General features: G+C 43.9%; 1 protein-coding gene and 1 long non-coding RNA gene across 3 annotated transcripts; both read left to right on the top strand.

Annotated features, from left to right (window-relative positions):
- Positions 1-26098: 26098 nt before the first annotated feature.
- kcnk5a (potassium channel, subfamily K, member 5a) lies at positions 26099-61291 on the top strand. Of its 2 annotated transcripts, XM_041188873.1 has the most exons (6): positions 26099-26181; positions 26288-26868; positions 54323-54434; positions 54550-54716; positions 55737-55905; positions 57603-61291. In XM_041188873.1, exons 2-6 carry the CDS (start codon positions 26683-26685, stop codon positions 58451-58453), a joined length of 1485 nt encoding a protein of 494 aa, XP_041044807.1. In that variant the 5' UTR covers positions 26099-26181; positions 26288-26682; the 3' UTR covers positions 58454-61291. The 2 variants fall into 2 exon arrangements, with proteins under 2 accessions (XP_041044807.1, XP_041044806.1); XM_041188872.1 differs by having other exon boundaries at positions 26130-26868.
- Positions 28252-33716, top strand: LOC121278441. Its single transcript, XR_005943147.1, has 4 exons — positions 28252-29085; positions 31468-31508; positions 31894-32012; positions 33591-33716. It is a non-coding gene; the product is annotated as an uncharacterized LOC121278441 (long non-coding RNA).
- Positions 61292-72089: the final 10798 nt, after the last annotated feature.

Below are 72089 nucleotides of genomic sequence, written 5' to 3'. Positions count from 1 at the left end.
ACGTCCACTCTATCCAGGCCTTTCAGTATTCTGTAAGTTTCAATCAGATCCCCCCTCATCCTTCTAAACTCCATCGAGTACAGACCCAGAGTCCTCAAACGTTCCTCATATGTTAAGCCTTTCATTCCTGGGATCGTTCTCATGAACCTCCTCTGGACCCTCTCGAGGGCCAGCACATCCTTCCTGAGATACGGGGCCCAAAATTGCTCACAATATTCTAAATGTGGTCTGAACAGAGCCTTTTAAAGCCTCAGCAGCACATCCCTGCTTTTATATTTTAGTCTTCTTGAAATAAATGCCAACATTGCATTTGCCTTCCTAACTACCGACTCAACCTGCAAGTTAATCTTAAGAGAATCCTGGACTAGGACTCCCAAGTCCCTTTGCACTCCAATTTCTGAATTCTCTCCCCATTTAGAAAATAGTCTATGCCTCCAATCTTCCTACCAAAGTGCATGACCTCACACTCCCCCACATTGTATTCCATCTGCCACTTCATTGCTCATTCTCCTAATCCATCCAAATCCTTATGCAGACTCCCCGCCTCCTCAATACTACCTGTCCCTCCACCTATCTTTGTATCATCTGCAAACTTAGCCAGGATGCCCTCAGTTACTTCATCTAGATCATTAATGTATAAAGTGAAAAGTTGTGGTCCCAACACTGACCCCTGCGGAACTCCACTAGTCACCAGCCACCATCCTGAGGAGGACCCCCTTATCCCCACTCTCTGCCTCCATGCAGACAGCCAATCTTCTATCTAGTACCTTGCCTCCAACACCATGGGCTCTTACCTTACTGAGCAGCCTCCTGTGCAGCACCTTGTCAAAGGCCTTCTGGAAGTCCAAGTAGATAACATCTATTGGCTCTCCTTTGTCTAACCTACTTGTTACCTCCTCAAAGAATTCTAACAGATTTGTCAGGCGTGACCTCCCCTTGGTGAAACCATGTTGACTTTGCCCTATTTTACCATGCACTTCCATGTATTCTGAAATCTCATCCTTAATAATGGACTCTAAAATCTTACCAACGACCGAGGTCAGGCTAATCGGCCTGTAATTTCCTGTCTTTTGCCTCACTCCCTTATTAAACAGGGGGATTACATTAGCAATTTTCCAGTCCTCTGGGACCCTCCCTGACTCGAGTGATTCCTGAAAGATCACCACTAACGCCTCCACTATCTCTTCAGCTATCTCCTTCAGAACTCTGGGGTGTAATCCATCTGGTCCAGGTGATTTATCCACCTTCAGACCTTTCAGTTTTCTTAGCACCTCCTTGGTAATGGCCACCAAACTTACCTCTGCCCCCTGACTCTCTTAAACTTTGGGGATGTTACTCGTGTCTTCCACCGTGAAGACAGACGTAAAGTACCTATTTAGTTCCTCTGCCATTTCTTTGTCCCCCACCACTACTTCTCCAGCGTCATTTTCCAGTGGCCAAGTGTCCACTTTTGCCTCTCTCTTACCCTTAATATATCAAAAAAAACTCAGGTTGGCATTGAAGTGGGAAGAGTGCACAGGATCCTGACCTGGATGCATGCTGGCCTGGAGAGTTACGCTGATGAGGAAACATCTCAAACATTTGCGATATTTGCCGTGGAGCACAGGAGATTGACAGGTCACATTATTGACCTTCATACCGTTATGAGAGGTATAGAACGGGTGGGCAGAAGTCAACATTTCCCCTTGGCGCAGGGATGAGTAATGTGGTGGCATTTATTTGAGTTGAGTGCCATGAGGTTGATGGGTGAGGTGCTGAGGACCTTTGGACAGAGTAATGTGGGGCGCACTGGCTGAAAGGGTGGTGGAGGTACAAACCCTCCTAAGCTGCAATAAGTCTTTGGATGTGCAACAGTGATGCCATGGCATGTTAGACCATGGGGATAGTGGTCACAAATGGAATAAGGCAACTTTGGAAGGTGCTAGAGATGCGCATCCTCAAGGGGCTGAGGGATCTTTGTGTATGACCCACATGTCTGACTGTATCAATCTGTGAATGATCTGTGTTGCTGCATTAACGATTGCAGCAACCATCAGTGCTTTGGATGTGGGCAGACAGAGTGGATGGGACTGTGGCCCTCAAATACCTGGCTGCTGCACCCCAGCCTCTCCGACACCTGCCAACCTGGCTGCCTGCCTCCTCCCCAGCTCCATGGTCTGCTCCTCAAAGGTGGTGAGGCGCTGGAGCAGGGCGTGCCCATCACCAGTCCGCTGCCGCTCCCGCTCCCGCATATCGCTCTCAGTTTTTGCCTGCAGAACATAGAAGAGCATTTATTGGGGCTGATCGCTCATGTACTCTGCACGCGCACCCCGCACCCCATCTGAGGCCTCCAGTGGCTCCTGTCCACACTACAGGTGATCAGTCCCCAGAAGATAGTACGGCTGTTTCCAACCCCCTCCCCCAACGGACACCTTGGAAACATTCGGCGTCCATCACTTTGAATAACATGGGTCTTAGTGCCCATGGCAAGGAGGCACAACTAGATGTGGCGCCGAGGCCAGCAGATGGCACTTGGCCATGACACCTTGAGGCTCCCCTTCCACCATCTCATCACCATCAATAAGACATGTGTGGAGTTCTGAGTATGTGTCTAGCTGCCTCCCCTGCAGGTTGCCCCCAGACTACTCAAATGCGACAAACACCAACATATGCTGCGGGGAGAACCCATCTTCTCCTCAACCCCTAAGGCTGATGTAAGCATGGTCACTATCTGTTTGCCCACCCAGCGTGCACCAAATGCCCAATGCAGCAACGATAGTAAGACATGGCGGGGGTGGGGGGGCTCAAAGGCTAAGGCTACCTGTTGGGTTAAATGGCCAAGGCTGACTTGGTACTCACCCATCCACAGCACAGCAAATCATTGATGCGCTTGCGGCACTGGGTTCCTGTGCGCCGCACAGCATCATGGGCGCTTACAGCCTCCGCCACCCCCTGCCATGCCTGCCTGGTGACATGGGGAGCCCTCCTCCTCCCATCCTCCGGAAACATGACATCCCGATGGTTGGATACTTCTTCGAGAAGGACAGCAAGGCAGGCATCTGAGAACTGAGGGGCACAGTGGGCGCCCCCCTGAAGCTTTCCCCCCTCCTCCTCCTCCTCTGCCCGGTGACTGGCCATGGTGAACAGCCTAAACGAAGCTGCCTGGCCGCTCTTTATACAGACTGCTGGTTCCCCATTGGAACCGGCGGTCTGAACACGCCCACCGCCGATTTAATTTTCCCGATGTACGCGGGAGTCGGAACCCCGCCCGTGCAAAATGGCGGCGCGGCCCGTTTTGGTAGCGGGGATTGGCTGCCCACCAACCCGTCAAACGCATGAGTTAGCTGTGCCCGCCCGCCTGTCAAACCCAAAATTCTGCCCTCTGTCTGAGCATCACTTGCAATAACATTCTTTCCTTATGATGTAGTTGTGTAATACCTACCTCCTCTGTCTTTTTCCACTTTCCTTATCTCCTGGAGATATTTTATAGCCAGGCCTCAGGAGTTCCCAGCCTTGCCTTAAACGAAGCCAAGTTTCTGTCAAAGCCATGACATCGCACATCCCCACACTAATTAGTGATTTGCATTAAATTATTTAATTTCTAATGATATGTGCTCAGCATGTATAAAACTCAAATAGTTAGACCAGTGCAGTCTAGAACAACTTGCCGTGGGAGTTGAAGTAGTGCTGTGCAATATTAGTAACAGAGGCATCAACACATTGGCAACTACCCAGTACTACACACATTAACCCAGCCAGTTAGCACTGTGTCAACCGCCTCTCAATAAAAGGATGGAGGAGTCAATGATATTCACTAATATCCTGCTCATTGATGCTCAATTCAGATTCCACCATTTGGCTGCACAGGTCTTCACAACCTTGATCCAGATATGGACGTAAGTTGAATATCAGAGGAGAGGTGAGAGTAACCCTCATCAGCTTTAAGGTAGCTTTCCACTGAATAAGGTGACAAAGTACTGTGTAAGTGAAGGTCAAATGTGGCTCAGAGGGAAAGCCCTCCAATGGCTGAATTGTACCTGACAACAAGGAACACAGTTGCAGTTGTCAGAAGTCAACCATTACAGAGCCTTGACATCACTGCAGGAATTTGTCAGAGAAACATCCGCAGCCCAGATAGCTTCAGCAGCTTCATCAATGGCCTTCCCTCCATCATGCCAGTTATAAGGTTCAAGACATGAGCGTGATCACCATTTTCCTAGATGAGTGCAGCTGCAACAACACCAGAATCTTGACAAAGGCAGTTCAAATGATCAGCACTCTTGTCACTGGACTCAATATCCACCCCATCCAGCACCAATGCACTCATAGAATGAATACAGCAGGAAAGGAGGCCATTCAGCCCATTGTGTCCATGCTGGCTCTCTGTGGGAGCAACTGAGCTCGTCCCACTTCCCTATCCTTTCTCATAATTTTCTCTTCAAGTAATCATCCAATATCTGGCGGAAACCTGGCGAGCAGACATTTCGAATCCCTGGGGCTACCTTCCTGTGGGTTGCGATTTTAACCTGTTCCTTTGAGCAGGTCTAAGGTCACATATGAGCCAGGGGTTCCCAGCTCCGATCATGGCTGGCATTTCTCAGTGCCACTGAAAGTCAATGAACTTATGTCTGGCTCTGCAAATTTTCATGCTGTGGGTGGGACTGGAAAAATCCCAGCCTGTATCTGGGTTAGATGTTGAGCAAAGCTCCGTCTGCTTAACCCCAACTTTGCAAGAGCACTCTGACATGTCAGCGTGGCAATCTTCTATGTATCAAACTGTGGCATCTCTGATTGAGATTTCAAATTTAGGGGCAATTTTATACTGTGAGCCAATGCTGTGGGTGTACCTACACCACATGGACTGCAGCGGTTCAAGAAGGCGGCCCATCACCACCTTCTCAAGGGCAATTAGGAATGGGCAATAAATGCTGGCCCAGCCAGCATTGCCCGCATCCTGTGAATGAATAAAAAAAATGCCCACAAGGTGCTGACTGGAGAAGATAGAACACTGGAAGTACCCAGATGGATGGTTGTTAGCCTTTTCCAATTAAGACCATTCCTCTGTTGCTATGACTACCTGAACTAACTTCACACAGGACTCTTAAATTCAAGGGAGAGAACATTTTCCATCCAACAGTCTGGGTTGGATTTGAATCCAAGTCCCAGAGGTGAAAGGTCATTGTGTCAATCAGTCCTTTCAATACAAATTTTACCTCATGTCTCAACAAAACCCATTTTACTTACACTGAAAGAAATGAACCTGTCTATGTTGCCTTAAAGCTTATTCCTTAGGAAAGAAAGTTTTTCATTGCCAGAGTGCAGGGAGATGATGAAGCTGAGATTTTAAGTGCCCTTGTTCTGTTCATACAATAAAAACATTTCTTCTTAATTCCTTAATACAAAGTATGTATCAGATGTAGTCAACAAATTATTCATTCTGATTATAACCATTATGTGCAGCTTAAAGATGCACTGCAATAACACAACCAACTTACTCCTTTTCTTGTGAGCTCTAAATTGAATCTCGGCAACAGGAACAATCCATGAATATCAACACATTCAAGTCATACTCCTTCCTGAAATTTTTATTTTATCCATTCATGGGAGGTGGTCTTCACTAGCTGGGCCAACATTTATTGCCCATCCTTAGTTGCCCTTGACAAGGTGGTGGTGAGCTTCCTTTTTGAACCGCTGCAGTCCATGTTGTGTAGGTACACCCACAGTGCTGTTAGGAAGGGAGTTCCAGAATTTTGATTCAGCGACAGTGAAGGAACGGTGATATATTTCCAAGTCAGGATGGTGAGTGACTTGGAGGGGAACTTCCAGGTGGTGGTGTTTCCATCTATCTGCTGCCCTTGTCCTTCTAGTTGGTAGTGGTCATAGGTTTGGAAGGTGCTGTTGAAGGAGCCTTGGTAAATTCCTACAGTGCATCTTGTAGATGGTACACACTGCTACTACTATGCGTCAGTGGTGGAGGGCGTGAATGTTTGTGAATGTGAAGCCAATCAAAGGGGCTGCTTTGTACTAGATGGTGTCAAGCTTCTTGTGTGTTGTGGGAGCTGCACTCATCCAGACAAGTGGGGAGTATTCCATTACACTTCTGATTTGTGCCTTGTACATGGTGGACAAACTCTGGGGAGTCAGGAGATGGGTTACTCGTCACATGATTCCTAGCCTCTGACCTGCTCTTGTATCCACGGTATTGATATGGCTAGTCCAGGTCAGTTTCTGGTCAATGTAACCCCCAGAATGTTGATAGTGGGGGATTCAGTGATGGTAATGCCATTGAACATCAAGGGGTGATGGTTGGATTCTCTCTTGTTGGAGATGGTCATTGCTTGACACTTGTGTGGCATGATTGCTACTTGCCACTTGTCAGCCCAAGCCTGGCTATTGTCCAGGTCTTGCTGCATTTGGACATGGACTGCTTCAGTATCTGAGGAGTCGCGAATGGTGCTGAACATTGTGCAATCATCAGCGAACATCCCCACATCTGATCTTATGATGGAAGGTCATTGATGAAGCAGCTGAAGATGGTTGGGCTGAGGACACTACCCTGCGGAACTCCTGTGGTGACGTCCTGGAGCTGAGATGACTGACCTCCAACAACCACAACCATCTTCCGTTGTGCTAGGTATGACTCCATCCAGTGGAGAGTTTTCCCCCTGATTCCCATTGACTCCAGTTTTGCTAGGGCTCCTTGATGCTACACTCACTCAAATGTGGCCTTAATGTCAAGGGCAGTGACTCTCACCTCACCTCTGGAGTTCAGCTCTTTTGTCTATGTTTGAATCAAGAAATTGTAAAAAGGTCAGGAGCTGAGTGGCCCTGGCGGAACCCAAACTGGGCATCAGTGAGCAGGTTATTGCTAAGCAAGGACTGCTTGATAGCATAGTTGATGACCCCTTCCATTACTTTACTGATGATCGAGGGTAGACTGATGGGGTAGTAATTGGCTGGGTTGGATTTGTCCTGCCTTTTGTGTACAGGACATACCTGGGCAATTTCCCATATAGCCAGCTAGATGCCAGTGTTGTAGCTGCACTGAAACAGCTTGGCTAAGGGTGCGGCAAGTTCTGGAGTGCAAATCTTCAGTACTATTGCCGGAATATTGTCAGGGCCCATAGCCTTTGCAGTATCCAGTGCCTTCAACCATTTCTTGATATCACGAGGGGTGAATCAAATTGGCTGAAGACTGGCATCTATGATGCTGGGGAGGCTGAGATGGATCATTCACTTGGCACTTCTGTCTGAAGATTGTAGCAAATGCTTTAGCCTTATCTTTTGCACTGCTGTGCCGGGCTCCTCCATCATTGAGGATGGGGATATTTGTGGAGCCTTCTCCTCCAGTGAGTTGTTTATTTGTCCACCACCATTCACAATTGGATGTGGCAGGACCTCAGAGCTTAGATCTGATCCATTGGTTGTGGGATCGCTTAGACCTGTCTATCACTTGCTGTTTATACTGTTTGGCACGCAAGTAGTCCTGTGTTATAGCTTCACCAAGTTGACATCTCATTTTTAGTTATGCCTATTGCTGCTCCTAGCATGCCCTCTTGCACTCTTCATTGAACCAATGTCGATCCCCTGACTTGATGATAATCGTAGAGTGGGGGATATGCAGGGTCATGAGGTTACAGATTATGTTCGAGTACAATTCTGCTGCTGCTGATGGCCCACAGCACCTCATGGATGCCCAGTCTTGAGCTGTTAGATCTGTTTGAAATTTATCTCATTTAGCACAGCGGTACTGCCACACAACACGATGAAGGGTATCCTCAATGTGATGGCGGGACGTCGTCTCCACAATAACTGTGCGATGGTCACGCCTACCGATACTGCCATGGTCTGATGCATCTGCAGCAGGCAGGTTGGTTGGGATGAGGTCAAATATGTTTTTCCCTCTTGTTGGTTCCCTCATCACCTGCCACAGACCCAGGCTAATAGCTATGTCATTTAGGACTTGGCCAGCTCGGTCACTAATGGTGCTACCAAGCCACTTTTAGTGATGGACATTGAAGTCCCCCCACCCAGAGTACATTCTGTGCCCTTCCCACCCCTCAGTGCTTCCTCCAAGCGGTGTTCAACATGGAGGAGCACTGATTCATCAGCTGAGGCGGGGGGGGGGGCGGTATGTAGTAATCGGCAGGTAGTTTACCTGTCCATGTTTGATCCAATGCCATGAGACTTCATGGGCTCCTGAGTCAATGTTGAGGATTTCCAGTGCAATTCCCTCCCAACTGTATACCACTGTGCTACCACCTCGCTGGATCTGTCCTGCCTGTATGACATACCCAAGGATGCTGATGGTGGTGTCTGGGACATTATCTGTGAGGTATGATTCTGTAAGGTTGACTCTGTCAGGCTGTTGCTTGACTAGTCTGTGAGACAGCTCTCCCAATTTTGGCACTAGCCCTCAGATGTTCATAAGGAGGACTTTGCAGAGTCAACAGGGCTGAGATTGCCGTTGTCGTTTCCGGTGCCTAGGTCGATGCCAGGTGGTGTGTGCGGTTTCATTCCTTTTTGGCTTGTTAGGCCATTTCAGAGGGCATGCAAGAGTAAATCACATTGCTGTGGGTCTGGAGTCACGTGTAGGCTAGGCCAGACCAGGTAGGATGACAGATTTCCTTCCCTAAAGGACATTAGAGAACTAGATGGGTTTTCCCAACAATCAACAACGGTTCCATGGTCATCGTTATTATTTTGATTCCACATTTTTATTGAATTCAAATCATACCTTACCTGCTGTAACGGGATTCGAATCAGGGGCCCCAGAGCATTACTTTGGGTCTCTGGATTACTAGTCCACTACACCATCCTGGTCATGTATTGCTTTTCCTTTATCATTGTCAGGCCAAAATTCTGTAATTCCCAAAACCTTGTGCTGAGCACCATCACCTGAAGAACTATAGCATTTCAATGAGAGGGCCCATCACCACCATCTCGGGGCCAGACACCAAAGGTGCAGCGGCTCCAGGGGGCTTGTGTGCTACCTGCAGCATGTGGCCCTGTAAGGCCCAAAATGGACTGAGTCTTCACTCAACAGGATCTTCTTTAACATAATAGACACAAACATCTTTGAAACTAATATCGCATGGTGTGATTTCAATCCCATGAAAAATGGTGCCGAATCATACAGCACAGAGGAGTCCATGTGGGCTATTGTGTCTGTGCCAATTCTTTGAAAGAGCCATCAAATTAATCCCACTCCCTGCTCTTTCCCCATAGCCTTTTGAAATATTTATCTTATTCTATATTGAATGTTATCATTGAATCCGCTTCCACCGCCCTGTCAGGCATTCCAGATTATAACAACCGGAGATGTAAAAGAATTTTTCATGTTCCCTTTGGATCTTTGGTCAATTACCTTAAATCTGTGTCCTTTAGTGACCAACTCTCCTGCTACTAGAAGCAGATGTGCCTTATTTCCTCTATTAAAACTCTTCATAACTTGAACCATGTCTATTAAATCTCCCTTAACCTTCCTTTCTCTGGCAAGAATAACCCCCAATTTTCCAGTTCTGTGGAGGGACTGAAATCCCTCATCCCTAGTAGCAATCCGATAAAACGAGTGTACAGCCTCTCGAAGGCCTGGACATCCTTTCTAAAAGGTGGTGCCGAGAATTGGACAGAATACCCCAGCTGGGCCCTAACCAATGACTAATAAAAGTTTAATATAACTTCCTTGTTTTTGTGCTCTATGCCTCTATTTATAAAGTCCAGGATCCCATTAGCTTTTGTTTTTTGAAACGGCTTGCTCAACTTCGGTAACTTGTGCGAGTCCCACCCCCCAGTACTCTCTGCTCCTGGGCCCTCTTCAAAATCACACTATGAACTGTTGCTTCATTACTCACAAGACTACTCTCTGTCACATCCCAATCGCCAGTGTTTGTCCACTCTCACATGGTTTGGTTTCCCTTTGCACAGTCCTCCCTTCATATTTCTTGTTGTTGGATTTGTCCAATTGTAAGATTAGAATGAGAAGGCAGTTGGATTGGCTTTCCGGAAAGAAGGAGTCTAAGGGCTTTCTTCATCTAATCCTTTTATGCCAATCTTCCTCTCACTGCTGCTCTCTTGCTGACTAGAGCCGGGGAGACAGTTTAAGAATAAGAGGTCTACCTTTTAGGATGGAGATGAGGAGAAAGTTTTTCCTTGAAAGGGTCATTAGTATGTGCAAGCCTCTTCCCCAGAAGACAGTGGAAGTTGGGTCATTGAATTTATTCAAGGCAGAGTTAAACATATTTTTGATAGACAAGGGAGTCAAGGGTTATGGGGGGGGCAGATGACAAAGTAGAGTTGAGACCACAACTAGATCAGCCACGATCTAATTAAAAAGCAGAGCAGGCTTGAAGGGCTGAATAGCCTACTCCTGCTCCTGACTCCATTCTTCCTACTTACTTTTCCCTGTTACAAGTTTTGTCTAATTAAGGAAAGTACAATGAAACAAAGAACCTAAATTTACACAAGGCAGCAGTTCCTAGAACAGGAAATCTCCTACTCATTCAGTGAAAGAACATGCATAGGTAGGAGGGAGCTGAAAATAGTTCTCAACGTTGAATAGAAATGTTGCAGGGCTACTTGCAGCTGAGCTCCAACGTCATAAAATTGTTTAATTTTTTTATTGTGCCATGTCAATAAGACATGAAAAGAAATCAAAACTGTGTGTATCAGAACTTTTTTTTTGGTATTTTAAAATGGATTTTTGCTGAACCACAACATGGCTGCTACAGTAGGTCACATTACTCACAAGATTGGCCATCTGTTCTGGAAGCTTCCAACAGAGGTCACAAGAACAAAAGGTTTCACTCTCATCCTTGTGGAATTGCATACCCCATGGGCCACAGTATAATCACAAAACTAGACCATTAATAGTCAAACTGACACTCCCCACCCAGCTGGGAAGATAACAAAGACAGACATCAAAACTTGTTACACCTGAAGAGAAGTTAACAGCCACCATTTTGTTCCTGAGGGAAACAAAAGATTTAGGCCAGAAGCACAGACACTGCTTGCAAGGCTGTGATTAACTCATTAATGGGCCAAGACACATGACCCCATGCTTCTAGCCTTTTGGACTGTCATCAATATAACATTTCTAGCTTCATAGCTCAGGCTGCTGATTTAACATCAACCAGAAAAACTTCAGCAGATCTCTCAGCTGACTAAGCAGCCAACCACCATCTCTCAACTCCTTGAAGCCTGTTTGATTTTAAAAGTTTCTGATTATTTCCTGCCAAGCGGTCTAAGCACAGAAACCCCATTGTGCTAATTTGTCATTCATTTCTAGGATTTTTGTGTTGCTGTCTCCAACCAGAATCCCATGTGGACTGAAATTCGCCACGAAGGAAAATTCCTGTGGGCTTTGACTTCTCAGTCTTTGGGAACTGTATAAACTAATATTCATATCTATGGTTCTTTTAGTGTTGTTGTCCATAGTTGTAAATCTTTCTCTTTTCTATCCCGCTTACTGCATATCTGTGTGTGTGTGTGTGTGTGTGTGTGTGTGTATGTGTATATTTGTGAGGTTGCAAACATTTGCACCCCACCCCCTTGCCCCCAGCCACCACTGGGTTCAAATGTGAATAAACTACTCTTCTGAGTTAATTATAATGCATGTTTGTTCTGAGTTGTTTTTAAATTGGATCATACAAACTGAGGATTTGGTGAAACAAGCCATAGCCTACTTTAAAAATAATTCAAAAACATCTCTGCTTACGGGCAGATGGGGAGAGGATAAAGAAGTTCAATGTTTTTCTCTCCTGCCCATAACACTTTTTTAGTGCTGGAGACTGCCCATGGCATTGCTCACAGTCAGAGTTTGCTCTGCTTTACAACATTAGCCTGTTAGCGGCTGACAGGAATAGTTCTGTTTTCTCTCCCAGCCCCCATATCATTCTTAAAATATCTCTGTCTCCCTCGCCATCCAGTACCATAAGATACTCTTATGTGAAGGCTGGCTGTGTTTCAGCTGTAAAGCTATCATCTTGCATGAGCTGTTTGTGCTATTAGTGAGGACACTAAAATACTGATGCCACCTGAGTTTCACTCTCTCCTACCCTCCTATCAATTCACTTGCCTTCCCTATCAGTCAAACCATGTAAAGAGTGAGACAAATACTAAGTGAAGGAGAGAGTCTGTGTGTGGTGGCAGGGGGTAGGGGGATGCGGGGTGGTGTCATTGATCACTTTTTGCCATGCCAATTTGAACATAAAAAAGTGAAGTGACCATAAAATAGCCTGACACAGAAATTATATGGGACCTAATTTTAACTCTATGTAAGTGGGTGGATTTTGATTGAGTTAAAATCTCATCCCTTTTTCTCTACATCTGTTCTTTTTCCAGAAAGTGCATGCAACATTATTTTGCAATAAAATCAACATAAAAGAATGACTCATTGATTTGGAATAACCATTGTAAGGCAACAAGGAACAGAAACTTAAATTTCTGCATTGGCATGACATTGCAGAATTGAACAAGGTGAAGAATGAGGAGAAAGTGGACACTGAATGGAGAATGGAATGGATGGAAGAAACTAATGGGGAGAACTAAAGGCACTGTTTAAGAAATAGGTTTGTCACGCTGCTTGTTCAACATCCAGTAAAGGATGAGCAGAAATTTCCTCTATTAAACATTGGGAAGACCAAAGCCATTGTTTACAATCTCAGCCTTCAGCTCCCTTCCCCAGTCACCAAATCCATCCCTCTCCTTGGCTGCTATTGGAGGTTGAACCAGACTGTTCACAATGTATCCTGTTGCCCTTGAACTGAGCTTGTGACTCCTATTTCTCCTCCATCACTAAGAATGACCATAACATTGCCCGACTCTGCCCCTGCCTCAGACATCCATGCATTTGTTACCTCTAGTCTCAACGCTTCTCAAGGACAAATAGGGATGAATAACAAATGCAGGCCTTGCCAGCAATGCTCACATCTCCTAAAAAGGGGGTGAATGGTTATCGGGGATAGGCAGGAATGTGGAGTTGAGGTTAGAACCAGATCAGCCATAATCTTATTGAATGGCGAAGCAGGCTTGAGGGGCCGAGTGGCCTACTCCTGCTCCTAATTCATATGTTTGCATATTCCAATACACTTGTAGCCAGCCTCAGCTCATCCAAAACTCTTATCCTAACAGGCAACATGCTCTGTTCACTCGTCATTCCTGTGAGCACTGACCTACACTGGTTCCCAGTCTGACAGCACCTCGATTTTAAAATGCTGATCCTCGTTTTCAAATCCTTCCATGACCTTGCTCTTTTCCATCTTTCCAACTTCAGCCCCACAATCTTCTGAGATCTTCACGTTCCTCCAATTCTGGCCTTTTGGTGGCCGTGTCTTCAGCTGCCAATGGCAGAGGGATAAAATTGCAAAGGCATAGGCCCTAAGTTCTGAAATTCCCACCCTCAACCTCCCCGCCTCTCTGCACCTTTAAGACGTTCCTTCAGATCTAACTCTTTGGCCAAGCTTTTGGTCACTTGTCCTAATATCTCTTACATGGCTTGGCATCAAATTTTGTTGGATATTGCTGCTTAAGTATCATGGGATGTTTCACTACATTAAAGGTGCTATATAAATGCAAGTTATTATCGTTGTGGGTGGACTTGGCAGAGAATTGCAACAAATCTATTCCCTTACGAAATAAATTTATCGTAAAAAAGAAATGCTTTACTTTTTAGAAAGTGTATCCTGATTTTCAGATCTGTGTCTGCTTTGGGCTGTGCACCTAGCAGTAAAAGATGAATGTGATAGCAAACATACAGCTTAATGTGGTCTGAACCAAAAGAGACTGAACGTATTGCTGCGGTTGATCACATCCTTTGTTATTCTGTACCTCTTACGTTTGCACTGGTGGCGTGGATGGCGTAGATGAACAAGGCAGTTAAAAAAGGCGCACTATTACCACAGAAGTGTTGCATGCAGGTCCTGAGATACCGCTCAGCCACCTGTTTTTATAGGCTAACAGTCTTAGCAGCCATGACCTGCCCCCGATGGAATAGAAGATTTTATATCCTCAAGGGTCAACTCTCCTCACCCCTTCCTCCAATTCACAAGTGTAAGCCTTGGCTCCTTTATTCTGCACCTCACTTTGATACCAGAACTAGCTGTTCACATCAGAACTCTACCCGGCATGACTTTTTTAATTTTATTATGCAGCACCAAAGCTCAACAACAAGGATGGCTATGTCCTTTGTGGGGACAGAAGGAGTCAGGGTGATGGTGATCTCCAGGTTTGAGGGCCTGTTGATGGTTGAATGGGTGGTTTTTGAGACTCACAAAGCCATTACCCAAAAGAAGCTTGCTGGATATTTCATTAGAAATGGGACTTTAACCACTCAGATGTTACTGTAGTGCTCGAAATGACTGAGTTTATAAGAACAGCAAAAATGGTGATGGCAACTCCACAAGCAGCAGGAAAACACTTCTACTCTACTTGTGAGGAAATCACAATATCCCAATTCTACTGGAGGCAAAACTCATTAATTGTTCCTGAGGTTAAATTGACATACAAAGGCTTAGCAGCAAAAAACAACTGAAAAACAATTAATTTATTGTGAGATATTGTTTGTATATTTCAGGACCCAGGAGTCTTTTGGCAATTGGCTATGCCTAAACAAAGCATGGTGCTGGGGTCCTGAGGTAATGGGGCAAACCTGTTGCAGGACTAGGCCAAATCAGGATACAACAACTTTGCTGGCATGAACTCAATTGGTCAAGTGGCCTGCCTGATGTGCCCTGATGAGTCCATACCTCCTGAGGTAATTGGGACTGCCCTGCAAACAACTAACCCAAAGCAGAGGCCCAAGTGGTAATTGGGATATGGTAATTGTGCTAAACCAAAAATAGGAGCAGGAATTCCAAGGTAAAAGTAGGGCCTTGCAAGCAGAGCCAAAGAATACAGAATTTGCAGGGCTGGGCTAGAACATGCCCTAAACCAACAGGAAGGATAAAAGGTGTTTAAAAGGAGGTGGGTGTTGAATTCCATTACCAGATGGAGAACATAGTCAGTCAGAGAGTAGGAATGAAAGTTTAAATCCATCTCTCTCTAAACTGCCTACCTCTGTCCCCACCTCCTCTTCCTGTTTTCAACATCTTGAATCGTGAGCATAACATTGGCTGAACTGAGTGTGTTTCTTTGAAATTAAAGTCTAAATGAGTAAGAAGTGTTCAGAAAATTGTGGCAGGAAACCAAAATGAAAGCACTTGTTTCCTCCTTCTTGTGGGGTAGCAAAGGATAACTTGCTCATTGCAGATACCACAAGCTGAAAATGCCTTGCAAAAACCGTCACAACTTGACCTTCCTCTTTTTGCTGCTGGTAGAGATATTTGGTAAACAAGTTCTAATTCATCTTTACCATTTTGCAAGTGTGAAAATTAAAGCTTTCACATGTTTAGCTTACCTGACATGCCTACATCAGTGGCACTGCCAAGAGGTAGCACAGCACTGGTAGGAGGACTGGTGAACCAGTATGGTCTCTCATCTTTATAGACATTCCATTAATTTTTCAGGATTTTAGGGAGTGATGTTAAAGCAAGTTTGGGGGGCCACCAGTCCACTTCATTGTATTTTGTATTGGCAAATGGGGGTCCTAATAGATTCTAACTCAGTCTCTGTTATGGATGCAACTCTCTTTGTTCTTCAATGTTGTATCCCAGTTTACGGCTGCAAAGTAGAAATGCTCATCTTAAAAGTTCCCTTCTTGACTTCTTATCATTATATCATTCTATCTTCTCCTTCCAACATCACAGTGCACACCCACTGCTCCTCCACCTCTGTTCTGCTGTGTGCCCTCGCCTCCTCCTTCCACTTCATTGCACCCTGTGGACTTAGGAATGTCTTTGTAAACCTCTACACCTTGTTCATCTCCCTAAAAATCTGCTTGAAACTGATCTCTTGACTGCATCTTCAGTCACCTTACTTAACCCCCACTCCCCTACTTTCACTCAGCATCCATCACTCACAGCAAGATATCCTGAAGTGCTTTGCAAGGTATGAACAGAATTAAAACTAGGGCTGACCATTCAGGCACAATGTTAGGAGGGACTTTATTTGTACAAAAGGCAGCGGAAATCTGGAACATTCTTCCCCAGAAAGCTATTGAGGTTATTTTCCAAAACTGAGCTTGATATGTTTTTGTTAGGCAAGATACTAAGGGTTAAAGAACAAGGTGGATAGATGGAGGTAAGATGTAGATCAGTCATGATCTAACTGAATGGCAGAAGAGCTGCATAACCTTTCCCTGCTGCTATGTTTTCAATTTAAAGCAATTAAGAAAACCACTATATTTACTCATTGCTTTTTGTCTTTGACCTTTCTTGTGACATTTCAGTCCACCAGAATACACCACAGCAATCCTGTAACTCTTGATGGCCTAGAATCTAACTGTGTTTTGAATGGCTGGTGCTAAAGGGTGGTGCTGCACTCTTCCACACATTTCTCGCTTATTGCATGAAGTCTTCTCTGAATCTGTTCTAAGCATACTTTTTGCATTGGTCCTAGCACTGACCCTTGGGGAACACAACCGTGCACCACCCTCCAGTCTGAAAAACAACTATTTACCACAACTGGCTGTTTTCTGTCCTTAAGCCAACTTTTATCCAACCTAACACTGACCCCTCCACCACTCCAACAGCTTCAATTCTGTTAATCAGCCTGTTATGTAATACTTTGTCAAATGCGTTCTTAAAATCCATAAGGACAACTTCTATTGCTTTCTCTTCGTTAAGAAAACTCAATTAGATTAGCCAAGCACGATCTGCCTTTTTCCAATCCATGCTGGCTATACCTAATCCTCTCAAAGTGCCTGTTAATTATGAACATCAGACAGTAGGCCATTCAGCCCCTCGAGCCTGCTCCCCCATTTAACTAGATCATGGCTGATCATCTACCTCAACACCGTCTTCCCTATCCAAATATCCCTTAATGTCATTGGTATTTAGAAGTCTATCAATCTCAGTCTTGAACATATGCAATGACTGAGCCTCCACAGCCTCTCGGGTAGAGAATTCCAAAGATTTACCACCCTCTGACTGAAGAAGTTCCTCATCTCAGTACTAATTGGCCTACTCCTTAGTCTGAGACTGTGCCCCCCTGGTTCTCGACCCCCCAACCAGGGGAAACATCCTTCTTGCATCTACCCTGTTGAGCCCCGAAATAATTTTGCACACTTCATTTATCATTCTTCTAAACTCGAGAGAACACAGGCCCAAACTCCTCAATCTAATTCTTTCCCTGCTGTTATGGCAGGCAGATGGTAAATGCCAAGCTGCCCAAATCCCAGGGGAAACTTGAAGGTAGAAAGAGGGATGAGGTCTTGCACAAGAATTCAGGGAGTTAGGCAGTAGACTAAAAAGCAAGACCTCTCAGGTTGTAATCTCTGGATTCCTCCCAGTGCCACATGCTAGCGAGTTCAGAAATAGGAGAATAGCGCAGATGAATACATGGTTTAAGAGTTGGTGCAGGAGGGAGGGTTTTAGATTCCTGGATCACTGGGACCGTTTCTGGGGAAGGTTAGACCTGAACAGCGGGACGGTCTACATCTGAACCAGAGAGGGATTAACATCCTTGCGGGCAGGTTTGCTAGTGCTGTTGGGAGGAGTTTAAACTAATTCGGCAGGGGGAGGGGACACAGAATGTTAGCAGAATAGGGACACATCATAATACAGTAAAACAATCAAGTCAGAAGGAGTACAGCTGAGTTTCAAGGGAGTAAGGCAAGGCTGGGTAGCCTCTACTTTAATGCCAGGAGCATTACAGGTAAAATGGATGAGTTAAGGGTGAGGATTGACACGTGCAATTGTGATATAGTAGCCATCATTGAGATGCTGTTGAGGGAGGGGCAGGATTGGCAGCTCAACATCCTAGGATATAGAATATTCAGGCAAGACAGAGGAGGGGGTAAAAGAGGAGGATGTATTGCATCATTAGTTAAGGAGAGATGATACCTTGAAGGGGGCATCGAATGAAGCTTTGTGGTTAGAGCTTAGGAATAAAAAGGGGCAGCCACGTTATTAGGTGTTTATTATAGACCCCCAGCTAGTCAGCGGGAAATTGAGGAGCAAATACGTGCACAATTTGCAGAGGTGTGTAAAACAATAACAATAGGGTAATTATATTAGGTGATTTCAACTTTCCCAACATTAATTGGGATGGAGTGGATTTCTTGAAATGTGTACAGGAGAACTTTTTAGGTCAATATATAGACAGTCCAATAAGGGACGGTGCAGTGTTGGACCTAATTCTGGGGAATGAAGCCGGACAGGTGGCAGAGGTGGTGGTGGGGAGCATTTTAGTGATAGCGACCACAACATGGTACAGTTTAAGTTTGTTATGGACAAAGAAAAAGACAAGATGCAAAAAAATGTTTTGGATTCGGGGAGAGTGGATTTTAGTAAAATAAGGCAGGATCTGGCCAAGATAGAGTGGGAAGAGCAACTTGTGGGGAAATCTACAGAAGAGCAGTGAGGGCCATTCAAAAAGGAAATGGGGAGGGTACAGGCTCAACATGTTCCCTCTAGGGTGATATGAAGGACTAACATGGATGACCAGAGATATTCAGGTTACGATGAGAAGGAAAAGAGAGGCTTTTAGCAGGTACAAGGGAAGCAAATCAGCCGCATTAGTGGACTACAGAAAGTGCAGGGTGGAACTTAAGAAAGCAATTAGGAGAACGAAGAGGGGATATGAGAAAGCTCTGGCTGGTAAAAGTAGGGAAAATCTCAAGATATTCTATAAGTATATCAATGGGAAGAGGCTAACCAGTGAAAGAGTAGGGCCCATAAGGGATCAAGTGTGCAATCTATGGGTGGAGCCAGAGGACATCACTAGAGTGTTGAATAAATACTTCACATCCTTCTTCACCCAAGAGAATGAGGATGAAGGTATCGAACTCAGGGAGGGAGACTGCAAAGTTCTTAAGCAAGTTGATATAGGGAGTGACAAGGCATTGGTGGTGTTGGCAGGCTTAAAAGTGGACAAATCTCTAGGTCCGGATGATTTGTGTCCCAGACTGCTGAGGGAGGCAAGGGAGGAGACCGTAGGGGCTCTGACCCAAATTTTTAATTCCTCTCTGGCCACGGGGAGGTGCCAGAATGGAGAACATCTAATGTGATTCCGCTATTTAAGAAGGGTGGTAGAGATAAGCCAGGGAACTACAGGCCAGTGAGTCTCATGTCAGTGGTAGGGAAACTATTGGAGAAAATTCTGAAGGAGAGAATCCATCTCCACTTAGAGAGGCAAGATTTGATCAGGGATAGTCAGCATGGCTTTGTCAGGTAAAGGTCATGCCTAACAAATTTGATTGCATTTTTTGAGGAGGTGACCAGGTGTGTAGATGAGGGTAGTGCAGTTGATGTAGTTTATATGGATTTCAGCAAAGCCTTTGACATGGTCCCACATGGGAGACTTATAAAGTAGGCAAATGCACATGGGAAACAGGGTAATTTGATAAGGTGGATTCAAAACTGGCTTAGTTGTAGGAGACAGAGGGTGATTACAGAAGAATGCTTTAGTGACAGGAAGCCAGTGTCCAGTGGCATACCACAGGGATCTGTGCTCAGTCCCCTATGATTTGTCATTTATATAAATGACATAGATGACTATGTGGGGGGTAGGATTAGTAAGTTTACGCATGACACAAAGATCGACTGGGTGGTTAATAGTGAGGTTGAGTGTCTTGGGCTACAGGAAGATATAGATGGGATGGTCAAATGGGCAGATAAGTGGCAAATGGAATTCAACCCTGAAAAGTGTGAGGTCATACACTTTGGAAGGAGTAATTTGACAAGGAAGTATTCAATGAACAGCATGACACTAGAAAGTTCTGAGGAACAAAGGGACCTTCGCATGTCTGTCCATAGATCTCTGAAGGCGGAGGGGCGTGTTAGTGGGGTGGTGAAAAAGGCATATAGGACACTTGCCTTTATCAATCGAGGCATAGATTATAAAGTTAGGGAGGTCATGTTGGAGTTGTATAGAACCTTGGTGAGGCCACAGCTTGAGTACTGTGTGCAGTTCTGGTCGCCACATTATAGGAAGGATGTGATTGCACTAGAGGGGTTGCAGAGGAGATTCACCAGGATGTTGCCTGGGATGAAACATTTAATTTATGAAGAGAGGTTGGATAGACTTGGGTTGTTTTCATTGGAGCAGAGAAGACTGAGGGGCGATCTGATTGAGGTGTACAAGATTATGAGCAGCATGGACAGGGTGGATAGGGAGCATCTGTTCCCCTTGGTTGAAGGGTCAGTCACGAGGGGACATAAATTCAAGTTGAGGGGCAGGAGGTTTAGGGAGGATGTGAGGAAAAACCTTTTTACCCATAAGGTGGTGACGGTCTGGAATGCACTGCCTGGCAGGGTGGTGGAGGCGGGTTGCGTCACATCCTTTAAAAAGTACCTGGATGAGCACTTGGCATGTCATAACATTCAAGGCTATGGGCCAAGTGCTGGTAAATGGGATTAAGTAGGTAGGGTCAGGTGTTTCTTACATGTCGGTGCAGACTCGATTGTCTGAAGGGCTTCTTCACTGTGTGATTCTGTGAAGCAGTAGCCACAACTATTTGCAATTTGTACTTATTTCGAGATATGGGCTTTGATTTCAGTAAGGAGAAGGCCACCAATTCTTAAAGCTTTCCTACAAAACTAAATTAAAGCTTTATTAATAGAAGAAATTATTTTAAGCACATACATAGATCTACAAATTACTACTATGATAACTTCTAAATCGCCTCATTAATCTAAACACCAATTACATCTCTGTTGAGGCAACAGTGAGACACAGATTTTAAAAGACCTTGGCAAGGTACCACACATTACCCTGAACAGTCAAATTCAAAGTGAGTTTTTCTCAGCTTCAGTTCCTTGTAGACAGCAGGTTGAGGTTTAGATGATGGATGCTTTTCACATTTGTGTTAGATCTTAGAATGCCTGCCCTTACATAGAGCATTCTCTCCTTTACACATATTTTCTCCTTTGAATGCAAATTCCCATTGTTTCACTGTGTCTTTGGACTTTACCTCTCTAATGATAAAATCTATCATAGTACTAATTTTACCAGTAATCTTTGGGATTCACTGTTTCTTAACTTCTCCTGGCTAGGTGAAACATTTCACCCCTTCTTTTGAATTCAAGCTCGCCTGGTTTATTTAAAAAAGCAAATGTTCTCTGTATACCTCACATTCTAAAACTTCCCCCATGTTTACTTATTTAATATTTCAAACTAGCTTATCTTCTGATACATCAAAGCCTTCAGATCAGCTGCCTTTAATTCAATTAAGTCACACACACACCGGCATAGACACAGACTGCACTATTGCTCTGCTTTACAATTAATTCCAATAACATTATGAAAATTATTATATCTTCCTGATACTGATCATTGTTTCTAAAATCTCCCCACCAGTCATGTTAGGCTGACTGGCCGGTAAAATCTTGTACACTTCTATCAGATCTCCCTTCAACCTCCTTTACGCTAAACAATCCCAGGTTTTCCAATATAACCTTGTAGATAATTTCTCTCATCTCTGGAACGATTTTGGTAAATCTCCTTTGCACTCTCTCAAGGATGTTCACATCCTTCTGAAAGTATGGTGACCAGAACTGGATGCAATTTACTAGTTGTGGCCTAACTGGAGCTTCATAGAGTTTCAGCATAACTTCCCTGCTTTTGCATCCAATGTCCTGCCACCTTCAAGTATCTATGCACATGATCCCCAAGTTCTCCTGTCCCTGCACACTCTTTTGACCATGTCATTATGTATAGGCTGCCTCTCCCTATCCGTCTGCCAAAATGCATCACTCCACACTTCTCTGTATTAAATCCATCTGCCATGTGTCTGCCATTCTGCTAGCCCATCTACATCCTCTGATGGTTGATTTTGTCACATTCTCCGCAGAGATCGATAACTTTTAAAAAGAGATTTGAACTTCCAATCATTAGCTGGAAGAAAGGCCCAACAAGATTTCATGTGTTAAAACCTTTTCTGTAACAAATAACTAAAAATAAAAACACTATTAACTAACCACTATTTTCTTTTTGTAGGCAACTTATGCTTAAATTACAGAAAGTCACATTCCCCGTGTGTACTTATCACCCAATCTCCACAGAATTACAGTCCTATTAGCAAACAGGCCATAGTTACTCCCAGCTTCCAATGGATTCCCGTATCCCCGTTTCCGAGCAGTGACTTTGAGTAACTGTCTCCAAGCACTTTCCTCAGTTTTTGGAGAGTTGCTCACATCCACCACCAGCAGTAAAGCCTGTTCTGATGATTCCTCTTGCCCCTGGCCATGCCAGAACAAATCTCCCAGAGTCTGGAGAAGACAGAAGGACGTGGGTGCATCTCTTCAACTAGACACCGCCTCTCTCCCACAAACGAGTTGCGTTAGCTCGCAAAGTCAAGCAGTTTTTCCTCTCTGCTGACCACACGGAACCTCTGTTTTTCTCCTCTCCCTCTTTTCTCTTCTGCCCAAAAGCCTGAAGCCGGCAAGTCTATGCTTTGTGAACATAGCTTTCTGGCATTTTGTCCCCGGTGTGAGAATTTCACACCTTTCAGCAAGTTGACTTGGGCCTCTTACTTCCATCGCAACTTAGCCAGGCTTACTATCGCACAGCAGTTGGAAGAGGTCACATCATCTCCTTCTTTACTTCATTTTACTGAAAATGAAATATGTAGTAAAACAGAACAATCTTACAAACCTCAATTGTGTGACACTTGGTATCATCCTTGCTGTTTGCCATACATCCAAGATTAGTATCATGGCACATTTTGAAATTTTAATCATGGCTTACGCCATGATTTTACTATGGGACAGTGTGAGGAAGCAGGCCCCAAGTCTGCACCAGACACCTGAAGCAACTGCTCTACTCAGAATTCAGTCATGGTAGCAGACTCCCAGAGGCCAACAGAAATTCGTTATGGAGTAACCTCAAAGCATCCCTGAAGCCGTCCAACAACCTGCCAAATCATGGGAGTCCATGGCCAGGATTATTCCCCCCCCCCCACCCCCCACAATCGGTGGGGAAGTTGAACAGTGAGCGCGCACAGGCATGCCTCCGATTGGCGCCCCCGATTAGGGGAGGCTGCCATTTTACATGGGCGGGCCAATTAAGGTCGACCCAGCGTGACGTCTGTACAGAAGCACTATGCGCTCCCTGTGCGGGCGGGGGGAAATCCCTACACCAGAGAGTGAGCTCTATTACGCATGCGCACGAAAGAACGCACTCATCTCCCTGAGGCTAAGTGCTGCCTCAGGGAGATCGGCTCCACTGTAAAAAAACATTAAAAATAGAAAAAGAATCCCTGACATGTCCCCTCATGTGACACTGTCACATGAGTTGGGACATGTCCATAACTTCTAAAAACACTTTAATTAAATTTTTAAAAAACTACATGAAACCTCATCCCACCCGTGGATGAGGTTTCATGCTTTTTCTAATAGCCGCCAGAGCTCCTAGCCTGCCCGCCAACCTTAAGGTTGGACGGGCAGGTCCTTTAATTATTTAAATGACTCTGTCAATGGCCTCAATCGGCCATTGACAGGTCAGCAGGCGCGCAGCTGATTCTGCTGAGCCCCCGCCTATCTGAAAATTTAAATGGGGCGCGGTCACCGCACATCACTTTACGCATTGGCGAGTGGGCCCCACCTCCTGCTCGCTGATGGGAAAATCGTGGCCCATAGCTTGTGACTGACTAAAACGGAGACGGTTCATTCAGGAAGGCAATGAACACATCGAGAGACTTCACACAGAGGTGAAGTCAAAGCATCATAGAGAGTGCTCAAGCCTCCCAACAACACACCTACCTGACCCTTCAAGCACCATCTGACCCGCATGTGGCAGAGTCTGTACTTATCAGCCATTTCAGAACACAGTAAACTGGAGTAGAAGCAAGTCATTCTTGATCCCGAAGTACTGTCAAAGGAGCAGACCAAGGCTCCACTTAACTGATATAACCACTGAGATTAAAAAAAACAGCCTGACAAACCTGCTCCAGACATTAAAGTGGCATTGTTTTCACGGAAAAGCCATTTGGCAAACTTCACTTAGGAGGAAGATAAGCAGTCAGAGGAATCGCCGGTTATCTGTTCTCTAAGAGATACAATGTCATATTTTGTCTTTGTGTTGTGTAAATACCCAACTTTTCTCTCTTGCTGGCACTAATCCTTTGCTGCCTAAGCGTCCACAAGTTTTGAACGTTGATTGGTTTCGTGACCATATTTCTCAGGTGTGCACAGACGTTGAGTATCCATTGTCTATTCAACCATGGGGAGAAAGGGTCTCAACCCTCACTTTCTCTGTAACCAGCTCTAGCCTTATTACCTTCTGAGATCTCTGTGTTCCTCCAATTTAGGCTTCTTGCCCATCTCCTACTTTCTTTATTCTACCATTAGTGGTTCTGTCTTCAAACAGCGAGGCCCCAAGCTCTGGAATTCCCTCCCTTGACCTCTTTGCTGCTCCACCTAAATCTCTCTCTCCTCCTCTAAAACACTGTTTAAAACCTAACTCTACGACCAAACTTCTGATCACCTGTCTCATGCTTCGTTTTGGCACAATTTTTGGCTGATTAAGCTCCTGTGAAGTGCCTTGGGGTGTTTTACTGCTTTGAGATTGATATATAAGTGCAAAATGTTATTATTGCTGAACACTTTCTGGTCCCTTGCCCAAATGGTCATATTCCCTGGCGAGCATAAGCATTGAGTGCTGTCTGTTCAGCCAGTGGAGAGAGTATCACAGCTGAGCTCAATTCCATCCCCATGTACAAGCCTGTTCCTTCGTAGGGGAATGATTGTCATTGGACATGAGCGGAAAAGGCTGAGTGCTTTATCAATGTTTTGAATCTGAAGTATAATGCTGAGTTAAGAAGTAATGGCTGCAGCTTGGCCCAGTCACCACTCCATCCTTTTGGCATCAGACGACTTGACTTTATAGCACCAATTGCTCCAGGAGCTGAGTCAACCTGATTAATTAATTATTTTTTAATAAAGGTATGTCCACTAGGAAGGGACAGAAAAGCATCAATTTATTTTTTTATCCCATGAAAACAAAAATGGTGGCACTTTTCCAATATGATTGCACTTTCCTATCTACCGTGCCCTTGTTATCTTCTCAGAGATGGTTAGAAAACTGGAACTTAGGCTCCATTGTCTACACCCCAGTTAACCACGATATATTGTTTTGCAGGACGAACCCTCACGTGCAGTTGCCTCATTGCACAACCTGCCAGCACCAGGCTCCTCCTTCTGGGGCTAGCCAGTTGCACTATAATGGCCCATTTCTATATATACATACACACACACAAACATATATATATATATATGGACATCAATCAATCTCACAGCCCAAGAAAGATTAAATTCACGTTTGTAGTGTATTTTGCTTATTACTGACCCAAGTCTGGAATTTGGAAACACATTGAATTATTTGCCATTTTCTACCAAGAAACTAGTATTCATTGGCTTGTGGAAAGCCTTTATTTATGGCAAAAAAATGATCTTCCAAAGTGTACTAGTAGTGACCGCTTTTCAGGCTTAACAGCCGCCGCCCCCTCCCCCTCCCCCTCCCCTTAATTGTCAGGGCTGTGATGTTGAATCTGAATGCACTTGCGTTCCACTCAAACTGGGGGTTGCGAACAATGGCCCAATTGAGGCGCAGAGAGAGGAAGGGGAGAGAAGTTGCTTGAACTTGTTCACGCCAAACCAAGGACAGGAAAAACCGCATTAACAAATCATTCAAGATTTCAAATCTGTGCGTGTTAAACCTGTAAAAAAAAAACAGCCCCCACAATACCCAACAGGGCGCTTCATGACGTTGAACCTTTAAACTTATTTGCAATAAGTCGAAACAATTTTTAACTTATATACTTAACATGAAATGGGAAGCAAGTTTTGAAAGCAAAATAAACATTTTTCCCCCTTTAAAAAAAAACTGCACTCTCACTTTTTTTGAACTGACGTTTAAACATGCTGTGTTTACCTATAATAGGGATTTTTTTTAAAAAATCGTTTGGCGTGAACTTACTTTGTGTCAATATATGTTTAAAAAAAAAGCCCCTTCTTGCGCTGAGCAGAGGGCGGGAAGAACTCCACCTCCTGGACGATCATAAATTCCTCAGAGCCACTTCAAATATGAACTTTCCGGCTGGGGCTGCACACTTTAAAGAGCTCGCCTAGACCGACACGTGTCGTAAACACCAGGAGAAAGCGGGGGGTGGGGAGAATATTCGAAATTCCATAACAGGCAACTTTATATATATATATATTTTTTTTAATTAAAAAAAAGTACACCAACTATTTACCTTTTTTTTTCTCCCCAGAAAGAACACAATTATTTCCCCTTGAAAAAAAAATTTCCAATCGGATGGTGATTGTCTCAGAGTGTACTTTTGGGGGGGGGGGAAATCACGGACGACGTGGATCTTTACAAGGATTTGTTCTTTGATCCCACTCCCTCCCCAGAAAAGTTTAATTTCGGGGGAAGGGGAAGAAAAAGAGTTGAATCTTCAAGAAAGTTTGCTGGTTGGAACGCACCGCGCAGGCGCCGGCGGGCAAGAGCGCCACAAATTCAAACGAGAATTTCGCAAACTAAAGTGCCGTGTTAAATGCACACAAAAACAGGGGGGGTGGGAGGAAAAAGACGCGTTTGCTGCTTTTCTTTTCTCGCGGGGGTCTGCCAGCCATTTTTTTTTCCAATTTTTTTAAAGGGAAAAGTATGGTAGACAGGGGCCCCTTACTGACTTCAGCCATCATCTTCTATCTGTCAATCGGCGCCGCTATCTTCCAAGTGCTGGAGGAACCGAACTGGACCGATGCGGCGAGACGCTACGAACTCCAAAAGTCCCAGATCCTGAAGGACCATCCCTGTCTCACCCATGCAGCTCTGGAAAAGATCTTAGAGGTAAGAATTGCACCCTCGAACTAATCCCCCTTTCATTCCTTTTCTATCACTCTCTCGCACACACGATCTCTCTCTCTCTCTCTCTCCTCCGCCAAATATCTTTGCATTTACTAATCCTGTATATATTTTTTTTCTTTGATTGGTCTCTGTCCTCATCACTACTGACCCCCCGAGTCAGGGTTCTGGTCAGCTCCTCCGTGTACCTGAATCCTCCCCCACCCCCCCCCCCAAAAAAAGTTATTTATCTTCAAGTTCCCCAAATGATATGATAAAGTTTCCTCACATTATCTTTCTGATTTTAAAGTTCCCCACACATTCATCTTTTGAAAACTTGTGGGAAACTTTTAAAATTATCTTTCGCATGATTTTAAAATTCCCCCCCCCTCCCCCCTCCAAAAAAAATTGTCTTTAGGTTTTAAAGTGACCTCAAGTTATCTTTCTAATTTTGGGATATTTTAATATGCGGCTGTTGTAAAAAAAAAAATAAATTCGTCCTAAATTACTGAGAGGTGTCGCTTTAAGAGAGGCGTTTCTGGTTAAAGGGTGTTAGTTAAAATCCGTAATGGAAATGAAAATATACTTTTTTTTTCCTCCTCGGGAAGCCGATGGGTTTTTTTTTTGTTGAGCCGGGACTGAGAGTCCCAAATTACGCACTAGAACTCGTGATCGTTTCATTTGGAGCATTTCCCAAAGCTTCGGCATAACAGAAGCTGTGTATTTTTTGTACCGGCAATGGGTTTACTCGCAATGCAAAAAAAGACACCAAAAAATGGGTGAAACCTGACTCTCCATGAGGGGGAGGGGGAGGGGAAGGGGAAGGGGGGGTCAACACTTCACTGACCCTCTGCGGGAAGGAAGGGGGTTGGTGTGGTCGGAGGGATTGATGCTTGTTTCGCTTTCCAGTTTAGCACACAATAATGTGACGGTGGTCCGTGTCTCCCAGGCAGAAACGACTTAGAATTCTCCCCCCTCCCTCCCTTAAAAAAAAGGAAAGCTGGTGCTGGAAACGCGAAATACAAACAAGAAATCCACGTGCCGGCTGTCAAATGTTAAGACTTTAATGTGTAGGGTCGCAAGCTGGGATCATCAGATTGCCCTTCTGTGGCCGGGTTCGTCCATTTGGTTATCAATTTCCTATCCAGCCCTACATTCATTGACTTGTTAATGTTATCTCTCAATGCCGTTTTGCCAATTGGGAGGGTTTCTGCGGCTTCACAGCGACCATTGAGGATAACGATCAGGCGATGCATGCACAAGTGTATCAATATTTGCACGGGTTATCTCTCTCCTCACAGAAGAAAACTTTTTTTTAAAAAAACTTCGGTTTAAAATAACAGACGAGAGATGCTCGCCCCCCCCCCCCCCCCCCCCCCCCGTCAAGAGAAATATTTTCTGGGAATTTAGATTTTCCTAGCATTAAACGAAGTTTAAAAGTACTGCACCGTCCGATATTTAGACTGAATGAACAAGGACCAGGGAAAGATTAGTGCTCGCTGTTTGTTCATTGATGACACTCTCTCTCTTTACACCGCGAGGCAGAATACATTTGTGTACCTAGAATTCCTCAGCAACTGTTAGGCGAAAGCATAGAGGATTTAAATAATTAAGAGCAGGGAAAAGCCGATATAGCATAGGAACACCAAGCGTGCAGGGGCTTGTGTGGTGGTGAATGTGTATTCTTAAATTGGAGGGGGAGGCGAGAATGAATGTTAAGACGCGAGCGTCCGGATTTTGTACTTAATATTTTGATGACGAGCCGAATGCCAGCATCTCAAGCTTTGAACCCAGAGTTCAAACTCCACCTGCAGATACACCGAACTATTATGTTGTATTAAGAATTCCTTCTCTAAAAGTTGTGTTGAATACAAATGATCGGCGAGGAGGGGAGGGGAATAGTTCAACGTAACCCCCTAACGATGAGATTTCTTTCGTTGAAAGAAAGTGGGTCTTTCCTGGCTCCTCCTTGGAGGTGTATGGCCCAAGTTCTGATCCCTTTCGCCCCTCTGACTTTGTAAAAGTTATTATGACGCTAAATGTAAATGTGGCTTTTTAAGATGTGAGTTTACTGAGCAGGTGGAGTACAGTTCCTTTTCTGCCTTGCCTTTCCTCCTCCTCCCTGGCTTTTCTCCCCCTTCCTTTTTTAAAAAAAACTTGAACTCAGTTGGTTTAACTTGAACTCGTTTGCCTTGCAACCTGCCCCGAATGTTGGGGAAGCAGGTGGGTGTTTTCACAGTGAAGTGCACATGTTTTGTGTTTTTTCAGAGTCGCCACTGGTAGCTCTCGGCAGAAGTGAAACTTGGTGAGTGAGAAATAGGCTGGTGGGCTTGAAGGCGGGGTATGGGGTGTTCGCACGTCTGGCTGCAGTTTTTTGTTACATTATAGAGCCATTTCTATAGGTTTGATAGGCAAAAGCAGGTTCTGTCGGTGGCCTGCATCGGCGCTCACATGCTGGGCAGCAGTTGGTTGGACCCATCGAGTAATGGGAATGGGCAACACTGTGGGGTGGGGGTCAAAAATTCTGCTGATCATCTCGCAGAGGAGTTAATGCTGCAGCAAGCGTTGAAAATCCAAATCCAGAACTGAGGAGAGACCGTGTTAGGAGGTGGACGAGTGAGGAGTCTGTGGGCTCATGGCTTCAGCTTTGAAAGCTTTGCTTCCGAGAGGGGGAAGAAAAAACTCATTTTGACATCCTCAATAATTCAATATACAAATATCAAATAGTGAATAAATTCAGGAGAAACTTCTTTACCCAGAGAGTGGTTAGTTTGTGAAATTCGCTAAGAAATAGTTTTAGGTGAATAGCATACATGCATTTAAGGGGAAACTGGATAAATATGAGGAAGAAATGAATTGAGTCTTCTCCTGAAGAGGAGTGGGAAGAGCATTAAAAAAGCCCAAGGACCATTTGGTTTGAGCACCCTGTATCTGTGCTGTATTTCGTATTTAATTCCAGGCAATGTCTCCACAGTGTGAGAGACAGAAGTGAGGAGGGGAGGGGGGTGGAGAAAGAGGCAATAAATACTTAAGTTTCCAAAACTGTGCGCAAGCTGTTCAAACTATAATTGTCCGGACCCAGAGCCACATAGGTGGAAAGTTCAACGCAGAGGCTGAATTTCAGAACAATGTTATTAAGATTTTTTCCTTCCACTGACAGTTTTTGTTCGTTGATTATTTAGTTTTTACATTATAGAGCCATTTCTTTTGAGGGGTGGATATGCTTGTCGTCAGTTAGTGGTTACAGCTCCATTTGCCACTAGCCAGTGTTCAGGCGATGACAATGACCCATGAATGTAGCTGCCATGTTATTCTCTAAATTGCTTTTGAGTCTTTGCCAAAGACCAACAGTGTAAATGGCTTTCCCTTTAACATACCCCCATCTTGGGAGCAAGGAGATAAATTAATCTCTAATTGGGTGCTTGTTTGCCTTTCGTAAAAGTCAGTTTTGATGCCTTCAGCTTATTGAAGACCCACCATGAAGTAGTTTTTCAAGATGTCCCAGCTTCTGACCTGAGCACAGCTTCTGGTGCCCGTGCCATTGCAGATGGAGGAGGTGGCATTAGTGGAGTATGAAAAGCACTGGGTACTGCCAGCTTTTGAGTTGATCCTGATCCTCCTAGTATGAATAACAAAACACCGCTGCCATTCACTCACTCGTGGAACAACCCCTGTTGACTTTGAAGAGGTTTCTTTTTATCAGCCATGGCTTAATTGGGTAGCAGTCTTGTGTCTTGGTCAGAAGATCATGGCAAGTCCTACTCCAGAGACTTGAGCACCAAATCAAGGCTGACACAACAGTGCAGTACAGTGGGAGTGCTGCATTGTCAGAGGTGTTGTCATTTGGGTGAGACATTAAACTGAGGCTCCTCCTGCCCTCCCAGGTGGAAGTAAAAGAAGAAGAGCAGTGTCCTGGCAAATATTGATCCCTCAACCAAAAACACTGGTGATTTCTATCATTGTTTTCTGGGAGCTCCCTGTGTGCAAATTGGCTGCAGTATTTCTGAGATTACAACAGTATCTTCCCTTCTTCAAAAGCACTTTGTTGGCTATGAAGTCCATGGCAACATCCTGAGGTCGTAAAAGGTTCTCTATTAATGCAGATCCTGTAGAAGTTGTTGAAGCAAAATAATTGTAAAACTCAGGTCCTTTGGTTAATTCGTTGGTCTGTGTTGCATTAGCTGATCTCGTTGTCAATCATAGAATTATCTTCAATGTCACTGAGCCAGAGGACAAATCCATCAGGATTTTCGTTCCTACTGGAAAGTGTACATAGGGACATAGGGATGGGTGTTTTCCGGTTCGGCTGTGAGGCACCCTCCCCTCCCCCCTGCCCTCCCCCCTGTTGAATAATGCGTTACTGCTTGAGCACAAAGAATGGCCACTTCTCCAAGGTATCATAAAAAAAATCAGGTTCCTATGGGAACTGCACTGCAGAATGAATCAGTGCCCCCAAGAGAAGCAGGATGGTGGTTTGGAGAGAAATGGGGATGGGAGGTAATTTGAAGGGGGAGAGTAGTGAGGGGATGGTGGTGGGGATGTTGCACACAGTATATGTGCAGTTGTTTTGAAAAAATATTCAAATATGTGTCTTTTCTTTTATAGCTCCACAAGTTTTTCCCAGTTGCCGGGTAATCTTTGTATAGGTGAGTGACGCTGAAACCCTACCCTCACCCACAGAGGGAGGAGTGGGAGAGCGTCGGTCACTCTTGTTGGTGGCAGCCAAGTTGATTTTCATCCTCTCTCGTGCTCTCACACTCTCTCTCTCTCTCCCTCTGTTGAAAACCGCTTTTAAAAGCAGCTGCTTGCTTGTGAGACCCAAGGTGACTAAATGATGTTGGGAGGGAGGGGGGTGGGGTGGTGGGAGAGGGAAGAGAGTTCCAAGTGTGGCCACCTTGTCTGACGTAAGATGTTTTGTTTTATGCATGGGTGTGATGGTACCTGTTTGCTGCATGGACTGTTGTCGTGAGCTCTTGTCGGACATTTTTAATTTACATTTTAGAGTGCACTAAAATGTATTTTCTCATGCAGCTATGATCGGCGACATAATTGCATCACGGCTGAACTGGCTAACGTCACGCCATACATGAGCGCTGTGGAAAAGTCCGCTAAGCAGTTTGCAGTGGTGGTGACACCCCCCTCCCCCTTCAGTAAGCTGAAATGACTGAACTCTATTTTTCTCTCTTTTGACCTGACTGTTGGGGGGTTTTAATTCCCTCTGTCGCAACAAACTGGTTGAACGGCTGCGATGGAGAGGGAGCACTTTGGGCAGGAATTTCACGCACACGTTAACCAGGTGCATGCTGCGCAGAGGAAAGAAAACCCCTTCGTTCTGATTCTGAACCAATTCAGGTTCAATCGTGGCTATGGTGATGGCCCTTCACCCATATGGTAATGCCTACAGTAATAATTGTCTAATAGATTCCTGTTCTGCTGATTGTTGCATTCCAACATGTACTTCATAGGTTGCCCTCTGACATTCAAGTGGAAACCATGTTACTGTCTCACTAATTTTATAGTTCCCATCACCTGATTGTGAACTGCAAGGAACTTCTCAAGGTTTCCTATCAAACTACACGAACCCTTGAAACTTTTAAAAAATTTTGAGAGGATATAACAAGGAACTCTTTCCTGCTGCCTACCTATAGCTGTTGACTCCTTGTTGGAGTACAGTTTTGAGGGGCGCTGGTGGCCCTCTTGGACCATGGCTAAATTGCAATCCTGGTTGTCCGAGCTTTAACAGAGACTGTTGACCGGCTATTCGACTGCAGAAACTGCCACAGCCAAACCTGGCCCTGTCCTACACCGACGCATCCAGTAGGAGTCGCTGAAGGGGATCAAGTGTCAGACCTTCAGGTGTTTTGTTGCATTGCGGACAAGAATTTATTTTACACTCGTGGTTTTTGCTCCCCCTCCCCCACCGACCCATTATTTTTTTGCGCAGCTAAGCAGTATACTCAAGTAACCCTTCTTCCTTCTAGGTGGATTAGACACTGACCTTTCACTTCTCATGCTAGGGGTTGACCCAGCCCACAATAATGGAGGGATAATTCTCCTCTCTCTCTTCTCTGTAATGGAAAATGAAGTTGAGGTGCCTCAAGCCCTTTGCTAATGGGCATTGATTCACAGCATATTATACACCACTTGACATGAAGTTTGCAATCTTGCTTGGAGATTCCACAGGATTAACGGAGTGTGTGTGGGGTGGGGGGGTTGGGGGGAATGATGTAAAGATGCCGCGCCCTGAGTTGCGACTGAGGCTTGATGTTTGGTTATCTAACATTATTTCACCTGCTCTGGGAGAGCCTGACATTGCTGATGCTGGGGACATGAGGTGTGGCTTGAAATTCAACTTTTAGACAAGGGTGAGTCGGCTGCCCGTTCTACAGCCCACCCAACTAGCCTTTCCATTCAATTCAATGGGATAAAAGCTGGGGCAGGATTGTTTTATCGGGCCAATGTTGAATTTTGGCCAAAATGAAAAGTTGCTCTCTTTCCCAGAGCCAGCACCCCCTCACTTCAAGAAAAAAATTCACCCCGGGAAGGGCTTGGTTGATAGCCTTTTCTTTCTGCACCTTTCGTCTCCCACAGTCTTATCCTGACCACCAGGCTACAGAAGAACATTTTCTGCTTGATGTAGCCTATAAAACCAGTAGCACCCAAACCTGGGGGCCACTGGCCACTGTTCTTAATCCCTAACTTTATTCTTTTCTCTTTTGTACGTTAAGTGGCATAACAGGGTGCAGCTGGAGGCAACTGCAACGAGCGCTGATGTCTCTCGATTTTGACCCTGGTGGCTACTGGGAGCACAGAAGGACGCGGGAGAAATTGTACTGGAGTACCATCGGGCAAGTGACAGATTTTCCCCAAGATTTAGTTAACAGTGAAAAGCTAGGCTTGAAATATTTCATACCAAATGGCCAAGGAAGAGGGCATTTGCAAACACTCATTGATCGCAAGGCAGTGCTTTAAACTTGTGTAGCCCGCGTAGGCTGAATTGCCTTTTCATGACCTCTCTTGTTTTTTTTTCATCGACTAATTTGGGAAAAGGGAATTGGCTGGATGGGATCAAGGCCATCTCTTGCTCTTCCTTAATTATATAGTGTGTGTGTGTGTATATAAAAGTTTTTAGATGCATTTGTCATACTTGAGGCATCACACATGAAAGTTACTGATGTCATTTTATATATAAAAAGTATTTTTTTCCAAAAAAAGACAGAAAGCCAGTGATTCCCTGGCTGGTTTCTGCTGATGGAAAAGAGTCTAGTATTTGCAAATAACTGGCCAACTGTCCAGCCTAATCAGTTGCTCTCCAATTTGAGCTCAATTTCTGCATATTCAGAGCAATTAACCATGGTAGCCTTGAAAGCAGACACCAAATTAACCATGCTAGCCTTGAAAGCACACACCAAAATGCATAGGATTCCGCATAGTCAGTTGGTTGAATTGTTGTGCTTTACGTGGTATTATACTCCAGTCCTTCTAAAACTGTCTTCTTTCACTTAACTCATGATCAATGCCAAGGAAGATCTACTTCTTAATCAATTTTGGATGTTTCCATAATGAATTCACTTTGAAGGCAGCACCGGACTTTTGCAGCATAGGGTAAACTAACAACGCTATAGCTGCCAGGATGTCGAAGGCCTATCTCCAACACAGCAGCGACCCTGGCTGCAATAAGGACATTACCTTTGAAGATGTAGGCAGCCGTCCTTGGTCACTTTGAAGCAGTTTAGGCCAGCAAAGTCGTTTTGCGGCCACCATTGTGGATGATAGAGAACCAAAGTTAGAAATTTAGACTTTTAGAAAGATCTTGGTGGAGAATTTGGCAGTTGTAAACATTTCCCAGCATAACATGGGACACAATATATGCCAAATTGTGGGTGCACGGTCCTGCATGGCGCCTGCCATTTTGGTCCTCACTTATCCTGGTAGTCATCTCTGGTAGCTGCAAAGCAGGGGCCTGCGCCTTTTTGAAGCCCCTCCAGCAATATTTGTGAGAAACTAGGCAGAGTGTATGGCAAATATACCATACCAGGCCCGACCTTTAGTCCGTAAAAGGACCACCTGAGGCCATGAAGCAAAAGACTAGATATTTACTCTTAACTTTACATTGATGTGGAGCCAGGAGGAGCAGGAATTCATGGAAAAACTGCGGGCAGCTACCATATTTGGTCTATGGTTGTTTCTCCCCTTCCCAACTGGACTTGTCTGTAGCTAGCTTTGCATCCAAACTGGCCAAAATTAGGATAACAATTAGGAAAGGCCAACTGGAATGCTGTTTAGTGCCTTATCGCTATCATTATGACGAGGGCCAAGGATCAATTACTCGCTAGCTTCTGGCCTCAGCCTTGGGAATTGTTCCCTGTGCACATTTGGTATCTGAAAACTGGTCTGAGCCTGTCCTGTCTGCCATGAAATTTGATTCATAATACACAAGGATACTCTGAGTGACAGTGGGAACATGGGAACTGAAGAACAAAAGAAGGTTTGCAGTATATCCTGCCACACCCCTACCCCTCCCCTACCTTGTCTAAGGAAGATATTGTAAGGAGAAAATGATTCCCTTCTGTGCATGGTTTACTGGCCAATAATTCAGGCCCTGTGACCTTGTCCTCTGGAATTCTTCCCAAAACCATTTTGCTTTTCAACCTCCAACTCTGATAACTCCTAGAAGCTCTTCTTCAAGTGCATGTTCTAACCTTTCACCTCTCATTTCCCATCCACAACAAATTGCACCCTCTTCCTAGCTCTGTGCCCATCCTCATTCACCTCGCGAGGAAGTCCAGCTCGGATCTTTTCTATGTTTGAAGCTCGTCGTGCCAGGTTTAAAAACAAAACATTGTGTAAAAATATTGTTTATTTTCAGGCAGTTTTCTTATGGTTCCTAAGCTCTCCCACACAATTTTGATAATGTCCAGTTCCAAACAAATTTTCCTTTTACCCACTGCTTTTTAAAAAAAGAAAATATATTTCAATCATTTATCACAAATGTTGCTTTCCTTTGGCGATTCTTTGCCAAGGACAGTGGGTATTACTGATTAACCACAGGCCTTATCGACCAAGAAACTTTCTGACCTTCTCCTCCTCCAATTTGGAATGCCTGCACGCCTGGGATGCTGTGGAAGCTTCCATTCCTTTCTCTTTGACAGCACTCCCTTTTATGGAAGGTCTCAGTTTATTGAAGTATTTTGCCACTTGAGGTGGTCTGCTAGAATGCGTATTTCCCAGGAACAATATTCCTCTTCGCTTTTTTTTCCTCTCTCAACTTTTCTAGCAATGGCAAAATGTGTTGGAAGGAGCTAAAATCTGGTTTGACTCAGTCACGTGTTCGGGCCGCTTCAAGTCTCGTATTGCGACATTAGCAAACTGTTATTTAAACACAGAGATAAAAACAAAACAAAAACAGAATTACCTGGAAAAACTCAGCAGGTCTGGCAGCATCGGCGGAGAAGAAAAGAGTTGACGTTTCGAGTCCTCATGACCCTTCGACAGAACTTGAGTTCGAGTCCAAGAAAGAGTTGAAATATAAGCTGGTTTAAGGTGTGTGTGGGGGGGGAGAGAGAGAGAGAGAGAGAGAGAAGTGGAGGGGGTTGGTGTGGTCGTAGGGACAAACAAGCAGTGATAGAAGCAGATCATCCAATGATAACACAAACAACAGAACAAAAGAACACATAGGTGTTAAAGTTGGTGATATTATCTAAACGAATGTGCTAATTAAGAATGGATGGTAGGGCACTCAAGGTATAGCTCTAGTGGGGGTGGGGAGAGCATAAAAGATTTAAAAATATTTAAAAATAATGGAAATAGGTGGGAAAAGAAAAATCTATATAATTTATTGGAAAAAAACAAAAGGAAGGGGGAAACAGAAAGGGGTTGGGGATGGAGGAGGGAGCTCAAGACCTAAAGTTGTTGAATTCAATATTCAGTCCGGAAGGCTGTAAAGTGCCTAGTCGGAAGATGAGGTGTTGTTCCTCCAGTTTGCGTTGGGCTTCACTGGAACAATGCAGCAAGCCAAGGACAGACATGTGGGCAAGAGAACAGGGTGGAGTGTTAAAATGGCAAGCGACAGGGAAGTTTAGGTCATTCTTGTGGACAGACCGCAGGTGTTCTGTTATTTAAACATTCCACCCAGTTCCAGTTTTACCTCATGCAGTGTGCCCTTGCACGAAAATGTAAGGATTGAGCCCTGAGTAAATCCCCGCCCCCCCCACCCCAAGCACCCCAGCTTCGCTGTTGTGTGCACCCCAACCATATGGGGAGGGAACGAGATTCGATCCTGAACTACCCGTGCTGGAGGGCAGAGGGTATTCAGCCCTACGGAGAGAGGACCTTCATCTTCCAACTCTGTTGGGCTTCAGATTTTCTTCATCCTGTCTGTAGTTTGTTGGCAGAAGCCTGCAAGCCCCTCATCGTAAAATGCCAGGCTATTCGTAAATTAAGGAAAAATGGCATAACACTGGTGATTTTCTTGGCACATTGCTTAATCTCTTGACTAAATGCAGGCTAATGTTCAATTTTTGTCTCTGCCACTGATCTGAGAGTAAGAGCCAGCTACTGGCTGACAAACTATCTTGAGGTCCTGTTTCCACCACCACTGCCAATCCCGACCCCTTGGCTTTTTGTGAAAAGCAAATGTGATTGAACAGTAAGGAAGACCAGTGAAAATCAGGAAACCGCTTTTTGTTTTTACCACTGCATGGAGTCTCAGTCCCATTTTAGAACGCACTTACAGAATTTATCAGCATAGCAGCAAATCATGAGAAACTGTCGGTGAATTGTGTAGGAAGGAGAGGAAAAATTGAGCTCACTACTTGTAATCAGACTCTAGTAAGTTATATGAAAGATAGGTAAAGTTTTAATCACACTGCTGTTCACATTTCAGTTACATTTCAATATGAACCATAATGTGCAGCTGATGAGCAATAAATAACACAAGCAATTCCTTTTAACATGCAGCTGGTGTTTGGTACAATATAGTGATTGATATCATGGTATTCAGTGACGTAAGGTTAACATCTATTGGGATACAATGAAGTTTTCATGCAAAAACTGAAAATGCAATTCAGCTTCTATTTAAAAATGTGATGGACAGATATAACTCACTGGCTTACATGAATCAAAAATACGCAGACACAATGTTCTGTTTTATGTTTTCAGACTTTAATATTACATACTGTTTCGCATAGTCCTTAACCTAGTGAAACATTCCAAGACACTTAATGGCTGTTTACAGTAGGAAATAGAACGCCAATGGAAATTTCTGGTGCACATGTCCAAAGTTAGGTTCAATGAAATTGGATTAGAAATTGAAAACTAAGATTGCTTTGCAATATTCAATCTTAATATTATCGTTAGATTTAGCCATCTCCATTTAATGGAGAGAATCCCAAAACCATTAATAATTTAGTAATAAATTCTGGCACTTATTATTTTATTGCAATGAGTTGTGCAATTCTGTTTTAGCATATCAGGCTTTATTGGGCTATTTTAATGTGTAAAGATTCCTTCCCAATGCACTGTGCTGTAAGTGCTCCAGGTTTATAACGCAAAAAAGCTGCAATTAAATTCTTCTAATTGTTAACGTAGAATGCTTTATTGCTGGGAGTGTTTGGGATAGAGACCACGTTATCTTTTGAGGGGGGAAAGTTGACGCACAATTATAACAGAGGATGATGCATGTTGTGTGGGATGAGGGAGGTGGTGGCAGTGAGATTAGATTCAGGTTACTCCGTCAAAGAGTCAGCACAGATATGAATGGATCCTGTAAACTTAGAGAGTCATAATGGGAAAGGGGAGGTCTTTCGGCCCATTAAGTTCTAATGGTTATCCATGAGGTTATTGCGAATGACTTGGTTATTATTGCACAGTTTGATTCTGAGGTGGCAAGGATTCAAGACCATGATGAGAAATGATAATGAAATAACCATTGGGAGTGGACTTTCAATTTGTTTGGGAAATGAGATCACATTCTTAGCTTTGTGGTTGTGAAGCTGTAAAAATAATCACGAGTAGTCATGCTTACCTACCTCCAATGTTGCGTTTGAATGTGTTTTCAAATGTTACTTCAAAACTCTTCAAACAAAACACTTCATATGCTGAATGCACCAAAAATAGCACGGATTTGCTTGTTTTTGCTGTGGGTATTATGCCTGTGGGAACTGTTAAGACCTTGGAATCCTCTTCAATGTTTTGTCTGACTTGTGCACAGAGACAACTCTTAGATGACCAATAAGTTTAAAAAAGTGTTTGCAATTCAAGGAAGAAACCTCTTTGGAAGGTGGGCTGTTGCCTTGAAGATTTCTTAATTTAAAAAAAATTACTTATTTATCTAAATACATTTTATTAGCATCCCTTTTCACTCTTCGGACGTGCACTGGGATGATGGAGCACCCTGGGGTCTGCTCTGATTAGCCGCTATTCACATAGCGCCTGGAGAACGAGTACCATAAAATCTATTTCACAATGGCGCTGCATATTGGTGGCACCCTGCCCTCGTTTACTCAAGTCAGTGGGTATGTGTTGGCAGTGTGCTGGGTCATGCATTCACCCACTCAGAAAGTTAGGGCTGGAAGAGGGCTGTACTTTTATTTTGGTGAAACAGTAAATTCTGAGGTCACCATCCTGACTCATGGAGGAGGGCACAGGGTGGTAACATTTACTGAATGTGACAATTGCATGGGGCTGAATGATCTATTACACGTATGCAACCAGCACCCCAGTCAGCTATCGTCAGCAATGTTTTTCCTCATTGCAGTTGAGTAACTACCTGTTATGTGATATTGGCGCTCACTTGACAAAAGGAAATGATGTGAATCCTGTTTCTGCATTTTTAACAATTTAGTTTGATGGTGAAACTGTGTGGCTTGGATTATCTTCCCCAAGGTGGGAAAATTCTTGGCTTGGTCCACCCGCCTCAAGAGAAAGTGTACACAAAGACGAGATTGTTATTGCTGGGAGGGGGTTGGGGGGGGGGGGGGTGGGGGGGGGGCGGGGGGGGGGGCGGGGGGGGGCGGGGGGGGGGGGGGGGGGGGGGGGGCGGGGGGGGGGGGGGGGGGGGGGGGGGGGGCGGGGGGGGGGGGGGGGGGGGCGGGGGGGGCGGGGGGGGGGCGGGGGGCGGGGGGGGGGGCGGGGGGGGGCGGGGGGGGGCGGGGGTGGGGGGGGAGTGGGTGGGGGGCGGGGGGGGCGGGGGTGGGGGGGGGGGCGGGGGGGCGGGGGGTGGGGGGGGGGTTGGGGGGGGGGGCCCTCTTCTTGGGCTGGAGTTTTGCCAGCCGAGCCGGGAAAAAGTTTGGAAGCTGCTGAGTGGGGAGATGGCTTGTTGAAAAGGCCCACCTCAGTGCTGGGGGACTTCGCCCCAGTTAAAATAAAAACAGCCCTCGCACACCCACTCTCACCCACACACTACCCATCCTCTATCCATGCCTCTTCATGGCCCCATGTTAGCCTATGCCCCCCACCCACCCTTCATGCTGCCAATGGGGGTAAGGCCCCACCCAGCCCTGTGGCCCGTATGCCAAGCTGTGGCACTTCCATCTGCAGTGACCCACTATACATTGTATAGAACCAATGAACCCTATAGTGACAGGAGGATATGTAAAACAAAAAGATTTTAAAAATGGTAATTCATTCAATATCTTCCTCATTACGTATGCTTGGTTGAGGACCCAGACATCCATTACTCTTGTTGAAAATGGGGGTGCGTGGAGTGCCATAGCTTGGCATTGAAGGGATGAGGGGCCATGGGTTGGTGAAGTGCTATAGCATGGCATGGGGGACATAAGAAGGCAATGGGGGATAGGTGGAGAGCCTTAGCTTGGCATAGGGGGCATGAGGAGGACCTTTGGAACTCACCTTTTAAAAGGTCCCCTCATGTAGATTAGGTTTCATGACTCCTCTGAAGGGCTGTGAAGCAGGACTCTTTAAGAACCTGGCCTGACACCCATGAAAATTGCAGAGTAGTAGTTCATGGCCATCTCCACAATAGAGCCAGCCAGGGCAGGGATGCCAGGTGCGCACTTTTAACAGGAACAAGCCCACACCTTTTAAAGCCACTCCTGAAAATCAGACAGCTCGGAAATGGGGTTGGGAATCCCAGAATCAGGACCTGCCTGCCATTTTTAAAGGACCCCCAAGTCATCCCAACAGTGAAAATTCAGCTCTCTCTCTCTCTATAAGCAAAGGTTTTTGGCTGGGCTGATCTTGACACTGCATAGGAAAGAACAGTCTAACCCATGCTATTTTATAATGGCAATATAGCAGCCTTCAGTTGTTGGCCTTCAGCTGGCCCTTCCCTGCCCTTAGTAGCTTTGTTTGTTCCTCCGTGTCTTTATCGTTTGATGTCACGTTTTGTTGTCCATGCTTGCGTATGTGTGTCAGAGTTTGCGCGTGGCACACATACAGACTCATATAGTCTTGCTCACGCTTGTACATTGCTGAGTTTCCCAAGGTCAACCCAGCTGTAAAGAGATCAGGTACCTTGCTGGAAGGGGCTGTGCACAGTCATCGTTCCTTGGTTGCTGCAACTTGCACTTTGAGAAGTGGGGCAAGGGAAAATTTGATGGAAGCCTAAACATAGATTGGATAGGTGCTCCAGTCAGTATGAGACTTGGATGCGACCATGAAGATTAAGAGAAGGCTGAACTTGGGTAACTTGGTCGGTGCTGAGACCTAGCCTGTGTCTAGACTGGCAAATCAAACAAGACTACAAAAGGAGGAATCCAATGTGTGTTAGTTTTTCGCAAATTAGTCACTTTTTACGTGTTGGCAGCACTCTAGTTATCCTGTCTTAATGGCTGATATAATCATTGCTGATTCAACCAGTTTAGTTGCAGTTGTCGAACTGCAGCTGCATGTAATAAATATTAACTTGATCATTAGTGAGGAGCCAGTACTCTTAAAGCCTTTTACATCGACCTTTGTTTAGCTTGAGCCACGTGAAAATAGCGACCAAGTGCTGGCTCCCTCTCCCTACTATGTTTATAACCTCCAGCTGTATTAAAACTCCGATAGACCTCTTCAGGCACATATCTGCTATTTGTTACTTACTAACAGATCTCTCATGGTAGTGCTTCCAATGAGCCAGAGGTTATGCTAAAAAAAAAACGTGGCACCAGAAATGTGATGAGAATTAATTGTGACTCTTACCAAGAAATAGGCCCCATTGGCAAGATTGTGAGGGACTAGGCTGTGGGGATCAATGTTTTGCCTACTTCCATTATGTTGAGTAGGGAGGAAGTCATTTAATATATAAAACCACACATGGAAGGCTCCAATGGACGTGGAGAGAGATGAAATGTGTAGAGATTTGTGTTCTAGCTTATACCACGGATATTGGTTAAAAGGTGTACACATTCTCCTCTATCTACAATGTCACCTGAAGCTTATTCAGCAGTTGTAATTGCTGTTATGTGGTACTTTCCGTGGGTCTTTGCAATTTGATGGATTCTTTCTTGCTGGGGCCTGGGATGAATAGATAAAATGGATTTAGCTTGATGACCTTTGGAGAGTGATTATGTCCTAAGTAGAGAACCTTCTTTGGGAAGCAATGGAAAGTTCTGCAACCATGTTCCCTAGTTCAGATTGAGTGGGTGGAGTGGAATCTATAATGGGATCAATTGTAGACTGTCTATTTAAAAAGTGGGTTGAAAAGGCAATGTTCATTCCATGCATTAATTTCATATAGACAGCTCAATCACTCTGGGCTAATCTGTTCTCTCCCTGTTGGAGAAAGGGACAGAAACTTCTGCCCTGCTTACAGTGAGATAGGGAACTTGCATTCTGTTCCACAATATTGTGGTAGGGAGGTGAGTCAGCCCCTGACCATTGTATCACAGTATGTTTACAGAGGAGGCCTTTTGGCCCATCAAGTCTGCACTGGCTCTCCGAAAGAGCAACCTAACTAGTCCCACTCCCTTGCCTTATCCCCGTAACCTTGCGCTTTCTTTCTATACCTATGAAAAAATGTTCCAATGCTTTCCATTTAACCAATGTTTCGTAAGCAATGGTGCCTGTGGTGTAGTTTTGCTGTGGAACTTTCTGCACTATCTTGATTTTAAAAGAAGCTCAGTAAGTCATGGTGACTACTTGGAATAGAATTCTGGTTATACTAGTGGAGACTAATCTTTGAAAGTAATTGGATATCACCATGGGAGACTTCAGGGTGTTTTCGATTTGCAAACTATGATGAGCCAATGGCTGCCTTCTCCTGCGATTACATTGTGAAACCTCCTGGACAAGACAGTCAATCGCAAGCTAAATTTGGAGAAAGTAGTCCATTTTGTTCTGAGAGAATTATAGCCAGTCAAATTTCAAAGAGAAAAGCAATAAGATTGCTAGTACGGTGTAATGATCATAATGAATTCTGATCAATGATATTCTGTTCAGGTTATTTCTGCGGTTTTATCTTCTGAATTAAGGTTATGGTTAACCTTTGGAAGAGGTAAAGTCATGAAGCCTGAGATAGATGACTCATTTGTCAACTGCATGTAATTCTGCTATTTGAACTCCTGTCCAAACCACACTCATGGTATTGTTTGCAATTCCTGTTTTTGTTTTTTTGCAGAAATTAAAAATATTTACTAAAGTTAACGGGAACGAAAAAATGTAATTTGCAACACGAGAAATGTTGGAAAATGTATCTGTAAATAAAATGTAGACTTTTCAACAGAACTACTGCAACTTTTGGAGGCCGTATCTCCAGCCCCTTCAGCCTTAATCCCTGGAGTTCCCTCCCTAAATGTCTCTGCTTTTCTATGTATCTCTCATCCTCTAAGATGCTTCTTGAAATCTGTCTTTGACCAGACATTTGGTCACCTGTTCCAATATTTCCTAAAGTGGCATTCTGTTTTAAATTTGTATTTATTTTCAAGTAATATCCCCTTTCCCTTTCAAAGCTAAAAAAACCTTGCATTTATATTGTGCCTTTCACAACCGCAGGATGCCTTGAAGTACTTTTGACACGTTATCACTGTTGTCATGTAGAAAATATGGCAGCCAATTTGCACAGTGCACAACAAGCAACAAACAGAATCTGGTTATGACCACATAAGTGGTTCTAGTGATCTTAGTTGGTTAGGACACCAAGACAGCTTCCCCTGTTCTCCCTTTTAAGATAGTATCTTTTATGTGCACCTGAGAATGCAGATGTGGCCTCTGTTTAACATCTTATCCAAAAGACAGTACCTCTAACAGTGCAGCCCTCACTCAGTTCTGCTCTGGAATGTGTCTATGTGGGTGCACACAGTTAGGATGAGGATGGGGCTGTGCTTGTATCTAATGTTCCCCATGATCACGTACCCTACCTGCGCATGAAGTACAGGGCCCTGATGGAACAATATGTTATAGTGTTAGTACCTTTGTAGAGGGGAGAAAACTGGCAGAGAGGAAGAAATACCAAAAAAAAGAAACCCACTAATTGCAACAAAAAGACTGGGTGTGTACTCCTGGAAGTAGCCTGGAGATACACTTACTCTCTAATTAGACCCTTGAACTGACCGAGTTCAATGTTAAAACTTCAAAATGGTTTTAAATTGCTTTATTCCCTCACTGAGTCTTGCAGAGACATTTGGATTCCAACTCCGTCTTGTGCACTGCTTCCAGCTCAAAGCACCAAAACCCGGGAGACGTACAACTGCTGGAATCAGAGTGGAAAAGAGCCACAAGATTGATCCTTGGTTATGAGGCCCGTGTTCCGTGCAAGCGTTGGGTGAATTTAGGCCTTTCTGTCTTGGACAGGTGACCTCACCGTGGTATCAGAAGAGGGGTTTTAGAGGGTGTTATGAGGGTTGCATAAACTTGGCTTGTGTTTTGAAAATAGAGGGTATCTAAGCGAGCTGGTTAAAATTTTAAAAGGATTTGATAAGTTGGTTATGATCAAACTATTACTTCTAGTGGGGGAATCAAAAACTAGAGAAATACATATCTTTGTCTTAAAACAAAAGCTAAGCCATTCAGTAGTGAAATCAAGAGGCAGTTTCTTGAAGGGTGGTTTGAATCTGGAATTCTCTATTTTCTCCCCCCAACCCCTCCATCCACACACATGTACACGTACCAAAGAGCTGTGCACTCTGGGGACAGTTGGAGTTTGCAAGACTCAGGTCAATAGATTTTTGTTAGGTAAGGTTATCAAGGAGGCCTTGTAATGCAGTGGTAACATCCCTACCTCTGGGCCAAACGCTCCAGGTTCAAGTCCAACCTCAAGACTTGATGGCCACGGAAGGTGCATTCATAATGTGGCCAAGCATGTTGATTATGTGCCTATAAATCCTTCCAACATGCCTGATGGCAGGCAGTTAGAGTGAGAGAGTTTCCTTATCAGCCATGTTTCAGAAGACAATGGCAAAACACTGCAGTACTTTTCCAAGCATAATCATAGACCAATCCAATGGAAGTCCATGGTTGCCAATGTCCTCTTAGGGTATGGTACCTGAAGGAGGAGGAGGAAGATTATCCAGGGAGATGGAGCTCGGGCAGGTAATTTGAGTTGAGGTACAAATCAGCCAAGGGATATAGAGCTCAGTCTGGGAGGTGGCATTAAAGTTAGAAAATTGTGAGAATAGGCCAAATGGACACAAGTTCAAACTATTAATAGGAAAATCTATGACATTATCTTCATTAAAAAAGTGGTTGACATATGGAATGTATTTTCATTCAGTGAAAAACCTGGAATTAAGAAATAATTGTATACTGTAATGGCGGGAATGATTTTAAAATGGGCCGGCTGACCCTTTTTCATCCAGAATTATCTACAGTGTGCGGTAAGCATATTCTAGGGACCATGATTTTTTTTTTCTCTATTGTGTATTGATGCTAAACACACCCAAGGCTGGGGGGGAGGAAATAGCGAAACAATTACATTGTTTTCAAGGGTACAAATACGGTAACTTTTTTTCCTTAATAATCTAAAGTTAGATTAATACCAAGGCCATAGATTTGTAATTTTTCACAGAAAATGATGGAAGAGCTGAATGCAAATCCCCAGAACATTAGGAAGTATCCTAATCCTGTGGCAAAAGTGGGGTTCCATTGATCCGTAAACTAATGATGGCGATTCACTCCCCCCATTTTATTTTTAAGACACCCCCCCCCCCACCCCGGCACTTGTTCCGTGCCCCTTTTCTGCCATCTCCTTTGTTCAGAATTATTCCTTTGATTCCCGTTTTAATGTTGAGTTAGGGAGCACAGCTAGGAATTAGTGGGGTGGGGGGAAGGAGGGGGAGGCTCTGTTTGGATGGGCACAGCAGATAGCTTGGAGAGCGATGTTGGGAACACATGACCTGTGGGCCTGGTGTTGGTAATATATTTCTGAATATTGCTGTGAATTAAATTAGAATGGTATACTTCAGAGCTTATCTGCACCACGTAACAATGCTGTGCAGCAAGGTGCAGGTAAAATTGTTGCAAAATGCCATGACATGTCCTCCCCCAATGTCCCCATGTGGTTGAATGTCACTTGACGTCAGTGTTGCTTCTTGGTTCTGCGTTGTATATTCAATGAGAGCAGTAAGGAGGAATGGCTGTGCTGATAGGGTTATGGTTGCACGCTCTCTCTCTCTTTCCCCCTTTGCTTTGCAAGTGAGATAAAAGATCACAGAGCAAAAGGAGGCACTGCATATCAGGGATCTGTTTAGTATCTGTATGGAGAAATGACTATCTAGCGTTTTGGGTGACCTTCAACAGAACTTTGCCTGCTCTTATATTGGCTTTAAAACTGGAACAATAATCTCTGGGAATATGGGAATTTACAGGGCTGTAAGAGTTTTCAGACCCCTTTGGCTAGTCTGAAGAGCTCTATACTACTTATCGTCCTACCGTAGAAGTGTACTTTTTCAGAAAAGATGATTGTTGTAATTAACAATATGAACACCTCTTCAGCTACTGTCAACATCTTTGTATATTTAAATTTACAGTGCACATTTTTGAGAATTCACAATTTTTTTCTCAAATGATAAAGATGCAATATTCATGTTTCTTTTCTTGTATTGGCTTGAAATGAAGCTACTTTCTTCCTTGGGTTACCTGCAGATGAGGAGGAGGCCAGCTGATCTGTTCCAGGACTCTGCTACCCTAGATTTAAGGAAGTGAGACGAAGAGCATGGGGATAAGATTGCAAGTTTGGAATTGCTCTTGTGAGTTGAAAATTTGGTAGAGGGAGTGATCAGAACTGTGCTGTATTCCCCTGGTTACTCCTGACCAGTGCTGCATTGTGATCCCTGTAGTTCAGTGCTGTGATTCCTGCGTAAAAACATCATAAATAGGAGTAGAAGTAGGCCATTTGGCCGAGCATGCTCCATCATACAATACTACCAGGGCTGATCTGATTGTGGCCTTAACTCTACTTTCCTGCCTGCCCCCTTAACCCTTAATTTCCTTATCAATCAAAGACCTCTCATTTAGCCTTGAATATATTCAATGACCCAACCTCCACTGCTCCCTGTGGAAGAGAATTCCAAACACTAGCAACCTTCTTAAAAAAATAAATACCTCCTCATCACCGTCTTAAATGGGAAACCATTTTATTCTTGACCAAAACAGAATTACCTGGAAAAACTCAGCAGGTCTGGCAGCATCGGCGGAGAAGAAAAGAGTTGACGTTTCGAGTCTTCATGACCATTCCACAGAACTCGAAACGTCAACTCTTTTCTTCTCCGCCGATGCTGCCAGACCTGCTGAGTTTTTCCAGGTAATTCTGTTTTTGTTTTGGATTTCCAGCATCCGCAGTTTTTTGTTTTTATTGTTGACCATACTTATTTTAAAACTGCCCCTTAGTTCCAGATCCTTCCATGATGAGAAGCATCCTCCTCAGCATTTACCCCGTCAAGCTCCCTCAGGGATCCTATAGTTTTCAATAAGCTCACCTCATTCTTCTAAACTTCAGTGAATCTAGGGCCAACCTGCTCAACCTTTCCTCATAAAACGAACCCTTCATCCGAGGAATCAGCCGAGTGAACCTTCTCTGAACTGCTTCCAGTGCAAATACAAATAAAACCATGCCGCTGTGGTCATACTCTTATTTAAGTGCTGTGAGACAGCCTCCTTAAGGGTGTCATGTTGCTATGCTCCAGAACCTGACCAGGAGTGGAATGAGGAGCTGTACTGAAACATCTATATTGCTATTAAGTTGAAATAGTATTGGAAGAAACACAAAAGTGACTCTAATTGATTTGTGAGAACCTTCCAGATTTGTCCTTTACTATCAAAATGATAACTACCTCAGGATTTCGAGGCATAAAGGCAGGATTTTGTGTTTGGAATGGAGTATGATAAACATAAGCTTTTAACACAGAAGTACTAATTAGGAATTTTCAAAAATCCCAAAGCAAAATTCCAGAAATGTTTCTCTACTGGTCAGAGAGGGGAGTCTACCAGACTGAGAACCTTGCAGTCTGATCTTGGTCAGGTCACTTTGTGGGAGTTGGGATGCCTGAAGGTTGCATTGGAGAGAGACAGAGGAAAACATGCATGTCCCCTACAGAAAGTACATCTGTTGGCAGAACCCTGTTTCCCAATAAAAGAAAAAGATTTTTGAGGCTAGTAACACCATATGGAAAGTGTGTGTACTGATTTTTTGTAAGTACTTTAATATGGTAGAACTTTACTTCTCCAACTGTTGAGAAATTTGAATGTCTCTGTGTTTAACATCAGTGTTTTGCTACATTAAAAAGTTCATTTATTTGCTGCAGATGCTGATAAGTGGTTGTGGTGCTGAGCCATGGGGCAGAAGTGCAACTTTGCTTCTGGAAATTTCCTTCTTGACTACCGTTGCTCACTAAAGGTTATGTGGCCGATCAAAATTTATCCATGCAAAAGACTGTACAGTCCTTCCCACCCCAACCAGCAACCATTTCTTAAATGATTATAGAGTTTCTATGTTGCCAGTTACATCTGCTTTTTTTTCCCTGTTAGCCAATGTATGGCTGAAGACCCAGAATGGGACGGGGCTCAGGTCTTTTCTGGAAGGTTCCGCTGCCTTCGCATTCTTCTTTAGTGCTGAAATAGATTTAAGTTGTACTTGCCTCTCACCCTATTTGTTAAAGAAAGCTTTCGTTCCTGTCCCCCTGTAATGTTTGATTCTACTCCCGTGACAGTTAGCAGAGCTTTGTTTCTCTATCCACTTTGAAAGCAGTGTTGTTATTTAGTACATCCATATCGGTATGCTTCAGGATAAGTTGCTTTAAGGCAGATATGCTTTTGGTGTGGTATGATCTGCTGCATTCATTATCATCACCACATCCATCAACCTGACATTATACAGGGCAATACAATGAATTCACACATGACCTGTAATTTGTACCTGTAATTGTACTCCTGAGTATGTTCATTATGGAAGTATAACATGCCACCATTTGCACTCTTGTGAAAACCCAGGAATAAGAAAAAGGGGCAGGAGTAGACCATTCAGCCTTTTGAGCCTGCTGTGCCTTTCAGTACGATCATGGCTGATCTTCTGCCTCACAACCACTTTGCTGCCATATTCTGACTATATTTTCTTCCATTTGTGTCAACCTGGGCTCAGTGGTATAAAAGACCACTGAATAAAAAGGCTATGGATTTAATGTCATGAACACATAAATGTATGAGTTTTCTTTCATTCTGTAGTGCCTTTCCAAACAGTGAGGACATTCTAAAGTGCTTCAAACCCAATGAAGTGCTGTTGAAATGTAGTCAACTGCCCTGTAGAGTGAGATGGCAACCAACTTAGTGAGTCCCACGAATAGCATTGTGATTAATGACCACATAATCTGTTTTTAGTGATGATGATGAAAGAATAAATATTGACCAGGACAGTAAAGAGAATTCCCTTCCTCTTGTTTAATATTGCCGTGGGATCTTTAATGTTTGCCTGAGATAGGGCCTTGGTTTTCTGTCTCGCCAAATAGTCCCTATTTGCCTGTTGTTGCGCTCTCTCCTCCACAGGGACACAGTCCAAGTCCCAAGACTTTGGCTAAACATTAACCACAAGCCAAGGTTTATCAATCTCCCAGGTGTGTGCAGGAGAACAGCTTGAGTTTAACCAGCTAAATGTTACTCCAATTACTGGTGCAGAACATTGGCAAGCTCCCTTCTATTCACTATCTCATTGGGGCTTTAGTTCCCAAAGTTATTTGGAACCGAGTGGGAAGAATGCTAGTGCTTAGTGAAACTCTTCTTCTACTCCAGGCCCAGTACTGAGCTAGGCTGATTCACCTGCACACTTGGAGTACTGCAATCCTGCCATGAGTGTCAGGTGTGGCTCAATTGGTAGTACTCTCGCCTCTTGAGTGGCAAGGTCCTGCGTTCAACTCCTACTGGAACACAAAATTCAAGATTGTCGATCTAGTGCAGTACTGGGGGAGTACTGCACTTTTGGATGATATGTTAAACTGAGGCCCTGGCACCCCCTCAAGGGGATGTAAAACATGCAATGGCACTATTTAAGAGAAGCGTGGCAGCACTCTCCCTGGTGTCCTGGCCAAATGTACCCCATAGTCACCTTTGCAAACTAACTGGTCACTATCACGTTTCTGTTTGAGGGAGCTTCCTACTTTGCGACAATGACTATACTACACTTCAGAAAGTACTTTATTGGCTGTAAAAGACTTGGAGGCATCCAGTGACTGTCTTGTCTTTTTGATTTTGAACTGCGTGAGGTTGACTCACATCAAATCGTACCCAAATGAATAAATTCTTTTAAATATGGGATGTGTTTCTAAATATTCCAAGTAGATTTGAAAGCCATTGTCCTTTAATTGCTGCATGAGATGTGCTTCCTTTCTCAAGTGTTCCTTTTTTTAAAAAGATAATTGCAGTTTCTATTTGAACTGTTCTCTTGTGACAGTTCCTCTTGACTGCAGACATTTCTTGTGGTGGCTAGTCCCCAATCAAAATGGCGTGTACTTATCACTGTTGTAGCTGCTGTAATGTAGATAAACATACTCACAAAGAGGAAAGGCGGAGCCTTTTTAGACATTTTTATGTTTATAAACTAGGTTAATTCACAGCAATGTAAGTATCTTATTTGTCAATCACACAACTATAAGAATTTTTTAAAATCTGCAGTTACAATAGACTGTTGTCACGAAATGTTGTGTGACTGTAATCACAAGGTCAGTTTGATTGGGAGTGACCTTTTGGCCTATTTTCAACTGGTCCTTCTCAAATGACAACAGTGTTATTTTCCCATTACGGCAATCAGGCAGAAGTCCAGTGTCCTGGGTGTATTACTGTTACCAATTGCGACCCCATTGCACCCTCTCTAACAGAATACTTTTGACACTTGATCTTCACAACCCTCAGTCCCTTGACTTGCTCCTCTATTGTAATTGAAAGTGTTGTCTTCAGCTGTTTTGCTTAACTCTGTACATCTTGTGACCGAAAGAAATGCCTGGAAGAGAGAATGTTTTCTTTAGCTTTCTAGTGAAGTACCTTATACCCTTTTTAGGTGCTATCTCTGACTTGTTTTTCCATGTAGGGATACCACTGCTAATCCTGTCTCAAATGGAAAAAAACGTATAATCCAATTTTGTGTTACTCCTCAATAAGATACTTGTCCAACTTCTCAAATGACTAGTATTCAGGGAGTGTCTTCAAAAACTTGGACTAAAGGGAAACTCCTGACCAATATTCCCTCTAAAATTTAGCTGTTTTGCGCAACCTATTAAACCATGCACACGCATTACTTGCCTAAGATGAGGCCTACACAGTACTTTTTTTTGGGGGGGGCTGCTGTAAGACCACACATCCAAGCAGTTTCCCAGGAACGCTGCTACCGACCTCTGCCTTTCTTTGTCTCTGTTTATAGTCAACACTGCTGTGCCTTTCTTCTGCCATTTCTGATTTGATTTGTTTTAATGAGAATTCTTTGCACTTGTATTTTTAACAAATTTATTTTTAACTAAAAGTGATAATTATTTCATAAATAACCCTGGTCGACTTGTCAGTGTGCACTGACCATCTGTGGAAATAGGCCTGAGGCCTATGCTAACCATTGACTACAAATGCTTTCAAATTCTTTATCTAAAGTCAAGGGATCAATACCTTTTTACACTCCAAAATAGACAGGTCTCCACAAAGTTGCTTTACACTGTTGAAACTTCTGAATTCTCTGACAGTCAGCCCAGGGCGTAAATGTAGTAATTACCTTCCAGGCCTATATGCACATTGCTTACTATAAAGGAGATTACAGCATGTAGTATGGCTGCTAAGATAGCCCGAGCATATGGAAAGGGTTATTGAGATAGGTTGTCTGCTGCTGCTCTCAGTTTGCCCACAACCCAGGTTATCAGTGTAACCAGTAAAGATCGCTCAAAACACAGTTGAGATTACATCACCTTGTTTCAGGAAGGCCTTTGGCTTGACCTTTTGGTTGGATTTCTGAGTGGGGGTTGTCTTGTTGGCGGGATTTTTGTTATTGGGACGGGGAGGGAATGAGGTTGCAGAAGTAGAGGTAGAGGGGCAATAAAATTGCCCCAACTCTCGAGTGATTTGGCATTAGGAGTGAACCTGGAGCCCACAGAACGCTCTGCCATTGTGTACCGAGCTTGAGAACTGGGGTAATATCTGTGATGTTTTCAAACTGATGGATTGGAGGGCAGCAGGTGGATCCGGGGTCAAAACCACATCCGAGGTTGATGCGGTGGCAGTCTCCAGCAACCAAACGTTCATGTTCATCTTTTTTTCCTCTGCAATAATTTAGCAGCAAAGGAGTTGAGTGAGTTTTCTCCGTCCAGGCAGCCAAGTGTGATCAGTGCATTGGGTGGGGTTGGGCGGGTGGCGGTGGTGGTGGTATGGTGGGGGATTGTTTTCTGCTGGGTAGTGGAACACTGCTTTTGAATATGTTGTTGTCCTTTTTATATGTACAAAAAATAAATTGTTTTGTGGTTTCTGGAAACTGCAATAACAGGAGTTCAATCAGAAGTCCTGATGGCGCCACCCAGCTGCTCTTCAACCATAAATATTCACAAGAATTGCCAAGTCTCTGCTTTGTTTTGCTGAGTTTGTAATGATCACCTGCTGAATTAGCAGTAAATCCCTATCCCAAATTAATGTTTTAAAAAGTTGCCCATTCTCTTCAGAGACAGCTTCCTGTTTCTGATCTGTGCTCGCTATAACTGCACCTATAATTAAATCTCTCATTTGCAGACTCACCAGGTCTGTGGGTCCTCCTTGCATTTTGAAATTGCTGTTACCATCTGCATTGCTGCAAATCCTGACTCTAATGGTTTATTAACCCTTGGCCACCATTCCAATTTAAAAAAAAACAAACTTGCTTTGTGTCCTGCTGAGTCTGTGTTGCTCTGCCTGTGTTGTGTGCTTGATGTGTCTCTGTGCTCTCTGGCTTGCTTTGTCTTTCTTTCTTCCCCTCTCATTGTATGTGATGGCACTTTTGATGTAACTTTTCAGCTGTGAAGCATCTTGAGATGAAAGGTGCTACGTAACTGCTTGTTCTTAAGTGGTTGCAGTGGCATGTTAGTTAAAGGGTTGTGGATTGAGTTGATTATTGAATGCTACTGGGTCACTTGGAGCGTTAATCATCCTGAAGCACTCAGCTACTGGCATTTCCACTGTGTTGCATAAGAAAAAGTGGGTAGCAAATCGCACCGCTGGCAGTAAATAGAGATTTTTGGGATGCTACACGATGCAAATTCTGTCCTCCACATTTTGTTATTTGGCTTCACCCATCTGCCCGTTAGCTATAGTGAGAGTGTTAAGACTAAGTGCTGCTGTCGCTTGACACTCTGCCAGCTTGATCCAGATAACATTCTCCACTCGACTGTCACTCGCCCCTATTTCCTTATTCTTCCATGAGCTATTTCTTGTTCTTGTTGATTTCTCCTTTTCTCTCATCCTGTCATGAAGATGCTGTCTCCTTTATTGTGCTACAATTGGCAAACAACCCTCTGGCACGTGGTCATTGCTCATTAATTAAGATGCACCCGTGATCGGTAGCCGTGGAAGTCTTTAGACCCCAGCTTGGCCTGGGCCTCACCTGCAATCTACATGCATGGCTTGCTCCTGTTCCTTTATGTTGGCTACCTATTTCTGTTTCCTATGTTGTTCCATGCACTGAAAACAAGGTTGCTGGGCACTTAAGTCAATTGTAGCACTATTACTGCACATGCACTGAGATCAGCTCATGGATTGAACGCAGGACCCCCCTCCTTTCTGTGTTTCTCAGTTTTACACCATGTACCGCATTTATCCCCCTCAGTAGTGTCCTGTTTTTAATTGAACTCTTATAATGATACAGCAAGATATTTTTCACAGGCATGTCTTAGGAAACACTTCAGGAGAGGGAAGAACGTTGAGTGTATCCTTGTGTTACAATAATTCATTGCATTGTTACAGTGGGGGAGGGGATGAGTGATCATCTTTGAGGATGAAGTTAACAACTTAATTGCTTTGTGCTTTTAGTCCTTCTGAATCTGTGAGGGGCTCTAATTTTAAGTCGGCTTAGTAAATTTCCCCCGTTTTGTGTTTGCAGACTGTCGAAGAAGCTGCTGGACAAGGTGTCACCATCACCGGCAATAAGACCTTCAACAATTGGAATTGGCCCAATGCGGTTATTTTTGCAGCAACAGTCATCACCACAATCGGTAAGTCACCTCACCGGCGACAGATCTGTATATCAAGAGGTGAAGCCGCTGTAGGAGTGGGTCATTTATTGTGTTCTCTTTTTCTCTCCTCTGTTCCCCTCACTTGTGACAACAGGGTATGGAAACATTGCGCCCAAGACTTCACAGGGACGCCTCTTCTGCATCTTTTATGGGCTGTTTGGCACACCACTCTGCCTCTCCTGGATCAGTGCGTTGGGGAAGTTTTTCGGAGGACGGGCCAAGAAGCTGGGTGAAGCCTTGACCAGGAAAGGCATGAGTCCGGTAAGAATAGTATTTCTTCTTTCTGGGCATTTGGAATTCTAAGTAACTTTCAGCAGGAGTAACAGGAAGATCGGAGTTAGATTGATAAACGCTTTATTCCTAAGGAAACACCGCAAGCAGAAAAGCATAATGGTGAGATGTTGAGCCACGCAGACCTGAAAATTGAGATATTGCCACAAAAATCTGCTAGGGTTCCTACCCCCTGATCATTGACCTTATTCAACAGTCTGTTTGTTTGGTTAGAACCTGACTGGAAAGAAATACTTGTCGTGAAGTAGTGCTTGCCATGGCCTGAGGGCATCAAAAACTGCTTCACAGCCAATAAATTATCTTGGTGTAGTCTGTTGTAATGTGGGGAATGCAGCTGCCAATTTTCTGTGGAGCAAGATCCCACAAAGTGCGGTAAGGCCAGATAATCAGTTTCACTGATAGTTGATGGATAGATATTGGCCTGGATACCAAGAGGAACTCCCCTGCCCTTCTCCAAATGATGCCATACAATTTTTTACATCCAACTGAGAATGCTGACAGGGCTTTGGTTTGACATCTCATCTGAATGATGGCATCTCCGACTGTGTAGTACACCCTCAGAACTGCACAGGAGACTCGGGCTAGGTTATGTGCTCCAGTCTCTGAGGTTAGTCTTGAACCCACAAGCTCCTGACTCGAGAGGCAAGTGTATTATCAACTGATTCAAAACTGAAAAAGCTAGTCCATCTATCATGGTTAAATAACACCTGTGAGGAGAGAGGATAGGTTAAGATTTTGGTTTACCATGCTCTGTCAGTACAGCTATATTACCTAGGGCTTTTAAAATATATATAGTCAGTGTCATTATAGTGGCTTTCTTGGCCCGAAGCCATTAATTAAAATTGGCGATTGAGATGGAAAAGCACTTACAAGAAATGTAACCATGTTGAAGAAATTCTGAAGGTAGAATTTGCTGTTATGGGAAGTAATTTGTGCCATGCACCCCTCTGTCCTCACCCTAATGCTCTGTTTCATCCTTTCATTTAAAAGCGGAAGGCCCAGATAACCTGCACGGCTATTTTCATTGTTTGGGGTGTCCTGGTGCACCTGGTAATGCCGCCCTTTGTCTTCATGGTGACTGAAGGTTGGTCGTACATTGAAGGCTTGTACTACTCTTTCATCACGATCTCCACCATTGGATTTGGAGACTTTGTGGCAGGTAAGGATCATTTTGTGATTAGATCACCTTTTATTGAGTTATGGGATAGAGTCAGCTTTCAGATAAAGTAAATTTGTAATTTGAAATTATGGTGAGACTTGAGCATGAAGACATTTTTGTTTGAAAATGCCTGCTCCACAGTGCCCTCTGTCACAAATCATGGTGCAAGATTCCAGCAGGACTCTACTCCCCACTAACTGCTGTTGTAGCACAACCAATATATTGCACAAGCTTATATCAATCTGCAGCATCGATTGTTTACACTGCTTAACCTGGGACTCCTCCAGTGGGGCCACGACTCCTGAATGGTAGTCACTTTTGTTCCACTGTGAAACAGAATGAATATCACCAAAGATTCCCTGCTTTTAGCATAGTGAGACACTGGGTAAGGACCCTACAAACAGGTCGAGGCTAGAATGATGAACTATTCACTACAAGCACTGTCACCACACTCTGGTCCCGTCAAGGCAAAGATCCCATCACACTTGACTCTTTAAATGTCATGGGTTACTTTAGAATTGCTGGGATGTACAACTGCTGTGGATGCTATCTGTTCACTTGGCCATGAGCTTTGCATTGACATGTTTTACACTGCAGAGAGGGATGAGGCGGGGAAGATAGTGTTTTGATGTAACTACGTCTCAGTGCCATTCTCAAATAAGGGATGCATGGCAGGGTGTGCAATCTGATGATCTCTTTGTGCTCCCACTGCCCACCATGTGGTTTTATTACACGTTCGCAGTTTTAGTCATAAAGAGGGGGGATCTGAGATTTTCTCTATGACCACCAGAACAAGTAGTACCGAAGTGAAGAGCCAAGGAAAATGAGGCAAGAAGGACAGAATCCCCATCCCTGAAATTGCCCACCAAGGTTTACCACAGTTTTACAATGACAGCCATCCAACCTGTCTCGTTGACAAGGTTGGATGGGGCACGGGAGTCCTGATTGCCAAAGGTACTCCTTGTTTTAACTATTGGCCCTGGCCAATTCGGCCACTAGAACAAATATCCAACTGCATTACCACAATGTTTCCTTCCCATCCAAGGCAGGATGTTCCTAAAGAACATTGGGTGCCCCCTCTGAATATGTATCTCAGGGAAATGGGATGGGGCCACCTAGTGAGAAGGTCGGAACAGCTGACCAGAGGAAACCCATTCAACTTGTTCAGTTTTGCCTTGGTTTTGCTTCAGTCTGGCCAATTGGAGTCAAGTGACTCAACCTCAGCTCATGGTCTTCCTGAGATATGTGCAGTTGCTTGAAATAGTGGTTTGACTTTTAAAAAAATTCCTCTCCTCTTCCTCATTCCCTCTTTCACTAGTTCTGGATTTCTGAGAGAGTAGGAGGGGAGAAGGGGATGGGGTGGGGGGGGTGCGGTTGTGGAGTGGAGTGGGAGGAACCATTACCAGGCTGCTCTTATCTGCCTCTCCATCACCCACCAGATAGCATTGGTAGAGTCTTTGAATCAGGGTGTTCAACCTCTTAATGCCAAGAGGCATGTAGACCAGCCAGACTGGGATAGCAGAAAAAAAAGGAAGAATAAAATAATTTAATGTTTGTATAGATGAAATAAATTCAAGATAATTGGAGTCATAGACTTGGGCGAATCTTCTCTTTGCCCACACAAAATGATTTTTTTTGGACTTTTTTTTCAGTTTAATAGCTGTATAACAATCTTTAACTGTACACTTCTTTCATAGGTGTCAACCCAAACGCAGACTACCATATCCTTTACAGATACTTTGTAGAGCTGTGGATCTACTTGGGTCTGGCATGGCTCTCCCTTTTCTTCAACTGGAAAGTTAGCATGTTTGTCCAGGCACACAAAGCCATTAAGAAGCGACGGAAGCGAATGAGGGAATCTGTGTTAAACGTGTCGAACACCCAGCCTCTTAATTCAAAAATGTCAGACTCTAAAGTGTCAGACTCCACTGAGGTAAACATCTTTCGCTTCCTTTCCAAAAAACAAGAAAGCTACAATGATCTCATCAAGCAGATTGGATCAAAGACTTTGAAGAATAACAGTAGCAAACTATTGGGTGTTCAGGTCCCTGCCAAACCTACAACGAAGGATGAGAGTAAAGGTAAGCCTGGAGCAGTTCAGTTGAGAAAAATAGGCCTGAGAAGATTCTGTTATGAGCCACCCAACCTACCTGTCATTGACGACACTGAGATTACAGTACCACTAAGTGAAGGAAAAGACCTGAACACTCAGCCAGATTGTACCACGCAAGAGAACCAACTGGATAAAACTGCCCGAGAAGATTGTTCAGTGTGGGACACGCGTGCCCGCCCACCATTGTTCTTTGAGAATGTCAACATCAGATTTATAGATGAACAAAACCTTCTCAGTGATGACGAGAAGGTGGAATTGTCGCTGGATGAGAACCTGGTGAACGAGGGAGAATCTGACGACCCGGTGCTGACACCAGACACAGTCTGTTCAGACTTCCAGACATGCAAGCTGGGAAGTCCACCTGACTATGAGCAGCTGATGAACGGATACAACAAAGTGCACAACAAAGTGCACAATGTTGAAGTGGTGATATAATCAAAGGCATCTGGGACTTGCTTCTCCAAACTTCCTGGTCCCACTTTGTTCATTCAGCACTAGGACCTGAGCAAAAGGGGACAGATGACACCCTGTTAGTTTGGAGGAGCTGCTAATAATACTTGGCTGTACAGTCAAAACACCTCCAACACATAAGCACAATCCTTTTTTTTTTAAAAAAAAAGAGGCCTTAGCTGAAAAAGAAGCATCCCTCTCCTAAATAGGAGAGTTGGAGAGCAGAATTTCCAGCATAAATGTTGACTGAGATGGAAACTGTGACGTAAACTAAAACATTTCCAACTGTAAAGATATTCAAAGAACTCTTTTATATACTGTGAGCTTTTCTTTACTTTCAAATGACCAATTTTTTTTAAAAAAAAAGCTTTTTAAGATTTTATTTTTGAGCCAGGAACTGTAGATCTTAAACAAGGCAGTTGCTTTTAGTTCCAAGTGTTTTCAAGGCTGTATTGGCACAGAAGCTTTCCTCCTGACCTAGATTCAACGATGTACAAATAGAAAATTTAGAAAGCCTGATCTTTGCAACTTGAGAGATTGGGAGTGGGGAACTGTTGGGTTACAACAAGTTCAAGTGACTTGTTTTAGCGAGTGATTTATTGCTGAGAAAATGCCATTTTCACTGCCTCCAGAACTTACTAACGCAAAATCGTGTATCGTGCAGTTAGTGCATAAATCCCTCTGCTGCGGCACAAGGCCAAATCCCTGTCTTAGTTGTCATGTTACAGCCACACACATTCTTAATTTTGATCTGCACCTTATGAGTGACTCTTATGTATATTTTGTACATACTTTTGCCTTTGTTTGTGATTTTTCAACAATACTCCAGAGTTATAAGTTTCTCTAGCCTTGATTATCCAAAATCCCAGGAGAAAAGCAGCTGGAAATTGATGGGCATTGAATAAGCCAAACAGCATTTTCCATGCACTTTTTGCCCTGAAGTGCCGAAATTGTAGGCAAAACCTGGTGACAAGCATAGGAAATAGCCTATGATGAACTCACTAGGACAAGACTCCTGCTTTCTCCCCTCCCCACCGCGCCCCCCCCCCCCCCTCCCAAACCCCTTCTGCTGTACTCTCCATGTGTTTTAACTTATAAATAGTGGTGCGACTGAGCCATTGCACCTTTCTGTTCCCCATCCTGTTGCACGCCAAACTGTTTGATCATGAGGCAAAGTTTTACCAGTGGAAACTGGAATTTTTTTTTGTGGGCACTTAATTGTTTACATTTATTACCAGCCTGGTACTCATTTCAGTTACAGGTGGGTAACTACCTGTTTTTGAAGGAAGAGAAATGGGAGATGAATTTAGGCTAAGCGCCTGGCTATGGTACTTCGCTCGGCCCTAAGCACGCCGAAAGGCTCAATCACTACAGGCACATGATCACTGATATTCGTTTTGTTACTGGGCTTTTTTTTTAAAAATAGAATATATCGGTTACAGAATGGAACTACTGCTGGAACTCAGTTTAATTGTGCTTTTCCACTTTTAATGTGAACTAAGCCCGAGGAAAAAGAATATTGTGACGTTCGTGTCCCACTAATCACAGGCTGCTCTTTCTGTTTTCGGGTTGGTGGGAATATTTACCAAAGTGGCACAGTACCCTGAAGGTACTAAAACCATTAAATCTGCGAGGCCAGGTTCACATCAAGGAACCCAGTTGGACACAAGAAGTCAATGTCCCTGATGTATGCCACTCCTGACTTTACTAAAGATTTTAAAATTTCTATTGGCAGAAACCTTGCTTCTCCAGATTTTCTTTATTTTACCTAACTGGATGACCGTTAAAAGTTCCCATTCTTAATAAATTGCTATTTCCTTTGTGGAAATACTGTATTATTGTTGAGGAACTGTATGGTGAGGCATTGATGTACTTTTAAAGCTTAATTGTGAATTGAAGGAGCAGGATGATAAGGATTGTAGAAGTTTTAAAAAGTCTTCGGTTTTTTTTGTTGTCTTCATTCGTGTCAGTTGTTAATGAGTGGAAATCAATTAGATATTCCACAGCGAACACACCCCACTTAACTGTTCTGTTATTATAAGTTACAGATGACTCCACTGAAGTATATTTCATTTGTGTGTCTCCAGTGTAGTGACGGTTTAACAATAATCTCCCAAGTACCGGGTGCACTCGTCCCTTTTTATCTTGAAGGCTAGCTTGTTTCGGAAGCCTTTTGTGGAGAGACAAGGACAACAAACAGCCAACCTAACCTCTTTCCTTCATGGAAACATTCCACCCCCCACCCTAGAAACATGTAATCAGTGGAGAGTTTAGACATCAACTGTTTAAAAACACTCAAAACCAGACTACATGTTGAATGATGGAAGCCTGGCAGCAGGACATCCGTTACAGAGCAGGGACTAGGTGGCCTCATGATAAAACTAAAAGGACAAAGTAAACTATTGAGAGCAAAAACAGAATGCAGACAGTGTATTACCATAAGTTCATTGTTGAACATTAATCATGTGATAATGAGCTTGGAAATGCCAATCACTGTATCTAAAGCAGCATTTGAGAGAAACATTACAAAAGCAGTGAGAAGCAGGGTGAACTGATTGTGTATGATCTGGATAGGTGTTTGATTTTGAAGTTTTAAGATCAGTTTATTCTTTTCCACGTGCATGCAAGAAGGAAGATCTGCGTTATACACATATTCTGAAGGGGGTTAGTGTCAACTGACTTTTCAAGACTGGCTGCATAGGAAGGTTTAAAACTTCTTAAAAGTAAAGGAGAAGCTAAAAGCTATTCCTATCACTCTGTCACTCCATATATTGAAAAACCGTTGAACTCCAGAAGCCTGTTTGTTGTATTTATTCCTGGAAATGTCTTGTATTAAGTGCCGTCCTTTATGGTTCTCTGTAAATTGTGGACCTAATTTATTTCTATGTTCATTTCAGAATGTAAATAAATTTTTTATATATATATATACAATGCTAAATGTCTGTTTTATTTTTTAAAAAGTCACTAACTCCTTTCCCAGGACTTTTAACTTGTGGTGTGTCTTACCTGTTTCAGTTTCCCCTTCCTTCCATGCTGAATTCTGCAGGTCAGCCCAAACCTTTGTACCATTGTATTCACTACTTCTTCATTTACCCAATACAAAAGCAAAATACTGCAGATAAGAACATAAGAAATAGGAGCAGGAGTAGGCTAACCAGCCCCTCGAGCCTGCCCCACCATTCAATAAGATCATGGCTGATCTGCCTCTTTCGTGCCAGCTCCTCATAACCCTCAACTCCCTGATATTTCAAAAATCTATCTACCTCTTTAAATACTTTGTGATCTGGCCTCCACAACACTCTGGAGTAGAGAATTCCAGACATTCACTACCCTCAGAGAGAAGAAATTCCTTTGCATCTCAGTTTTAAATGAGTGGCCCCTTACTCTTATTATGTCCCCCAGTTTGAGATTCCCCCACTAGTGGAAACTTATTGTCAAAATCTGCCCTGTCAAGCCCCATCAGAATCTTGTACGTTTCACTAAGATCTCCCCTCATTCTTCCAAGCTCAAATTAATAATGGCAACCTGTTCAGCAGTTCTTGATAAGTCAACCCCTTCATCCCAGGAATCAGCCTAGTGAATCTCTCTGAGCTGCCTCCAATGCCAATATATCTCCTCTTAAATACAGGGACCAAAACTGTTCACAGTTCTCCAGGTGCGGCCTCACCAACACCCTGAACAGTTGTAACAAGACTTCCTTATTTTTGAACTCCAACCCCCTAACAATACAGGCCAAAATTCCATCTGCCTTCTTAATTACTTGCTGCACCTGTATGCTAACTTTGTGTTTCATGCACAAGAACACCAAGATCCCCCTCTGCTCCACTTTTTTGGAGTGTATCTCTATTTAAATAATAGTTTGCCTTTTGATGCTTCCTACCAAATTGCATGACCTCATACTTTCCTGCATTAAACTCCATCTGCCAAGCATTTGCCCACTCACTCAACCTATCTAAACCCCCTTGCAGATTCCTTATGTCCTCATTACAACATGCCTTTTCACCTATTTTTGTATCATCAGCAAATTTGGATATGTTACACTCTGTGCCCTCCTCCAAGCCATTAATGTGGATAGTAAGTAACGGAGGCACTAGGACTGATCCTTGTGGCACTCCACTAGTTATGTCTTTCCAACCTGTTAATCCCAACTCTGTCTTGTGTGTGTTAACCAATCCTCAATCAATGCTAATACATTACCCCCAATACCGTGACCTATCTTGTGCAATAAACTTTTATGTGGCACCTTATCGAATGCCTTCTGGAAATCCAAATACACTACATCTACCGGTTCCCCTCTATCAACTCTGCTTGTTATATCCTCAAAGAACTCTAGCAAATTTGTCAAACATGATTTGCCTTTCACAAAACCATGTTGACTCTGTTTGATTGCGTTAAGCTTTACTAAATGCCCTGTTATTTCTTCCTTAATAATGAACTGTAGCGTTTTCCTAATGACAGATGTTAGGCTGACTGGCCTATAGTTTCCTACTTTTTGTCTCCCTCCCTTCTTGAACAGGAGTTTCACATTAGCGGTTTTCCAATCCGCTGGGACCCTCCTGGAATCCAGTGAGTTCTGGAATACTTTGACCAATGCCTCCACTATCTCTGCAGCCACTTACTTTAAGATGCTGGAAATCTGAAATATAACCAAAAAATATGTTCCGATGAAAGGTCATTGACCTGCAACATTAACTCCTGTTTCTCTCCACAGATGCTGCCTGACCTGCTGAGTCTTTCCAGCCTTCCTCCTCCTTCGTTTACCTCTTTCTTTCTCTTCTCTTTTCAACCTATAACCTTAACATTAGAGCTTGATCGATCAATGATGTCAGAAAGCAGTTCTTCACATTATGGGATCAAGAAACATAGGGGATAGGGTGGGAAAGGACAATTGAAAGGTGGAAGATTAGCCATGATACTGAATAATAGAGCATGCTTGAAGGATCTTATGGCCTTCTCCAACTGCTATCACAAGAGCACAAGAACTAGCAAGGGTAGACTGCATAGCCTGTTGTGCCTGCTCCACAATTTAATATGATTATGGCTAATGTTGAGCTTCACCTCCACTTTTCCGCCCACTCCTCATATCCCTTGATTCCCCGAGGGACCAAAAACCTGTCTATCGCAGCCTTAAATGTATTCAATGATGCAGCATCCACAACCCTCTGGGGCAGAGAATTCCAAAGAATCACATCCCTTTCAGTGAAGTAATTTATCCTCATCTTAGTCCTAAATGATCAGCCCCATATCCTGAGATTTCCTGAGAATGAGACCGCCTCTCATTCTTTTAAACTTCAGAGAATGTGGACCCAATGAGAATCTAACCATCGCCCCTTGACATTCAAAGGAATTACCGTCGCTGAATCCCCCATTATAAACATCCTTGGGGTTACCATTGACCAAAACCTGAACTGGACTAGCCGTATAAATACTGTGGCTACAACAGCAGGTCAAAGGCTAGGAATCCTGCAGCAAGTAACTCACCACCTGATTCCCAAAAGCCTGTCCACCATCTCAAGGCACAAGTTAGGTGTGTAATGGAATACTCACCACTTGCCTGGATGCGTGCAGCTCCCACAGCACTCAAGAAGCTTGACACCACCCAGGACAAAGCAGCCCGCTTGATTGCACCAAAACACCACACCCACAAACATTCTCTCCCTCCACCACTGATGCACAGTAGCAGCAGTGTGGACCATCTACAAGATGCACTGCAGGAATTCACCAAAGTTCCTTAGACAGCATCTTCCAAACCCATGACCACTACCATTTTGAAGGGCAAGGACAGCAGATAGATGGGAACACCACTAGCTGAAAGATCCCCTCTAAGTCAATCACCATTCTGACTTGGAAATATATCACCGTTCCTTCACTGTGGCTGGGTCAAGATCCTGGAACTCTCTCCCTAATTGCACTGTGAGTGTACTGACACCACATGGACTGCAGAAGTTCATGAAGGAAGCTCACCGCTACCTTCTCAAGGGCAATTAGGGATGGGCAATAAATGCTGGCCTAGCCAGCAATGCCCACATCCCATGAATGAATAAAAAAAACTCACTCAGCTTCTCATCATTGTTCAACTTCCTTATCCCAGCGACCAATTTATTGAACTTTTTCTGTACCACCTCCAAAGCAAGTATATCCTTTTTGTCAAATATTGAGACCAAAACTGCACACTGTATTCCAGATGTGGTCTCACCAAAGCCTTGTACAACTGTAGCAAGACTTCTTTATCCTTGTACTCTAATCCCCTGGTAATAAAGGACAACATGCTGCTTGCCTTCCGAATTGCTTGCTGCACCTGCATGCTTTCTGCATTCCTTGTACAAGCACACTCAAATCTCTTTGAAGAGTAACATTTGCAAGTACTGCATCTTTAAAAAAAGTTCTGCTTTTCTATTCTTACGATCAAAGAGAATAACTTGATATGTTTAATAGGTAGTGGAGATTTAGAACTCCTTCCCTTTCCCACCAGATAAAAGCTGTTGAGATGCGTGCCATTGAAAATTTCAAAACTGACCGTGATCGATTTTTGTTCGGCAAGGGCATTGAGGGTTACAGAACCAAGGTGTGTGGATGGAGTTAAGATATGGATCATTTAGCTGAATAGCCCCATCCTGGTCAAATGGTGTTTTCCTGCACTCAGACCTTCCATAGATTTTTGCAATTTGGTGTGGGTTCGGTGGGGGGGGGGGGGGAAAGGGGGTTAGAGAAAAGAACCTAGAATGACCTGTGTCTCCTTGATCTTTGGCTTATCCTTGAGCAAGGCACCGTTCAGTCTTTCCTGAAAGCTGTTACTGCTATTTCTCTGCCAATATGATTTTAAAGGCATATATTCCATTCAAAATGTGTAATGCATGCAAAATGGAAAAACTTAAATATATCTAACACCATTCATATCCTCAGCAAGTCCCAAAGTGCTTCGCAGCCAACGAGGTGTTATTGCGATGTAGTTAATGGCTAATTACTCTGTTTCAGTGAGGTTGGTTGAGCAACGAGCATTGGTCAATGCACCAGTGAGAGCTGCTTTGAACATTGTCTCGAAATCCACCTCCCAACACAACAGCACTTCATTAAAATGTCAGCTTAGATCATGTGCTCAAAGCTTAGAATATGATTGAACTTTCAGCCTTTTCACAAGGGTGTATTAGCAGCTGAGCCAAGCATATGTGTAGCCTAAAAGAAAAGTCCTGCTCTTATTAGGGATGTGTTTTAGCATTTCCCAACATATGCAAGAAATCTTCAAATTATGTCACCAGTCTGGGGAGAGAATTTTGCATTGCTGTGTCTCCTATTGGCTCTTGTCTGGCGCTATCTTCTATTATCAGTCTTGGTTTGCATAATGTGCTGGTGCGCAATAGAACAAAAAAGCAACATAGTTCTGCCGGTGCACGCTAGTCCTGTGTGCTTCTTTTAACCCATCAGCTCAAAGTGCTCCCATCACCATCCCCACTAGCAGCAGACATGTAATCACCAGTCCTAAACCTGAGCCTCGTACAGCTCAAAATAATCTCTCTAGGCACAACATACATTTAGCAGATCAAAGTCTATTATCACAGTTGTCGTCAATTGAGTATGAAAATTTGACATGACAAAAATGATGGTATTTACTGTTTCAAGCAATGTTATGTTTTTGCTGAGATTACAGCAAGTTCAGGCACTGGGGTTTTTAAAATAGAAATCATAGCTGTACCCTTAGGTTTTCAGTCTCACTTTTAGCTTGAGAACATTACATATTAATGATGAATTTAAACTGTGTTCTGCTAACCGCTTCTTTTTAAAGCATTTTGTGTTTATGGAGTGGGAGTTGTGGGGGGTGTGGGGCAGGATGTAGGATCTGGTGGTGGTTGGGTAGTGATGGAGAAAGTCAGGCAAGTATACATTTGCTGGCTGGAGCATAAGTGCTAGTTGCAAAGGACAAAAGATTTGTATGAATCACTTGCGGACAGGCTGCAAACAAATCAGTATTGGTTTGATTAATACTTCAGAATGTCTGTGCAATTTTCTGTAGTGAGCAAGAGGCAGGTCTATTGTCCATCTCCATCAGGGGTTATCATTGGATCCTCAAAGTTGTTGCCTGTGATATGAAAGGCTTCCTTTGGCTTAAAAACCTTGAGGTCATTCTTCATCATTAGTTTGCTGCAATGAGACAGATTTCCATGAATGCCTTAGGTTAAAAAAAAGTCATCCAAAGGCTCAGAGTGAAAGGGCTTGGAATGGAACAAGGGTTGAAAGAATCGCAACACTATTTCTGTGTCAAAAAACAGTTATAAGTATCAGGGAGTTAAATATCGCCTCCCTATTTTATCTGTTGGACTAACTTGCTCCTGTGAATATGCTTTTCTCCTAAAAAGCAATTTATAAACAGAGGAATAGGATATAAAAACAAAGGGATCATGACAGGACTGTGTCACTTGATTGGACTTTGCTGATCTCTCCCATCATTTTGCTGATGATTGAGTGTAGGCTGATCTGGTGATAATTGTGTGGATTGGATTTGTCTTGTGTTTTAGTTACCATGCCAACTTTTGGAAAGTGGCACTTTATTGATCTCCAGTCAGTTAAACTTTTCCACCAAGCATCAAACACATTGGCTAGAAGCAGAAATGGCAAAACCAACGACTATTCGCAATGCTCCAAAAAGTGCGATGTCAGTATGTCACACCTGACTGCCACCATGGTAGAATCATAGAAAGGTTACGGTACAGAAGGAGGCCATTTGATCTGTTGAGCCCTTGCCAACAGCAATTTAGCTAGTCCCATTCCCCCATTCTTTCTGGTAGTCCAGAACCCGGAAGATCTTTCCCTCCAGATGCTCATCCAATTCCCTGTTGCAAGTGTTAATTAAACCTGCCTCCCCTCACCCTTTCTGGCACAGCATTCCAGATTCTAATGGTAGAAAAAAAAAGTATTTCCTCATGCTGCTTTTGGTTCTTTTGCCAATCATAAATATGTATATAAATGTAAGTATGTATATGTATATGTCTAAATATGTATTCCCTGATTCTCAATCCTTCTGCCAGAGGGATCAATTTCTTTCTATTTACTTTTGAACACCTCTATCGAATCTCTTCTGAACCTTCTCCTCCTCTACACTCGTTTTAACAATTTCACAAAATCAAGAAATCTTCATTCCCAGACCGGGAATCGAACCGGGGCTGCGGTGAATCTTAACCATTAGACAACCAGGGGACGACCTCAACTTCTCCAATCTATCTATGTAAATGAAGTCTCTCATCCCTGAAACCATTCTTGTAAATCTTTTCTGCATTCTCTCTGAAAGCCTTCACATCTTTGCTAAAGTGATGTAGTGCCCAGAATTGAACACAATACTCCAGGTGAGGCCAAACCAGTTTTTTCTCTAGGTTTATTAAAGCTTCCTTGCTTTTTCATTCTATGCCTCTATTTATTAAGCCTGGGATTCATTACAAGGTGGGTCAGCAATATTATTTTTCTGGTTACATTTGCCATCAGTTGCACTTCATAATATACAAACACCTTTATACCCAAAAAGAGTATCTAGACAACAGGATAGTTCTCAGGAACACCAAAGTGCAAGAGCAATAGTAAAATACAGCACAAACTGATAAATCATGATAATTATTCCCAATTGTTATTGTTACTTTTAATCACTCAGTGCTCGTTGATAGGTACATCAAAAACACATACCATGTTACTTACCAACCCTTCCAATCTTTATAGAATATAAAAGCCTGTGATAAGCAAAGAACAGGTTAAAGGCAGTCAGAAACATTGACATGCAAGTGCTCTTTTCAAGGCGAGTCAGTGTGAATGCTTATGAAAACATTTTATTAAAAGGCAAATTCACAAAGGCATTAATGTAATCAGGGTGTAAATGTACAGGTGGATAAAGGCATTGAAGCGGTTGATCAGCCATGATTGTATTGAATGGTGGAGCAGGTTTAATGGGCTGAATAGCCTACTCCTTCTCCAATATTCCTATGACGTATTGAATAGTCCCTGAAAATGCACTTGGCTCCTGCCACATGCAGTTAGCCTGCACCTGTTCAATGTCACGTAGGCAGTGAGACAGCTCTGTCCTGCCCAATCATTACCAAGATTGTATGATGCAGTCAGCGCTAACCATGCTGTTGAGTAGCTGCATACCTCAGCAAGGGGCCCAAAAGCATGAGAGTCTAGCACAAGTTAAAGCTAGCCTGCACTACTTAAAGCCAGCCTGCAGCCCTTAAAGGTGAAGTGCACTGTAGCTGGAACAGGTGGCTGAGGTCTGTGTACAAGTTACCCTGACATGGAAAAGACTGAATATTGGCACAACATAGGAGAGAGCACTTCAAGGTTCTCTGAAGTTACACTGGAGGCCTTGGTAGAGGAGCAGCAAAGGGAGCCAGAAAATATCTCATGCGGCATTGAGACTAGATGGCTGTAGTGGTCAATGCCGGATTCAAGCCCTGAGGCATCTGGATGCAGTGAAGCAGCAAGTTCAATAGCCTTACACAAGTAGTCAAGGGCAAAGAATTCATCTTCAAATGCCAAATTCCATCAACTCTATTACTAGTCTTGGCCACTGCTCGATGCACCACACCTCCGCCCCCAACATTCATCTACAGCCATCCCTCTTTCAATCAGGACTCATACCTAACATTCATATCCTTCATTTCCCTGTCCTCGCACACCTGACACCTCGTGCCCATATCTTGCAGCTTGCACACATTGCCGGCTATTCAAACATGACAGCCAAATAACCCAAAGATATTGCTTCACACTCACTGACACACTTTCCTCTCTCTTACAGGATAAGGTCATGCATAATTTGAAGTTGCAGGAACTTACTAGTATGAAACAGGCATTCCTACATGTCCTTACTCCCATGGAAGAGACAATGCTCATCATCATTGGAGAAGCTGCAACTGAGGCTGTGGTCAGTAGCAGAGGTGGAACCATCGAAAATGATGGTGTCCTCATACTTAATCCATCTCCTCACATCCCACATATCCCTCATCCCACACTCTGTTCTGATTTACCAGCTGCTGACAATGTAAGCTTGTACTTCTTGCTTTCTCATGACAGCCTTAATCTTGAGCCTTTATCCTTCTAGATCTACCACCTGACCAGACAGCGGTGGAAGGCAACAACATACTGATGATGAAAAAATTTCATCACTTGCTCTCGTACTTGTAATTAGCAGCTTGGACACTGACACTGCCTGTCATTTAAAGGATGGCACGAAGGCATATTTTGCAAGTGTTGAGACACCAAGTAATAGTAGGCTGCAGCCAGGGCAGAGGGCAAGGACGATGCAGGTGCCAGCTCACCAGAGTACAAAGCTGTACACCAGTCCTGATGAGGAGGACTCTGATGAGGAACTTTGATGGGGCAGGCTGCAGCGGAAGGCTGATGAGTAATCACAATGAAATGCTTGGATCATTGGCAGGCCTGCTAGAAAGCCAATGCATCAAGGGGAATGGAGGAGTCTAGCATTAACTTTGCCCCGGCGTTTGCACAGAGGTTGGAGCCCACGTTTTCCAGCAGGGAAGTGTTGGGCAATACCATTAACGCACTTATGGACCAAACCACGAAGCAGCATCTGATGGTCGATATCTCAGCTTCCATTCAAGCACAAGCAGAAACCATCTATGGTTTGGATGCAACAGTGCAGTCTCAGGTTTCTGTCTTAGACAGCCAGCTTGATGCTACGCAAGCTCAGACTGCTGTCACCATGGCTGCAGATACCTGTGCTCAAAGGGGCTTGCAGGGTCTCATAGTAGTTCCACAATCTATGCACCAAAGATTACTAGGACTTCTGAGATGCCCCCTCTCCCTTCTGCACCCCCCCCACCACCCCCCCGCACCACAAGGGATTGGCTGGGCCCTTGCTGTTGCCTCTCAGCCAAGCCAGATGTCGACAGTGCAGTCTGAAGCCAGGCCTTCTAGACCTTGAGATGCTGGAAGGCTCCTCCAAGACCATCAGTAGTGTCCTCCACTGAAAGTCAGCAACTTCCACCAACCATGCTGCAAAACTGGGGTAACACTGTGGGGGAACAGTAGGAGAAGCAGAAGCACAAAGGAGGCAGGCACTAAGGGAATTCACAAAGGCGAATGCTAGACTTTAGTAAGTGATATGGCATAGTGTGATTTATAGAATGTTTAATTTGTGTTGGCTTGATTTTTGTATTGTGGCCAAGCGGATAGTGTGATGACCAGTGGTGGAAGGAAAACGTGTGGGGCTGTTGTCGAATGGGGAATTGAGGTTACGGTCACATGCTGATGAATAGACAAACTCATGGATAAATCGGCCAGAATGGGACTGTTGCTGCCTGCCTTCTTCTTCCTCTTCCTCCTTCTCCTGCTGCTCCTTAGCTGCTCACTGTATAGCTGTGGCCTCGTGGTGGCCAGGATATGCAGTAGTGCCTCAAATGCAGCTGATGCACTGGACTTCCATCGGATGAAGGCGTCATGGCTGCTGCAGGAATTGACAAACATGATTCTCTGTGTGTGGTCACACACCAGCTGGATGTTAAGGGAGTGGAATCTGTTTCAGCTGCAGTACATCTCAGAACTAAAATGAGGCTCCTGCAAAGCAGTGGATGTACAGCCAATGGTACCCTGCACCATGGGAAGCCTACATTCTTGATAAAGATGCATGCTATCTCTGCCTGCTTATCTCTGACAAGAGAAAATGAAAGATAGTCATCACTCTTTGCTCAGAGAGCCTCAGTGACTTTCCTAATGCAGCAGTTGACGGTAAATTGCGAGATGTTGCAAGTTAACTCCAGTCTGAGAGCCCGATGTATCGAAGTTCATGGCTACCATCACATCCACAGTCACTGTGAATGCTGCCCTCACCCTTCTCTGTGCTTACAGCTGTGGTTTCAACCAATGGCAGATTACAGCGAGGACATCCTTACTGAAGTACACACATTTTTCCTCACTGAGGCTTGGCGCAGTCACACTGCAGACACGATGGGCCGAGTGGCCTCCTTCTGTGCCATTAAAATTCTGTGACTCTGTGAGATTCAGGTAAGAGAATTGCTTTCTGAATATCCTGACCTCCTGTTGAGACCCTTTCTCCCTGTCCTCCTTCTCCAGCTTATCTTGCTCTGTGTGCCCCCTGCTCATTCTGCAACCATGTTGCCTGGGAGCAACTGGTTTGTGCAGAAACCTTACAGTCAGGACAAAGTCCTCCAGCACCTGCCCCACCACTCTCTGTAGATTTCAGAAGCTTTAAAGAACTCTGAAGATCACCAAACTCCTTTAGAGCAATAACAAGAGCCATTGGAAACCAATCGATATCTAACCTATAACTATTTGAAGGTCCCTTTAAGGAACATTGGTCTTTCCTATTGCTGAACTTTTATCTAATCAAGTGTGATTGCAATGAGAGTGGGAAATAGCTGGGGCACTGAGCTCCAAAATGGCAGTGCTGGCACCAAATTAGCTTTACACACTGATTGGCATCGCAATCTGCCTACTCTGCCTACTCTGCTCACTGCCTGCTCACCACCACCCTCACCAATATGGCATTTAGTGTGACCTGCACCAGAAATGTGCATCCATGTCATGGACATCATTTTGGATCTTTAATGGCCAAAAACTGGGCAACACAAATCTAAATTTTATGCCCATGATAGCATTAGAAGCATCT

The sequence above is a fragment of the Carcharodon carcharias genome, chromosome 5 (genome assembly GCF_017639515.1).
Source record: "Carcharodon carcharias isolate sCarCar2 chromosome 5, sCarCar2.pri, whole genome shotgun sequence".
NCBI lineage: Eukaryota > Metazoa > Chordata > Chondrichthyes > Lamniformes > Lamnidae > Carcharodon > Carcharodon carcharias.
Note: the sequence above shows the minus strand (reverse complement) of the source record. Positions and strands in the feature narration are given on the sequence as shown.

Excerpts from the sequence above, each read along its gene's own strand:
- kcnk5a (XM_041188873.1), top strand. The coding sequence starts at position 26,683 with ATGGTAGACAGGGGCCCCTTACTGACTTCAGCCATCATCTTCTATCTG. Across the intron at positions 54,435-54,549 it reads AACAGTCATCACCACAATCG|GGTATGGAAACATTGCGCCC; the intron begins GTAAGTCACCTC and ends TTGTGACAACAG. Across the intron at positions 54,717-55,736 it reads CCAGGAAAGGCATGAGTCCG|CGGAAGGCCCAGATAACCTG; the intron begins GTAAGAATAGTA and ends TTCATTTAAAAG.